The sequence below is a fragment of the Neodiprion lecontei genome, chromosome 4 (assembly GCF_021901455.1).
Source record: "Neodiprion lecontei isolate iyNeoLeco1 chromosome 4, iyNeoLeco1.1, whole genome shotgun sequence".
NCBI lineage: Eukaryota > Metazoa > Arthropoda > Insecta > Hymenoptera > Diprionidae > Neodiprion > Neodiprion lecontei.
Window position 1 is genome coordinate 18062884 of NC_060263.1, and position 71479 is coordinate 18134362.

General features: G+C 37.1%; 5 protein-coding genes and 1 long non-coding RNA gene across 13 annotated transcripts; 3 read left to right on the top strand and 3 right to left on the bottom strand.

Moving 5' to 3' along the window:
* The first annotated feature begins 4104 nt into the window (after nt 1-4104).
* LOC124294209 lies at nt 4105-6354 on the top strand. The gene is made up of 2 exons (XR_006904147.1): nt 4105-4165; nt 4806-6354. It is a non-coding gene; the product is annotated as an uncharacterized LOC124294209 (long non-coding RNA).
* Nucleotides 5989-14303, bottom strand: LOC124294208 (T-complex protein 1 subunit epsilon-like). 3 transcript variants are annotated; one of them, XM_046738828.1, is made up of 9 exons: nt 13445-13513; nt 12221-12334; nt 10777-11002; nt 9668-9866; nt 9366-9558; nt 8562-8831; nt 7845-8030; nt 7169-7487; nt 5989-7043 (listed from the first exon to the last, which is right to left on the bottom strand). In XM_046738828.1, exons 1-9 carry the CDS (start codon nt 13508-13510, stop codon nt 6910-6912), a joined length of 1707 nt encoding a protein of 568 aa, XP_046594784.1. In that variant the 5' UTR covers nt 13511-13513; the 3' UTR covers nt 5989-6909. The 3 variants fall into 3 exon arrangements, with proteins under 3 accessions (XP_046594784.1, XP_046594785.1, XP_046594786.1); XM_046738829.1 differs by lacking the exon at nt 13445-13513 and adding an exon at nt 13080-13111; XM_046738830.1 differs by lacking the exons at nt 12221-12334; nt 13445-13513 and adding an exon at nt 14073-14303.
* A 1229-nt stretch (nt 14304-15532) lies between these two features.
* Nucleotides 15533-35919, top strand: LOC107216918 (E3 ubiquitin-protein ligase RAD18). Of its 3 annotated transcripts, XM_015654253.2 has the most exons (8): nt 15537-15908; nt 16136-16214; nt 16326-16839; nt 17034-17298; nt 17503-17563; nt 17648-18427; nt 18566-20165; nt 35909-35919. In XM_015654253.2, the coding sequence occupies exons 1-7, from the start codon at nt 15858-15860 to the stop codon at nt 18952-18954; spliced, it is 2139 nt and encodes a 712-aa protein (XP_015509739.2). In that variant the 5' UTR covers nt 15537-15857; the 3' UTR covers nt 18955-20165; nt 35909-35919. The 3 variants fall into 3 exon arrangements, with proteins under 3 accessions (XP_015509740.2, XP_046594781.1, XP_015509739.2); XM_015654254.2 differs by lacking the exon at nt 35909-35919 and having other exon boundaries at nt 15533-15908; nt 18591-18799; XM_046738825.1 differs by lacking the exon at nt 35909-35919 and having other exon boundaries at nt 15536-15908; nt 16139-16214; nt 18566-19738.
* Nucleotides 20159-25831, top strand: LOC107216917 (sperm-associated antigen 1). Of its 3 annotated transcripts, XM_046738826.1 has the most exons (10): nt 20159-20418; nt 20721-21000; nt 21231-21444; nt 21731-21892; nt 22137-22264; nt 22389-22492; nt 22786-23452; nt 23767-23890; nt 23972-24145; nt 24885-25831. In XM_046738826.1, the coding sequence occupies exons 1-10, from the start codon at nt 20261-20263 to the stop codon at nt 24965-24967; spliced, it is 2094 nt and encodes a 697-aa protein (XP_046594782.1). In that variant the 5' UTR covers nt 20159-20260; the 3' UTR covers nt 24968-25831. The 3 variants fall into 3 exon arrangements, with proteins under 3 accessions (XP_046594782.1, XP_046594783.1, XP_015509738.2); XM_046738827.1 differs by lacking the exon at nt 23972-24145; XM_015654252.2 differs by lacking the exon at nt 24885-25831 and having other exon boundaries at nt 23972-24311.
* LOC107216920 (trypsin) lies at nt 26554-39697 on the bottom strand. 2 transcript variants are annotated; one of them, XM_015654255.2, is made up of 6 exons: nt 37703-39696; nt 30072-30166; nt 29804-29963; nt 29574-29687; nt 28484-28633; nt 26554-28070 (listed from the first exon to the last, which is right to left on the bottom strand). In XM_015654255.2, exons 1-6 carry the CDS (start codon nt 38033-38035, stop codon nt 27801-27803), a joined length of 1122 nt encoding a protein of 373 aa, XP_015509741.1. In that variant the 5' UTR covers nt 38036-39696; the 3' UTR covers nt 26554-27800. The 2 variants fall into 2 exon arrangements, with proteins under 2 accessions (XP_015509741.1, XP_046594787.1); XM_046738831.1 differs by lacking the exon at nt 26554-28070 and adding an exon at nt 28077-28228 and having other exon boundaries at nt 37703-39697.
* A 21116-nt stretch (nt 39698-60813) lies between these two features.
* On the bottom strand, nt 60814-61902 carry LOC124294091 (tetra-peptide repeat homeobox protein 1-like). Its single transcript, XM_046737950.1, has 3 exons — nt 61774-61902; nt 60942-61533; nt 60814-60851 (listed from the first exon to the last, which is right to left on the bottom strand). Exons 1-3 carry the CDS (start codon nt 61849-61851, stop codon nt 60814-60816), a joined length of 708 nt encoding a protein of 235 aa, XP_046593906.1. The 5' UTR covers nt 61852-61902.
* Between the last annotated feature and the right edge of the window lie 9577 nt (nt 61903-71479).

Genomic DNA, 71479 nt, shown 5'->3' on the forward strand with positions numbered 1-71479 from the left:
GTCGAGAAATTTTATTAGCGGACTGACAGCTACCGAATTTGGGCTTGCGCGAAAAACGAATTGAAATAATTTATTGTAAACATGAACCAGGAACCACGGAGCGCTTATCCTGGAAGTCGAGAAATTTTATTAGCGGACTGACAGCTACCGAATTTGGGCTTGCGCGAAAAACGAATTGAAATAATTTATTGTAAACATGAACCAGGAACCACGGAGCGCTTATCCTGGAAGTCGAGTTTCACCGCGTAGCGGACCCGAAGCGCGGGATCCGGGAGGTTGAGAACCCGGTACTCGAAATACGTAGCGGACCCGAAGCGCGGGATCCGGGAGGTTGAGAACCCGTACTCGAAATTTGCGGAGCGCGACTCTCATCCGTCCGCTCTACTGCGCGGTTGTTACCGGACTGAGGAGCTCGGCTAGCCGATTTTAGATTGGTGACGTCACTTTCCGAACATCCGAAAATTCAAACTTTGGTTTCGAACTGTAATACTAGGTATGATGATGTATGATGTATGATGTATGATGTACGATGTATGATGATATGATATGATGTATAATGCTTTTAGTTTTCACGTTTCATACAAGAGATACACACTTCATTTCTCCTACCGATTCCAGACTCAAGCGGCCAGGCCCTTCGATGGTCAGCCGTTGACTGAAGATATATTCTTCAGTGAACGGCTCGGCTAATAACGCTGCCGTTCTGCGACAGTTGGATGATGAAAAATTTCGCTCCCATCTTTCAAATGTGTGCTAAAATACACTCGAAATGTTAAGAAGCGTCGTTCTTTCTCTCCCTATCACCTTTCTAGGTCTTTAAATCACTACGCAGCGTTAAATACTGTCTCATATACGAAGCATCCGTTTCATCTCGTTCAAAATTACCGCATCCGTGATGTATTACAGTTACTCTGAATTTTTTTCCATCCGAATACTTTTCGAAAAACAATTCTGCTCCTCCACCCAACGCGGATACTTCACTTGCGACCAGCTAAAACAACGTTTCGATTCTATGCCTATGAAAATTCAAGATCGAGAGAGCAAATGAAAAGTTGTTGGAATAATTATGAATACTAATGTCATGGAATGCGTCGAGCGCGCGTCGAATAGAATCCCATTTCGAAATGAATAATTCTTCTCTTTTCATATCATAGCTAATCTGGTAATGTAGGTAAATAGGATGGTTGGAGGTGTTCGGAAATGGTAGGAGGTGGTCGGCGCTGGCAGAAGGTGATAGGGGGTGCTCGAAACTGGCCATTGATGGTCGGAGGTGGCAGAGGGAGGTAGGAGGCGTTCGAAAATGGTAGGACATTTCAAAAGTTAAAGTCGACGATGATCCGGTGCATCAAGTTTGTCATTACAGATTTTCTTTTCCCATGAGGCATAGAGTATTCAACAACGATAATGCAGTCCTTAAAATTCATCATTCATCTCTGACTGGAAAGCTAATTCGCAAGGCGTGGTATTCTATTCTATTTGCATTATTAGAAAAATACCCGTACTCCACATACACTGTTTCTAATCTTTTGCTACATTTGGTTTAATCCCCATGCTTCCACAGCACGATTAGTCGGAAATGTTTTTGATTATCCATAATAAAATGAAAGAAGTAACAAAGCTTAAATTTATTGTTAAAGCTCTAATGAATACATCAAACTGCGGTCGAAACAATTCATTTATTATTTGCACATGACTTCTGTATATTTGATAAATTATTCCTAAATACATTGAAACATATGTATTTATAATGAAATATCATGCAATGGGCTGTGTAAACTATAAACTGCAATTTCTATCGAATAGCTGCTTTTATGTCAACAGGGATTTGAGACTCAGTTCAGTTCGTCCTCCTCCTCGTCCACCTCCGACCACCTCCAACAATCTCCAACCACCTCGAACAACCACCGATAACCACCTCGGGTTGTACCTGGAATAGCAATAAATATTTTCAGTATCAGAACACATCAAAAATATTACGTGAGGATTAATATTTGAAAAGTGCTGTAATAAATTCTTTCATGCACTATTCCGACGTAATCTTGCCAGAGAAATCGATTGGGCGCAGTCCCAATACGCTGCGATCGACGCATCTACAGTTACAGCCAAAAAACGAAAACCTGTGATTTCGACATTTTTCAGCGGGTGCTTTTTCCTTCGTAACTTCTTTCCTGTTGATCCCACGCTGTTTTCGCTGCGTTTGCTGAGTTCCTGGGGGTCCAATTGGTCAGAAAAGGGTCATACGAATCGAATCGGAGACTAAAAGTTTTTGGCCCAAAAAAACAGCAAGTCTTACCCCTTTGTATTTTTGGCAAAAATTTTCGCGATTTTGAAAAGTGCTGCAATAAATTCTTTCGTGCACTATTCCGACGTAATTTTGCGAGAGAAATCGATTGGGCGCAGTCCCGATACGCTGCGATCAACGCATACTAAAGTTACAGCCAAAAAAAAAAATCCTGTGATTTCGACATTTTTCAGCGGGCGCTTTTTCCTCCGTAATTTCTCTCCTGTTGATCCCACGCTGTTTTCGCTGCGTTTTCTGAGATCCTGGGGGACCGATTAGTCAGGAAAGGGTCATTCAGATCGGATTTGAGACCAAAAATGCGGCTCCAAAAATGAAGAAAAAGTAAGGCTAACCCCTTTGTATTTTTGGCGAAAATTTTTGCGATTTGAAAAAGTGCTGTAATAAATTCTTTCATGCACTATTCCGACGTAATCTTGCCAGAGAAATCGATTGGGCGCAGTCCCAATACGCTGCTATCAACGCATCTAAAGTTACAGCCAAAAAACGAAAACCTGTGATTTCGACATTTTTCAGCGGGTGCTTTTTCCTCCGTAATTTCTCTCCTGTTGATCCCACGCTGTTTTCGCTGCGTTTTCTGAGATCCTGGGGGACCGATTAGTCAGGAAAGGGTCATTCAGATCGGATTCATTTCATCTCAAAGTTTTCGAACACCTCTTGTTTACAATAAATTATTTCAATCCACTTTTCGTCAAGCACAAATTCAGTAATTATAAATGCGCTCATAAAATTTATCACACTATTATTTAATGAATTAATTATAGTAATGCTTACACAATATTTTTGATGTGTTCGTGTACTATTACAACAACAAATTAATAAGAGACGTACCTACATCAACAACATACTTGACCATAATATTGACTCTGCTCCCGCTGAAGATAGCAATAGACCTGCTACTACATATATCCCCATTCCATATGTAGCCGGCCTCTTTGAGTCACTTAATCGTTTACTCGCCAAATATAATGTAAAGTTTGTTGGAAAAAATTCAAAAGATCTACAACTAGTTTTTGATACAGGCAAAGACAAGATCCCCATAGGCAAACGATCTAATGTCGTGTATAAAATACCATGCAATGACTGCAATCAAGTCTACATAGGTCAAACGGGTCGACATCTCAACACTAGAATTAGGGAACACCAACGCAACATACATGAGATTGAAGAACGGCACACAGCTCTAACGAAACATATTATCGATAAACAACACACTTTTAATTACGACAACACAAACATCCTTTGCGAAGAACACAATTATTATAGAAGACTGTTATTAGAAATGTGCAACATTGTAGGTCATACCAATTCTGTTAATCTTAGACAAGATGTTGAACATTTAAGCAATATTTACAAACCTCTAATCTCCGCCCACACAACAAATTTTGTTTAACCTTAACTACATACAAAAAATTATTTTGTCCCCATTTACAGTCCTTTCTACATAACTTTTCTTACAAAATATTTATTGTTTTTCTGTATAATTGTTTATAATAGGTTCACCTTCACTCTGGATTACATTGTTTTCTCCCATCAGTCGTTATTCACCTGTTGACTCAATTGGTTCAACCAACAATATTTCGTTAGACATGTAGAACTTAATTATAAAGAGCCTACCTCCACTTCATTGACACCTGTGAATTAATTTCATTGCTAAAACTACCTTCTTCAATAGCCTTTTAACACAATGACATACTGACTGTGAAGAAACATAGTTCTTTAATCTTTTTAATTAATGACTACCAACTTTTAACTCCCACATATAAAATAACTTGAAGATTGACATAGTCTACCGTCACTCAAAAGAACACTGTTTCCACCAATTGTAATTGTGAATTCGACTACATCTTAGTCCACATTCAAAAGGTAAATAACACTAAAAAAACATCCTTATCTCAATTAATCATAAGGTTCTTACTATCAACAATATTCAATAGCTCTAAGAGTATTACATCTACAATATTTATGTCTGATTACTTCTAGTACCATTATTTATATTATAAAATTCTTTTTGTTATTTTTGACAGTTTTTAAAAAAATAAATTGTTCTGAGGAGGGCCCATATCCGGGTCGAAACGTTAACTAAAAATACGTTTTCTTAATTGACCGATCACCAAGACTCTACAATATATAATCAAAAATAGACCATGCCAAACTTTTACTTTCAACCATTTCTTAAAATAAATTATTCAAGTTATGTTGAGAAAACCATAGCTTTTTGCATCTGAAAAAGTTCACATAAATGATCAAAGCCGATAATGTTAAGATGGTTGGTTGGCGGAAATCAGTACTGTGTATCAATTTCATTACGAGACAGTCGTACATCGAATATCGATCAATTTATTGTATTCATCAGATACGAAAATTTCTGAGATCATGTAAGAATAGAAAATACTGGAATTATGAACAAATTTTTGAAAACGAATCTTCTTAAAATGTAAGGTGAATCGAGATTCCAGTTCTTTCTATTTCGTTCAGAGGGACTTAAATATAAATTTAATTTCAGCACGAAATCGACAATCTCAACGATCCAGAGTTTAAGAAAAACGCGAATTGGCTGCAAATGCTGACGGCGTTGATCGAGGATCACCAGGATTACGAGGGCAAGGAAGCGAAGGTTCAGTTGAACGAATGGATGCGAGAAAGGGATAATCTACGCAACGATATCAAACGCGTATTCAACCAACAGTTTGGTTCAGTCTTTAGGACGTACCATAATCCGACCTACTTTTCTAGGCGTCTCTTTCGTTTCGCGGACATCTACATGAGCAACATTACCAACCTCTTAAACTATTCGACCACTCACACCTTTTACCCGAGGAGAGGAGTCATGCCCCATGAATACACTAACTATTTCGTATAAAACGTGCGCAAACCGAGCCAAAACCATCATGCGGTATAAAATATGCGTTACGAAATTGATCTCGAAATATTTGGGACTAACGCATCGTATTTTATTCTTTCCCAAAAAAAGAAAAAAAAAAGATAATCAAAATTCAAACGTATTGAGAAAACAGAAAGAAAATAAGCATCTTAGTTTCCTTCCTTTCAGATTACAATTTAAGATCGACCTCACACTATTAATACGCTTAAATTTATCCGTAAGAAGTTGACGAAATTTAATAGTTTTTAACTTTTCTTGGTAGTTAGATCGGTACAATTTTCCTTAATTGTAGTTTATTTTTCCCCAGTAGTAGAAACGTTGCGTGAAATTCAAATCCTGTGGGGAAATTCAATAGCTTATTTCGTAGCGCTACAGTTTGTGCAAGTTTATCGATAGAAATACCTAGGAATGTCAAGATTTACTTTTACGTTGAAAATGTTGCCAAAGCTTAAGTTGAGTTATAGCTTATTACGATTAAGAACTAATTGAATGATCGATCGATATATACAATAAGTTAACGCTACGTTATTCTGAAACGAATCGTACTCTTATCGTTGGACGTTTGCAAGTACAAATAGATATGTAATGCCCCCGAGTAACATCGGGATATCTCAATCAATCTGATCGAATAGATAATTACAATTGATAGATATAAACGCACGAGTATTAGCAATGATCGGATAAAATATTCGTCAGATATTAATTTATTCAGCTAGAATTTACCATGAGTAAAAAAAATGATAAAAATATTATTTGTAATGCGCGAAGTGAACGATGTTTCCGGATATTAACTGAAATCGCAGTATCTGATTTTTGATTTATTCATAAAAAAGTAACATTACACACGTATTGTAATTACAAATGAAGGCACGCGAAGTTAAGGATAATAACCGGGAGTTCCAGACATTTTTCTATCGGTTGTCAGGCTATTACCGGTTTCTAGAGTCTGTTGACATCTTGTCATTATTACATCAATGCCAAAATTTGAGTTTAGTAATAATTATGAACAATATGAAATTAAAAAATTACAATACTGCGTTCTTTTCCGTGTCTCGATATCATCATTTGGCTTGAATAGTTGCGTATCTCATGCCAAATTTCAAACGTAAGATAACCGTTACTCGTAGATACTTAAAAAATGTTGAAGCGAGTCATTATGCATGTTACATACGTACTATAAGAAAAATTACGACATACGTAATCGAATACAAACGCACGAGTACAAGTTGTATATTCAGTTCAGACCACATTCGGTTTTCGACAATACTTTGCAGCTCTAAATATTTATCAGAGTTTTCAGTTTGCGGAATCTATTTTTATTGTGACTAAATTGTGCGGGAGTCTGAGCCGAATAACCAGATTGTATCCTTGTGAAATCCTTACCTAATCACTATAGGTACTATGTGCATATAATAAAATGTAACCACCATCGCGGGATAACTTTTATCGTCGGAACACTGCCTGGGATGAATAACAATCCGAATGATGAGATTAATTACATAGGTTCCATTTTTTTTTTTATGTCAATTATAGCTTTATTTTATTATAAATTAATTTCAGCATGAAGTCAATCAATTGTTTGATCAGAGCATAGTAAGCGGTCTGGGTGATGTTTAATAACTATCAGAAACAATTCAAATGAAGCGTATTAATATAATACAATAATCAAGTCGCGTTAACGTGTCATGAAAATTTGAACAATCTTTATTGTGAATGTTCGGCAGATTCAACCTCCCATACCGTTGTCACTGGGAGATCTGATATCATCGATCTTCAATATCATCTTCACTAATTGCGTGGCAAGTAAAATTTGCTGCTGCTTGCTCTTCAAAGATTCGATGACGTTCTGGACTTTCATGTCTGAAAAATAAAAGAAAGAACATGAATTTTAAAGATTTCAGTTTGTTAAAAACGGATTTGTTTATATAGAAAAAAAAAGCGACCAAGCAAACACAGAAGGTACATTTTCAACAAAATACACCTACCGGTTGTGCCAACGTTCATGCAATCGATTCCAAGACTAGAGTTTGATTCTGTCAACTGGCGCGCCTTGGCTTCAGCAAGAGCATCGACAGGAGAAAGTCCTGCGTTTTCTGCCAATGCCATGGGGATGGCTTCGAGCGCATCAGCAAATGCACGGAATGCATACTGCTCAAGGGTGCTGATCTTGTCGGCATGAGCGGCGCATGCCAATGCACAGGAAACTTCGGCTGCTCCACCTCCATAGACTATTCTTCCATCAGTTACGAGATTGCGCACAGCACAAAGTGCATCGTGGATCGAACGTTTCGCTTCCTCAATAATCTGTTGACAGTAATAAATGTGCTTACAGAGTACAGTGTGCTTTAATGAAAGGGACAATGATCAAAAACTATATTAAGCGTCGACGATTTCTTTCGGACTACAATGAATGCTGCAACTAAACTTAATCAATATTTTATAAATAAAATTTTGTAACACAATTTGATATGCAATTAATTTTTTTTTATTATCAATCAAATGCGTATATGCAAACTGTGCTATTTTCTTCTGCAAGGTGTCTGGCAAGTTAGAGGCATTGAATGACATCGCTGAAATTCTCCTTGCCATATTTTTTAACAAGACTATTTTTATAAATTAGGCGTCTGATCGTAATGTGAAAAAAAAAAAATGCATACTTACCATTTTATTGCCTCCACGAATGAAAATGGTTACTGCTCGTGAGTTTTTGCATTCCTCAATGACGAGCATGCGGTCCTTTGTGGTTCCAAAAGTCAACTCTCTGACCACACCCGCGTATCCCAATTTATCAGGAGTCAATTCTTCGAATCGAGGAACGATACGACCGCCAGTAGCGATGGCAATCAACTGAGGATTGAATAATCAGCATTATAAAAATTCTTTCTTTTTTGACAATATCTATGATTACAGTTAATTAATGAAGAAAGTGAAAAAACCCTCAGCTCTCATAATCATTGATCATTAGGGCCACTGCAACAGATACGTCCCAAGTCGACTTTGTGCTCAAATAAAGAAGCCCACAATAGGTTCGAAAAATTAAGTATATACATTTTCGAATGAATTAGAGGACTCATAATTAAGAGAACCAGACGCTTGGTTTCGTAATGCTACCCCCTTCTATTGCGCTTTCACATCATTGGGTTGTTTATAAATGGAACTGAATGCTCAGAATTTCGAATTTTGGTAACATGATGGATGATGCATGACAGTCTTCACTTACCTTTGTGAGAAAAGTCATGTGAATAAATTAACGATACGTATGTCACACTTTTTGGATTAAATTGACCGAGTAGATTCAATACTTCAAAATTGAATAAATTTCACCGACACTTTTATCGAATTTCTAGATGCCGCAGAATAAAATAAACTTATAAGCACCTCGATTTCGGGACCACCGACCCACCGAACAGCGGGCAGGTGTTCCTGGAGGAGAAGGTGATTGGCTTCGTCGTCAAATCCCCACTGGCAAATAGCGAGCGTTGCCCCGGCTTGTTTGACTTGAGATACCATTTGAGTGAATTTTTCACGTTCATATTCTCGTAATGCTCTGTAGTCCTCTACAGAAGTCACGTCAAGCTTATGTTTAGTTTTCGGTTTTGGCGGCTCAAATGGACAAGTGAGAATTGCCAATTTCACATTCTCCAACCTCTGTAACACATCGAGTATGGAAACAGTGTTATACTCACCGTTTCTAACGATTTTAATAAAAATTTACACTATTCTGCAACCAGATTGTTCAATAACATCACATAGGATGTTGATCTCAATTGAAATTTTAACTGTATAAACTGTACTTTTAAAATGCTTATTGCAAAATCGATACAGCATTTGAGTTTTTCAATTACTCAAATACACGAGAATCAAACATGCTGATAATACGGCAAGGTGTCTGGTCAGGCAGTGCATTGAAGAAACTGCTGAAATTCTCCTTGCAGATATATCAATACAACAATTCAAACTAATAGTGCAAAAGTTTAGAAGGTCAAATTTTTACGATGCAAAAGCAGACGCTTTTGTAAGTCAATTTCGAATGATTAGAATTAGTGTAACTTGTTCCTTAAATTAACATATGAATTTCATAATCACGAACTCTGTAAATGCGATTACTCGCAGGATCTTGAATGGGGAAGAAAAAGAAAAAATCGACAAAAAAATCGATCAATAAAAGGTGATAGTAATTACCTTAGGCATTTGAGGATGACTGAAGTCTTTGTCTACAACAACGCCACGAACTAACATTGTGTCTTCAAGGCGTCCTCCAACTTTACCCTCTAGTTTGATCAATTCAAAATTGACGTCTCGTGTCTCCAAATCAGCGACAGCCATCACTGCATTCACAGCAATCTCCGCCATTTGTCGGTGACACTTGTTGATGCTATAATAATAATGAATAAAAAATTAACGAAATACAACACTGGATGTTTGGAAGAATTTGACGTGTAATATTGACAAGTTGACGCAATATTATCTCAACTTGCACTCACATTTTGGATCCAAGAGTAGTCATGGCAGTCTTGATTAGAGGTTCCAAGTCTTTGAGGTTGACTGGGAAAGCCTCCGCAATAGTGTCTAAATGTTTGTTCGCACATTGGGCTGCAAGCTCGAAACCATCAGCTATTCGGATTGGGTGAATTCCTTTGTCTAAGAGCTGTTCAGCTTGCTCCATTAGCGCGCCAGCCAATACTGAGGTAAGAGAAGTGACAAAATTTGCGACAATATTACGATACAGTGAAGCTGAAGTTTGTGACATTGTATTTGTAAGAAAAATCGTCTTTGTGACTTGGGAATCGTTTTAAATTCAATAAAGCACAATAATAAAGTATATATGTACTCGTGCATCATATTGTGAAAATTGAAATGCTCAAATTATTCCAAAGTTTGAAAATAGCGAGTTTGCTTTAGTTAAATTGCCCAAAACAGACAAATTTACATAATGGCATGAATACAGATGTGAGACACATATCAGTGCGTGCAGCCAATTAAGAATAGCTGCCCAATGGTTCAGAATCTCAGATCGATGAAACTTAATGTTGCATGGTTTTTGTATTGTTTACATATGAGTTTCTCGAGACAATCGAGATTCACACGTCTCAACATGCTTCATCGCAGTGTAGAAAGTTCTGTAGATGCGTATATATTCATACCTAACAGCTAGAGAAGTGGGTGAATTATAGAAATTTGCATCGGATCTTGATAAAAAATTACTGAATTCTGTTGGAGTTTGTTTTATTCCACGGTATGTAGTTTGACGTTTGATTACATATTTTTTTCTGACAATAATTTGATTCAAAGCAAATATAATATGTATAAAAGAAACTCGATCAATATACTTTTGAATAAAACAAACCCAATCGAATTGAAGAATAGATGTTTGAAATTCACCCGCTATTCAACCATTTAGTCGTATATACTTTGTTAATTTACAATCCTTGATTCCAATTCATTGTTACTGAAATTGCCTTGTATTCCTTTTGTTTGTAATTTTCAACTAATATCATCATACCAATTTTTTTTTTCTTATTATTCCTCACTTTTGCATCCTATATGTCATTTTTAATGTTTTATGATTTAAATGTAGATTTGATGTTCTTACCAACAACACCAGTTGTGCCATCGCCTATCTCATCATCCTGCGATTGAGAAAGCTGCACCATCAACTTGGCGATTTCATGATCTACGTCCATGTTTTTCAAGATCGTAGCTCCATCATTGGTTACTGTTACATCACCATCGGAACTAACTAACATCTTGTCCAAACCTTTGGGACCCAAAGATGTTTTCAAAGTATTGGCAATACTCCGAGCTGCCAAGATATGCGACTAGAGAAGAGAGAACGAAATTCAGTTATTTTGATATATCATGAGAATCAGTCAACTGCATAATTACACACAAGTACTAGCAACGTACATTTAATTTTAAACTACAACTCCAATGTAAATATACCAATGTATAAGCTTGATCCCTGTACTTATGTTAGATTACAAATCTTCTGTAGAATTGTATCAAGTTTTCACCCTCAAAAATGTATTACAGGTTCTCTTATAACTTATTATTAACTTAACTATTCACGGTTTGCAACAAGATTTTATTGTAGAATGAAAGTTTTTACAGCACTTCGGGTTTATGATATCAACACAATAAAATATTGAAACAGAAATCACTGTTTTGAAATTCTAGGTGGAATTTACAAATGTAGAATTCCAAGAATACCGATATATGTCTTACTTTAGTGGAATTTACTATGATCTATTCAACTCCGGACAATCTTAAAATCGCAATATAACATTGATTCCTGGAAATGCATAAATGTTGCATTAATCTTACAAGCTCAGACCGCAGTAGTTTAACGAATACTGCGAAAATACTATTTCCCATCTTTCTCTCGTTTAATATAATTAATCAAGTTTACTACCAACCACTCAAAATATGTTTCAAGATGGCAGAAAACATTTCTTCAATGATGTTTAAATTGTTATGTAAAACAATATTACTTGTGTTCGCATCTAAAACTTTTGAAATTTTCACAACCTTGTTCTATCTGTTATGCTTGAGTAACAATGAGTTACAAAACATACAATGAATACATAGTCATCGAAAAAATACTACCAATAATAATGCATTGTGATGAAGTACAATAACACAATTTTTAAATCATGTGAATCTGTTAGAATATTAATACAGATTGTAAGTGAACTAGCTTGTAAGAAACACATCAGTAAGCGTGGTCCATTAATCGAATCACTCAATGATTCAGTTTCTCATATTTTATTTTATCTTGCACACTTTATTAAAAATCACAGGCAAATTTCAAATAAAAATTTTCCTGTGTCTCAAGGTGCGTAACTGAAAGATAAAATTTGGATTCAAGTAACATGTTTCAAGAAAAACAAAGTCAAAACATACAGATGGACTGGCTCTTCCGCTGTCCTTTGAGTTGAATCTCAAGTCGGACGTGGTAAAAAGAAAGTATTTTCAAGCATTACCGTTACTTCACCCATGGAGATGACAAGAAAGTTTTTTTCCAATAAGGTACTTACTGAAGTTGCAAAAATGTGAAAAGGGTTGTCTATAATTGAATTCTGACAGGAAATAAAAAGTAAGCATAAGATGCAACTGTAATACCGACGCACAGTGGTCCGAAAGCCCGAATTCTTGGCCAAAACCCCGAAAACCGAAAGTTATCATCCGAGGTAAAGCTTCACATATTTGTCAATAGATAGCATTAGACCTTTGAAATCCAAAAGGGCAGATGTTCAGATTCATTCCATGGCCTGTGGTAAGCCCTCGAAAGTGACCATTGTCGAGACTCGCGCGGGACTGTGGTGTGTGCACGCTTTCGAGCGCGCGAAAAAAAAGGCTGTAGTTTTTTCAATTTTCATCAAAATCGAGTCAACCAAAATGGATATTATTCCTCAAGGTAAGTGAATTACCTAAATTTTATGAATGAACCAAGTTTCGGAATTTATGGCGACGATATGAATGATGCAATACGAGTGCTGCAAAATAACCTATTTCATTGAATTGCATTACTATCTGTAGAGAATTAGTTATGATCCCCGGAGATCCTGCGGAGATCTTAACGATTCCTAGTGTGAAAAAGTATAGAGAATGTGAAACCGTTGGCATCGGCTGCTCGTTTTTGCTCCATTGGTCAAAAATACGCATTCTTTGAAGCAGTGTTTTGTCGACTCGGTCGGAGCCTCGTGGCCTGCCTCGTAGGATTAGTGTAGCGGGGCGACGCAGACAACGTCATTCATCAAAACGACGTCGATGATGAAAATTCAGATTGCGATTAGTATGTATCTTTAAAAATTATGTTATTTTGTTTTATAAGAAAAAAATCTGTATGAATTAAAGAAATTAATTTACAAAATATCACTTTTAACAAACTTGTACCATTTTTCACGAAATATTCCCGCCATTTTCGGTTCACCATTTTGAATTTCGCATTTTTGCATTCGTTTTCGGAATCGGCGACCCCAAAAACATTACTAGTATGAATTTCTAAAAATTCGTACCATTTTTTGTAAAAAATATCCGCCATTTCGGGGCCGCCATTTTGAATTTCGCATTTTTGCATTCGTTTTCGGAATCGGCGACCCCAAAAACATTAGTAGTATGAATTTCAGCGAATTGGTATCATTTTTCGCGAAAAACATCCGCCATTTAACGTGCGCCATTTTGAATTTTGCATTTTTGTTTTTTTTTCGGAATCAGCGACCCGAAAAACATTCGTACTATGAATTTCTAAAAATTCGTACCATTTTTTGTAAAAAATATCCGCCATTTTGGGGCCGCCACTTTGAATTTCGCATTTTTGCATTCATTTTCGAAACCAGCAAGCCAAAAAACTATAGGTATAGTAATACTAGCAATTTTCACTGAGAAATATTTGAGTTATTAGTTTTGACCAGGAATTCGGGCTTTTGGACCACTGTGCGACGTACGTATTATGCAGCAATGTCTATAGTCGACTGAACGAATGAGGGGGGAACAGGCATAGAAATTCCTTATATGGTTATAAGACAGAAGCTGTGATTGGATTCATTGTTAAAATGCCAATCATATTTAGCGATAAATTCATAATCGCTGTGAAATTGACGGTTTGCAGCTCACATGAGGGTGTTAAATGAACAACATAATCCCAAAGTTCGAAGTAAAATAAAATATCACGAATGCGCGAGGCTCTACCGGTTTACGAACACGTGACGCGAACAAAATTGCAAAGCCACCACGCGATCAGCACTTTGGTGAAATTAAGTAAATTAGTGTGCACGAAATAATGCAATTTATCTGAATTAATAAATGGAATAGTTATAATCAGTGTGATCAGGAACTTATAACAGAAAATGTAATCAATGGAAATTATAAAACATGTGCATGCCTCACCTTAATCGCATCATTGCCGGTCAAGCGACTCTGCTTGTCTTGATCACGCAAGATAATGAAAGGTCTTCCGTACTCATCGAACGCGATAGAACCAGGAAAAGACATGTTTCGAATGAAAGTAGTTCAAATTCCGTGATGTATGAAAAAAAGTAAACTCTGGCGATCGAACCTCACTGCAGACGTGCGGCCGTTTTATCACTCACTGCCGAGCGTCTTCAAGCGTCTTCTTCCTTCCAGAGTGTTCCACGGTGTGCTCATAAAGTAGAACAGAGTGACCTCAAGGGCTGGCCACATTGAACGCAGATGTTTTTTCGAACACTTCAACAAGCACACCAACCTACAGGTGCTCGGGTAGGTTTCTCTCTGTACTAGAGTAGAGTGTAATCAACTTTTGCCACATTGCAGCTATAAATACTCCTAGACAAATTGTTTCGTATGTTATTTCGTATAAACTACTTCAACGCGCATACCCGTCAGAGGTAGGAATAAAGATCTTTGACTTCAATCGGAAAGTTTATACTCCAGATAAATGGCATTTATCTTCTCGTTTCAGTAGCTGCGTTGATATTCCAAAAAATAAATCGGTCACTAGTTGGTTTTACAAGGTTGTTGCACTTGATCACGTAGTAGACACCAGTTTTTCAGCTTCTCTACTTAACGTAGATACTTCACTTACGGCTAGCTGAAACAGCGTTCCGGAATTTCAAAAATCCTGCAATGAATTTTGTAATGCACTATTTCGACGTGATTTTTCGAGCGAAATCGAATGAGTGCAGTTCGAATAGGCTGCAAACAACGGATCAAAAGTTACAGCTGAAAAACAAAAGATTTCCTTCGTCATATCGCTGCTGTTGATGCCACGCTCTTTTCGCTGCGTTTTCTGAGTTCCTGGGGGTCCAATTAGTCAGGAAAGGGCCATACAAATAGAATCTGAGACGAAAAATTTTTAGCTCCACAAATGAAGAAAAAACTAAGGTAAAAGGATGGAATGAACGCAAGGAATACGAATAAGAAATGAACACCAATTCGAATTACAAAGAAGAAACGTGATTTCGATGATATCGGTATGTCAAACCATGTGGTGTCTTTCAGAAATCAGTTCAAGAGAAATCAGAAATATGTAGTACAAGAAATAATCAGAAACGATAAAATCAAATAAAGCCGTTTACAAGAACATGTGCATACAATTGGCCCTTAGCCTAACGGTACATAGCCAGGCACTTCATTTCGTCAATAATTTCACCGTGAATGAATAGATTCCACCGCAACTGTGTCTAAGATTACTATGTATCGCGCATTGCATGCCGTAGATTTTCGATGTTAATCGTGTACCGCAAATTGCATGTAGTCAGGCGCACTGCAGAGTCCTAGTCTTAACTGCAGGTTGCAATACACTAGGCGCATGGAGAACTTCAAATATTAGAACCTCCCTCTAGTCTTCATGCCCGCGATAGTCTGTCGCCGTTGTTTAGATTAGAGCAGCCCCTTGACACTCACCACTGCTCGTATATTAAAAAATTGTACGCGTTGTGTCCCCTTTTTTTAGTTCCTTTACGTGGCGCTAGTAGACTTCTGACACGCTCGCTGCCCTCGCTGACCGCGCACAATCTTGTCAGACAATTACTAGCGCCACTAGTGGTGGAGATTGGCGGGAGAATCGAGGGACATTTTGCGAACCACTTTTGGCAGCGTGTGTCAGGGGGCTGAATCGGAGTAAACACTAGAGTCTCCACATAACCTCGAATTACATACTTGGTTACATATGTTTATATCTACATATTCATTATGGAACAATCTCCGGATGTTTCTTGGCCATCGGAGTATTTAGAATTAACGGTATGTCATACAGAATCTTCAATTTGTTCGATGAATGCGTCTTTTGTTATGACTTACCAATCTTCTCGACAATTCACCTAACTTAAGCTGACATGGGTCTTGATAATCTATAAACAAAATTTAGAAAATTGATTCAAGCTTTTGAATCAATCCCATTCAGCCGTAAGTTGATAATAACATACACTACTCGATCTAATGAAATATTTACCTTTTCATAACCTTCGAAGAAGATCGACGAGCTCCTGCACTGCAGGATTTGTTACGAATACATCAAGACTTCGGTTGTTACCCCATGCTCTCACAATTGTAAGATATCTTTCGGCGATGGATTGTGTCCATGATTTTCATAACTGATTTACTATTCAGTCTGTCCTCTTGTTTTGACTGCTTGTTCTTATGATTCTGTTCCTCTTTCAGATTGTTCGATATGCATAAGAAAATTCTTGCATTATAAAACTCAATGCCCGGTATGTTTCGAGAATTTGTACGAAAAAGATTTGCACCCAAATAGGATATTAGATGAATTTATGGAGTGCTATTCATCATTGAAAGTAAAGCTCGTCAGCTGTATCAGAGGGGCTGAGATTAGAAGGAATCAGAAACATCCACCTGCATTACCTGTGATAGACTGTGATAAACTAATTGCTGCTGACAAGCCAATTGAAACTCCAAAAAAATTGTTTTCTATAAGAGTGAGGGATGAGACTCAGCTAATGGGCACACCCAAAAAAAATATCACTGTAGGTACGAGTGAAAATACGCCAAAGATATCTTCTCTCTTTGTACCAAAGAGTGCGGACAAAAGTAAAGCCGAAACAAGCGCTGAGAGGGTGCTTTGCCCTATCTGCAGCATTGATATAATGGCAACAAAAATCAATAGGCACCTGGACGACTGTTTGAAGAGGCAAGGATCCATGTCTCCCCCAAGACAGTACGTAGCATCTCCGTTGATCAATTAAGAGTGACCATCTAGCCTGGAATTTCAGAAAATGAACATAAATCAATGAAATATTTTTCTTATTGAAAGTGAACTCACAATTATTGTATTTTTTCTTGTTTTCAATGTCAAGTGCTTATATCCTTATGCATGGTTCTTGATTTTCATTACTTAGCACGTTGTTATAGATCTCATCATAACACCTTAGAGCCAATGCCAAAATATGTCATGAACTTAATGAAGGATGCTCAACTTCGCAAGCAGTTGAAGAAATATGGCTTATCAACTTCGGGAGTGCGTAAAGTACTAGAAAAGAGGTTGCAGAAATTTTCCACACTCTATAATGCAGAGAGAGACAAAATTGTTCCTAAATCTGTCCACGAGATCGTTAAACAATGTGAGGAAGAAGAAGTCGCTGAGAAAAGTGTGCAGCGGATGAACTCTTCTGGATCTGTAATTAAATCGAAGTTTATTCCATTAATTTACCATGAAGCATGAAGATTTTGTGAAATTTAATCTATATGCCCATATTTTTCTATGCAAAAGAACAGTTCAAGTTATCTTTCTATCTCAATTTTGAGCATCCAAAAAATAAACTCATTCAGCTATGTGATAATCTACTTTTAGTGTCTAATTGAAATTTTGTGAATTTTGCAGTTGTTGAACATTGATCGGAAGTCAGACCCAAGCTCAATTGAAGAAGCGCAAAAGCAATATCGTACGTTTAATTTGATCCTAGTGCATAGGTTTTATTTTTATTTTCTCATTGATGTTTACATATTAATTTTACACTAAATTCCAGTGTATAAGAATAAGGACAACTACCAGAAATTGATACAGTCTATAAACAGACGTGAGAAGTCTCAAAAGAAGGTGGGAAGATCGTTGTTCAGTTGTCAGTTAGATGAGGAGAGCATGGCGACGACGTCATCGACACCATTGACGACTACTAGTCAGAGTCTGTTGAGTGAAAGCAACGAAAAATACGAGCCAGACTCATCGAGCATAGCTTTGAGTCAGTATCTTCGGTCAGATTCAGACTCGAACACATCATACCCATTACAGCATTATTCACGAGATGATCCGATGCAGTTCTTAGCATTGGAATTATCTTCGGACAGTCAGAATTCTCCCCTCAAAGTTGAAAGCTCATTGTTGCTAGAAAGAAAACTCCAAACCCCCGTAGATCTGGATTGGAAGAGACATTCAGAGTCTGAATGTTCACATGCTATTGTCTCATCAAACCCGTCCCGGATTAGCGGATCCCCAGAATTTCAGTCGAGCTGCCACGAGAACAACTTGATAGCAACATCCATTATAAAAGAAGGCAGTGAGTCGAAGAGCGACATTTTTGATGCTAGCACCGAGGACAACCTCAGCGACAATTGCAGTGATGAACGCAGGAGTGCAGTGAATAGATCGAAGAAATTCATTCGAAAATCGCACAAGCAGTGGAAGAGAACAAAGACTTGCGTCGACAGCCAGTCTAATTGTGAAACGGATTCTGAAACCGATGTACAGACCACAAGGCAAAGGTCTGCAGCAAAAATTCAGAAGGGAGTATCGCCAAAACCTGATAATGGTGCGTAGGCAGGAGAAAATATATTCGATTAAATGATCTAAAAAAAAAAAAACGACCTTTCGAAAGCTCCTTGCACTTCTCCCATTTTCAATTCCATTTTTGTATCCTGGTAAAATTTATTGAGAATCTGTTTCGCAGGAAGCTTATATAGCGATTTTTCAAGGATGCGAGACGCGATTCTGGATATCGGTGAGCCGAGCTACGACGGCGGAAATCTGAGTAGCTCAAAGATGGATAAAGAAAATTCGGAAAAAACTGAGGTCGAAATCGAGCTTACGACCGTCCGTCGGTCATCTAGAAAAAGAAGCCAGATTTCGTATGCTACTGTTTCAAAAGTTCCAAAACTACTCGAGAAGAAGGGGAAACGAAAGAAGGTGCTTGATGAACAACGATCCAACGTTATTGATGACGTTAGTGACACGTTGGAGGTTCCGTATCCAACAAGTGCAGATGCTAAACCTGACGGCACGGTTAATCAGTTGACAAATGATACAAAAAGATCGTTGCGAAAACGGCCCAAGCGGTGAAGTTTAAAAGATAGGCTTTATAATTTGCGACTTGTGTCTATAGTAATATATTTATAATCAAGATAAGGTATTCAAATTTAAGTAAATCAGTAAAAAGGATACGAAATAACTGAATTAAATTGGTTACTTCGATATTCGTCTTACCTATTTATTCATTCTGAATTCTTTAGTTGCATACATGCTTACTGGGTACAATTCCTTTAAAAATGTGGACGTGAACTGGAGCAACATGGCATATCGTTTGATTGTCAGCTAATGCAGTTTTGTAGAAGTTGCTCATTGTCAGAGTATAGAAAAGTCTGTGCAAGATGTTAGTCCTTTATTTCGTTATATGAAGTCGATATAACGTAAAATATACGATAAAGATTTGATTCGATGATTAAATACGGCCCACTTAGATTTTGTGACTACGTATGGCGTCTTGATATATTTTTCATATATGATGGGGTCTAAGAATTAAAAAAATTGGTTACTGAATGAAATAAACGATTCCGAATTTCAGGCGTCGCGATCCGAAATCCGATTTCTCCTCCGCGTCGGTGCGATATGGGAACCCAGAAAAAGTCAATAGATCTAATTGGATCCAATTTTGGTTCATCTAATGTAATCCAATACCGGGCCATTTCGAGTATGCGCATCATAAGTCTTTCAAGACAAGCCTGTGTATAAGTTACAGTTTGAGAAAAAAGTCAACCGACAAAAAGCAGACGAAATTATCGGAATGCAACAAGTATGTAAAGGCGGGCCGAATCGCCGTGTTAAATGTTCTATGGTGCGTATACTCGAAGTGATGGGTCTAATTTATAGATCTTACATGAATCTATCAATCATACTGTAGAAAATTTAGAGATTTTACAATTATCACAAAAAATACTTTTGAAATAGATTTAATAATACTAGAAATAATTGCTTTATTGAATATATACCGGGAGGATTCTATGAATCTGATCACTCAACGCTAGCAGATTTGCAACTGATACTATATTTTAAATATGTTGGTACACTAAATGTAATTTCGGTTGCTTATTTGCAGGCGCTGAGTGGCGAAGTTCACAGTACATACCTACATCCATGTATACAGATAATTAGATGAGACTAGATTGAGATAAAATTTGGATATAATTAGATATACTCATTTCTTCCCGGCAATCGCTGCTGGTTATCGAACAAACGTGTCCGAACATCGTGCACGAGTCGTAAACAAGTCCCGGGTAGTCATGGAAACGCGGGGTAATCAAAAGCGGTAGAAATCGAGTAAACGCGGAAATTGGCGCAGTTTAGCGCAGAAAACGACCGTGTAGAAATAATGGGAAAGGAGGAGGTGGATCTCGTGACTGTGGTTAAGCCAGACGAGAAGAGATCGCTCTTACAGAAGTATGACATTCCGATAGAGCATTTATCTTACGAGTACGTAACCGGTTGCTCAAACGTCAAGGAGCTCGAACGAATTGTTCTGATCTTGAGGTACAAATTTTAATATAAAAACAGAAGAAAAAGCAATCACTGGACCGATGATATCTAGTGTGACAAAGTAAAGATTTTGCAACTACAGCCAAGTGGGATTCTCAATTTAACAAGCCCGTTATCGTTAAACTTGCAAAATTCTAATATTTACAACAAATTTCTTGTGATGTCTGTTATTGTAGGTATAGTAACACTAAGATCCATTGGTCCAGCGAATTATTTTTATCCCTCATATACAGATGAATCCTAGCCGAAATGTCAAAAAACAAATAATCATTCTGTCGTTAATTGTGACTCTGAAGATCGGGCGAGGAGGGTATATTTCCGGACTTAATAAACCGCGCCGAAGAATGTCTTGCCAAAATCAGTCCCAAGAGCCGCGTGCTTCGGGTCGAAGAGCCGGTCGTTACTCGGGCGATGTTGGATCCCGAGGACCGTAGATTGATCGACGACGATATGGCCAGATGGATGAGCGAGATGCAGGGAAGAGAGAAGGACCTTGATGAGGGAAAGGCGTTTACGGCTACACCGCTAGTCCCGCAACCGGAAATCCGGCAGACGCCAGAAACGAGATCAGCGAAAGTACGACACTCTGGTGAAATACTCTTCTGCGAATTTGCGAGCATGAATCCGCAAAGTATCTAATCCTATACAAAAATAAGAATTTGAAAAAAGAATAAAATTATCAGATAAGTTTGATGCTTTGCAAAAGCTGTGATGATTTGCAGAGAATATTTTCACCGCGATAAACCTCTTTGAGAAAAAGTATCATCAAAGTCAGCGTGTAAATTTTACGATTATGTGTCTCCTAGAGAAACTCGCAGAGCGGCGCGAAACGGGGTAAAGCGAAGGCGATTGCCTCTTGCGATTACGCAGGCTGGGACAGATTCGACGCCGATGCCGAAATTGACCGCATCGACTTACAGGATGAAAGGATGCAGGTAGAGGCAAAAAACGCACAACAGAGACAAAGAGAAAAGCATGAGGAGGCCAAGAAATTTTCAAAGGAATCTATAGTGAATAAATGTGAGATATTGTCAATATTCACACTGAGTTCAAGTATCGTAAAATTATCGAGAATTGATTCTTCGACGCTACCTAATCCCAGGTAGTGCGGCATTCTATCCGTGTCGTATTTGAATATAAAAGTAATTTTTTATCGCAAAAATTATTCTATATTTACTGACCGTGACAAATTGGAAGTTTGAGAGCTTGCACGAAGCTTTTTGTGCATTGATGTTCTTACAATACGGCCAAAACAATCAGCTGTTAACCAAGAAACGAATTAGCACAGGATCTATCTATTTTTCAGTATCGTTGACGGCAACGGAACTAGGCGTGCTGGCTGAGCACGAGAAGAATATGGGAAACGAGGCGTACAGGGTTGGCGATTACGAGGAGGCTTTGATACGTTACAATTCTAGCATTACCATTAACCCGAGTGTGAACGCGTACAACAACCGGGCAATAACAAGTAGGCGATTTTTTCAAGAACAGAAACGATTCCTCGTTTAAGAATTAAGAATTTAAATTAAAATAGTTTTGAAACGATTGACTCGATCCGAGAAATCTTGAATCAAAGGATAAGAAAAATTGCTAAAATTTAAAGAAATATAATAATCATAGAACAACGCGTCGGATTTGGGCTATTTTGCCAGCAAAATTTGTGTGGTAAAGTTTCAAATTAAATTCTTCAACCTGTATCTCCTTTTATGCAGATATAAAGTTGCGTCGATATCAGGAGGCTGTTAACGATTGCAACATCGTGTCGAGTATGGAGTATAACAACGTAACGGCTCTGATGAGGCGAGCACTGGCTCTTGAACATCTGGAAAAAAATTCACAGGTAAACACAATCAGGCTATTATAGAACGGTTGATTCATTCATAAATGACGTGTAAAAGAAAACAACGAACAATAGAAAAAGTGCAATTCTCTCACACAGCAATTTTGTCTCACAAAAAAATCAGGCACTCATCGATTATCAGACGATCTTACAGCTTGAACCAAACAACAAACTAGCCATAGCGGCTGTAAACAGATTGAAGAAACCGTCCGATTCCAAGAAAGTAAGGTAATACTGAGTAAAAAAAAGCAAATCCAAGATGTGTATTTGTTTGAATAGTTGCAACTTGGTAGATAATTCTAGTTTGAAAATACTCACTATTATCCCACGTGGGACTTGAAAGAATATAAAATGAATTTAATTGCATGTAAGACAAAATCAAAAAGGGACAGCGGAGTTTGAATCGATAAATTACTTATCGAAAACTATTGAAACAAAAAGTAAAATTCCTAGATATAGCATATTTTCGTTTAATGTTTAAATCCTGTGACAAATTTGATTCAATTCTGAATCTGCGATAGAATGAAAATCGAGGAAGAAATTATTCCGGCGGTCATTTCCGAGACGAAAGTGGCTAAAAATGAAGAATTGAATAACGTCACTAAGGAGCGATCGACGGTAAAAAACGCTTACGATTTACCAGAAGAAAAGAAGGATTCCTCCCCGAGTTCGAACGGCGTGCAGTCCGAGATATGCTTCTGCGACAGAGCACCGGGTTTTTCGCAGAGTCCAAAACCGCCCCCGCACTACAAAAGCAGTTACTGTTTGCCGCCGCCTCGCAGAACGCCGGGTTCGCGGCCATTGGCTGTTAGATCCGCTTGGGAAAATCGGAAGGCTGATACGTCCGGGACAAAAACGGGCTGCCCAGACGCGGAATCGCCGAAGTTGATGATCGAGGAACTGCCCGGTCATAACGAGTACGAATCGACTTACAGTCGACCACCGGCGATCGCTGAGCTGACTAAGAGTAAGGGAAACGGAGAAAAAACCGTGACGAGAAATGGGGATGAAAAAGGGAAGAAATTGCAAACGCACAAGAATAGAGATAAGCTCGCGGATAAAAAGCCAGAGGAGTGCCAAAAACCGAGGGAGAAAATCCTGTCCCCTGTCTCAATGACTCACAAGAAAGTCGAGGTTGCTAGTAAATATGAGAAACCCGTTTTCAAGGAACAGGAAGTTGTGATAAAGGTTAAAAATCGCATTGTTATAATTAGTTTTGTAGAAATTTAATGTTTCAGATTAATTAGGAGATTCGCTAACCAGAAATTAATATATTAATTTTATCACGACCTAGTCGTACATTGCTTTTATATTTCAATAATTGAATTCAAGTCGATCAAGTTCACTTCAACCTTATAAAGCTTAATCGTTTGATTGTGCATGGTTTTGTATTTAAAACAAGCTTTTATCCATCCTCTAAAACGATGTATGAATTTTCTCAGTTTCCGCCAACGTGGTTTCTTTCGAATAGTTTTTTAATCGAATATTATTATCAATTCCAGGATCTCGACTCGATCGAATCGCCCTACGAATTTCTCCGCGTATGGCAATCGCTGAAGACCGATATTGACTTATCGCTACATGCGAAACTCTTGCGATCTTTAGCGCCGGAGGAGTTCAATGTCGGTGAGTCAAAAATAGTCTGCAATTCGAGTTATCATTTATTTTTCAACAGTCAATCAACATTCTCGTACCGTATTTCCACAGTCGTCGGAAATAAACTAGACGGAGGTATGTTCACAATTTTGTTGCGATGCCTTGAAAGACATTTCTGCAAGGATCGTGAGGACGTTCTCTTGGTTTACCGGTATCTAAAAGCCTTAGCTAAGCTGAGCCGGTTTTCCATTGTACGATCCTTCATGGACTCGGTCGACAAAAAAGGTACCCTGACAAAAAATCAAAAAATATTTATGGATAAATTGGTTAAATTAGGGATACAGCGTCGGTGTACAATTTGGTCAAATATTAAGATCACATTTTGTTAAAATAATCTATCATTAGCGCGTGGAAAATATAATACCGCAGATTCAAATTAGGAATGCTCACTTCTTGATCACAATTTGAAAGATTATATTCACGTCTGATCTGTTTTTTTTTTCTTAATGTAAAGCTCATATTGTTTGTTAAATTTTTATGAACAATAGAAGTCAAATTTCTTGAAACGACCTTTCTAAATGCAACAATACCATCAACTAATATGTAACGACATATGTAATTTATCTTAATAATTGATCTTTGTATTTAAAATTTGTCGAAGTGAAATTTTATTTTAAACCCATAAAACCATATTGCTCAAATCAAATTAATGTTCAACGCAATTATACCTTGTGTGCCATTTTTTTTTAAATCATTCGTTTGTTTTATTCTAATACCATACTTGTTTAATTAGACTGTAGGTCTTCCCGCGGCGATTATCTAAGTACTACGAATTCCCAATTACCCGATGAAATGATAAATCTATATCGAAGTTTTTGTTGCACGTTTCCAATATCTTAACGCGATTGCGGTCAGCTAATTGATTAGATAACCCGGTAGATATACCGGAAGGTATCTGCGATGTATATACATATATTTTTTTCTGAAGTAGGTATGTATATTTCATGTTTCATCAATTTTACAGTTCTCCTCAAGATGCTCAACTTCGTCGAGGAACACAACTCGCCTTTGGCTGCCGCGGAATTGCGTCACGCCTACAACGTATAAATCGCCCAAGTATATAAATACAAATAGGTAGGTGTGCGCACGTGCAGATCGTGTAGTACTTTCGAGCCAACTCGTCGACGTCTAACCCTGACCATCTTGGGTCTGATCCCCGATTCTTTATTTATTTTTGTCTCATTGTTCCAACTCTGAACGCGCTCGCATGTCCTTAGTTTTTTTTTTTTTCCCCTCTTAAATTGTTGTTATTATTCGTAATTTTTACCAATTTTGAATAAAAAAAAAACCTCAAGATTCTGTATCGGATAACGATATTTTTTTCAACGGCTTAGAATAGCTATGAAAATTATTTTTTTTCCGTTCATCCGAATGGATTCGAGAAACTTGATTTCGATTTTTTCTGTATAAATAAAAAGTTGCCAAATAATATTTTTTGCAAATGTTTTAAAACATGAAAACTATTCATTCTGTCCAACACTTTTATCGCTATTAAACTTTACGAGCCTTCGAAAACGTTATTTATCAACACTTAAAATTTCGGAAAATCGTGGGACTTGAAACATGTTCTCTAAATTAAACTAAAAATTGATTGAACGTTTAGTAGAAAAAATAATTCAACTTAGAAACAACTCCGTATATTACAGACGTTATTCAGAAAGTATTTTCTTTTTTTACTTTTCGGTTTTAAAGTTGAACGTGCCGAAAAAAGTGTCCGTGTTTTCGAATTAGCACAATGGTTTAAAAAAAGAATCAAACCCAAGTGGATCAAGCTTAGTTGCCATTCGAGTTGGCTCGGAACGCACCATACACTGAGGACGAAATTGATTTACTGTTATACATCGTATTCATAGCATTTAATACATATACTTCAATAATTGACTTTCTGTACTTATGATCAATAAAATATTATTATGAAAAACAGTACTAACGTAGATTCAATTTGATTCTCCAATTATCGATTCAGACAGCGTTTCCAGCAACCAGCGAACCTCGACGTAAATATTTTTCACACTTTCTCATCCGTTTTTCATTGTTCTCTTCCATTTTTTCATTCCTATCCAAAGACCAAAGCACGACATTCATACACATCACACGTAAGTACTGGCAATTATCCTGTTGACGTGCCTCCGGCGGATCCGTCATGCACACACCAATACATTCACTGATAATTTTGCTTAGTGCACAGGCGTCGATATCGTTTATTTACAGTTTGTACACGCGATTCGTAAAGGTGTAAAATATGCGTACGACCTTCGTTGATTCATCATCGCGTTACGATGGGTTTGACATTCTGACCGCGACCTGAGACTTGCTAAAATAGGTACTAGGAATAGTTTTTGGGTAGTGAGGCAAGAAAAAAAAAAAAATTAGCTCATAACATCACCTACATCAGATAATATTAATTATAGTTTATGAAATCAAGACGTGATGGTTCGATATTTTTGTCCACCTACACATTTTTTTTTTTTTTGTTTTTTTTCAAATAAGATTTTATATACTTGCAATAAAAATACATCCGCCACAGGGATAATTTACTGCCAACGAAACCTGTTTCCAAATAAATACAATGATTCTCTTAGCGAGTGAAAAAAGGAAAAGAAGCAAGATGAAGAAACTAAGTTACCCTTAAAGTTGCATCAAGTATAAATAACATACTATAATATATTTGTTTGTTTTCATACAATGATACCTAAAATGTATAATAATTTATAATTAACGAATGAATAATTATTTTGCGTATGTGTTTTTGTGTAAGATATTTACAATAAACGTGTTCACAATTAACGTCTGTACAATGTTTGAACTTTGATCTGTATAAAAATAAAACATTTTACATATACATGACAAATTATGAATATATAATAATGATAATGTTAACAATAATAATAACAGTACCATACATATGTATGTATATGAATGTGTATAAACAAATTACAGCAAAGTAAGTTATGCTTCTTTTCGTTTTCTTGTTTTTCGATTAAACGAGCATGATTATTACACTAAGTATATTGAATGGGCAATGCTATTATATGTATATCCGGAATGGTAAGATCGGATTGTGCTTCAACGGGTAAAAAAAACGACGATTGTTTTGTTAACCGTATGATAATTCGTTATCGTATTATATGTATAAGAGACTAGAGCAAGTGTGGTGGGATCCAACGTATATTGGAGAGCGCGATCTGCTGGCAGGGCATACAAAATTCTCGATGTCCGTATTTAAAAATAAAGCTCAATGCTTGTTGCGTTTTACGCACCGACTCGACGCCAAATGACGAAATAAAGGCTTACTAGCTTGCACGAGGTTCTTTGCCTCTTCGTTTCGGCATAAATAGCACGAAACCCTGATCTAACCTAACTCATCACGATTACACTCGCATTCCGAGTCTGATCCCAATTATTGGCGTAATCAAAGACATGGTCGTAGTTGAAAGATACCAATGGAAAGAGGGCTGTTTCGTACATGGAGAAATTTTCAAGATTTTCACTCCTGCCCTCTCTATTTTAATTCGACTTTTTCGGCTTAGGTGTACGTAAGTAAATTTGGTCAAGTGCACGTTGCGAGCCTGGGAAATCCGCAGACTATATAGTAATAGTATACGGTCAATTTCATGCACCTGAAAATGAGCTCGAACGATTTACTGCCCAAAACCGTTGGCAGCTATTTATAGACAACCGAATGTTCTTTACGCTGTCGGTAACGCAGACTGATTGTACTTGCTGATTCTTGACCGATGATGCGCTAGATCGTTTTACATAAAGTAAATTGTACATTCGTCAAGGAGGTACGTGAAGTTCGGCGGGTCCCGTTCAACAAGCAGATCAATTTGGCTCTCGCCGTGACTGTTTCGCTAAACGCGCGTTTTCCTACCCGTTTCTAGGATGGCGGTTCACTTTCGACTCTCTCCCGATCCGTGTAGGTAAAAAGGAATACAAGACACCCGAGGAAGACGCCCCAAGCTGCTGGACTCCAGCCCTTGGCCGAGGTTGGAGAGGAGGCACTGGTCGCTATGGTTTCGACGATCCAGTCGCTGAAGACGTAGACGTTTGTGTAGATTCCCGGGAAATTAGCGAGTCCGCACTCTTTTCCCCATGACACGACCCCCGTCAGCATATCGTCGCATATCATTCCGCCACCCGAGTCACCCTAGAATATTTTGCATCTCTTGAATTTCGCTTACAACTGACCGAGGGGCTAATTTCTCGGTCAAGTTGCGAACCTCTGTTGATTACGATCGCTCAGGGATCGAATGACATTGCTTCAACTCCTCTTTGAACATCAGAAGATCAATTTGAACGGTTCTTCTATGATAAGATTTTCACAAAACAATAAACTGATGATGTAACGATAACTTGATACGGTTAAGAATGCTGTGCAGAGAATATTTCAATCCTCTGTAAGGATTTGACAGAGTAGTTGGACGAAATCTGAATCGTCATCAGGGAAGATTAGAAAAGAGGAAACTTCACCAGAATAAATGATAAGTGAATAAAGTCTCGTTACGAATTTCAAGTGATTACATCGATTGGCACTAGATTTATAATGATTCTTCGAATTACCTGACAGCTATCAAAACCACCCTCGATGTATCCTGCGCAGATCATCACTTGAGGAATGTCGGAAAAATTGGCCATCAGTTCTCGGCACAGTGTTCTATCGACGACGGGTATGTCTATGTATAGTAGCTCGTTACTCAGTGCGGTATTTTTCTGAAACAGAACGTAAAAATTGTTGCAATTCACTGTTAGTCAGTTTATTTTCTGGTACATTCGTCATTCGTTGCACACAGTGGGTGACATCGGCTATTATTCGTTGTCAAAGATATATGACTATATCGAAACGCCCAGAGTGACCAACTCGTTCTAGTTACAAGAGCTAGACCAATTTGGCGTTTATCATACATTTTAAGTACGCGGAGCAACAAGTCACGCGACCGTACCGAGTAGTTACCCAGCAACAAACAATTCGAAACGGCTTCTTGTCACGAAAGCATCTACTTGCCTAAATTGACTACCGAATATATATTACAACAAGTTCTAGATGGAGCTGGGTGTGAAAGGAATGATTTATCTGCGAAACTTTTTAGCTAATGATCACTGATCGATACAACAACCTCATAATCATTTAATGACGGGTTGACAACGAACGATAATAAGTCAGTTAAAATGGTCAGAGAACTTTGCGGATACGAAAACTTTTCAGCAAAACTGTTCATTTTCAACGAGGTTCCAAATTGCGAAGTTGAACTGGAATGATGTCGATCGCTGGGGCATTCAAATATTCGAAAAAAAAATCCTCGCCGTACGAACGAAAAAAGTTTTGATGAAATTTTACTGGTAAAATTACTTCGAACAATCAGTTGTTACAATCACACGACATATAGTATAGTATCTTATATCCCAATGAGTGAAGATACTAGTAATATGAATTAGATCAGCTTCTAAAATATAGGACTATCTCATGTAGACCGAGAGATTTTTCGTGATGAGTTTGTAAAACTTGATTCACTGGTCTTATGATCGTTGTGATGTAATGAAGTTACGATCATTATTAAAAATGATACAAGGTGAGTGACCGTTTCACAACTGACAGATGACAGTGGTCACCTTGGAGATAAAAAAAAATCCAACCAGACCTCAAATTACTCACGTATTTAGTTACGCCCCAACCAGAAACTTGGCAGGGTGTTCCATCAGCGACGGTTTCATTCCTGAGCGCCTTTGCAGCAACAGCTTCATCGTCCAGGGTCAGTTTAGACCGGAGCTGCAAATAAACCAGGCCTGGGTCAGTTATCAATATGAGCCCACCACTTACAGTATGAAAAGCAGAATGTTTCACGGCTGGTCTCCTCTTGAATCAGCGCTAGGACCGGACAGTACCTTTAGCAGTGCGATGTCGTTCCTGAGCGTGTTGACGTCGAAATCTTGGTGCACTACAACTCTCCTGACTGCCCTCGTCTGGGATCTGGAAGACGGCTTGTTGAGCAACAGGTCACCGGCGTATACCTTGATGGTGGAGGCCGCTATGAGTTTCCCGTTGCTGAAATATAAGGGGTAATGGGCGGTACAGTGACTTCAAGGATCAGTAATTAAGAGACGATGAACTTCCTCTTGGTAAACAACGTGATTAACCGAACAAATTACCGACCTGTACATGCAGTGGGCGGCAGTGACGATCCATTCTTCATCGATGATGCTACCACCGCAAAAGTGGACTCCAGTCTTCGAACGCCTGAGAGAGACCTAGAAATATGCACACGTATATATGTGGTTCCAAGTTATTAATACAGCACGGATTTAGATAATCTAGTTCAGGATCGTTTTATACCAGTCCACGCGCTCGCCGTAGACACATTGCAGTCTAGACTGTCTTGAAGAATGACTAGCTCGGAAAAAAATATATTCACTACGTCTTCGATTTCGTTTTTCTCCTTACGCCATTCTACTTGAAAAACAGGCACAGCATACGATTTCAGGTTCACCGGACTTTTTTAAGTTTTTATCATTCAGGAACCGAATTTAACATAATCCAGAAAATTCTCTGATTATCTCATATATCTTTTTGCTAAATTTGCTATTGAAACGGAACTGGTGTTTTTCGGATAGTATTCAAAATAAAAAACGATTAGTAGGTACTTCGGAAGGAATCTAAAAATTGCAATTGGCAGAGGTAAATACTGAAACAACATTGCAGTTGCCGCTTTACAGGTGTTGTACAATTCAGGCGCCAACTATTTGCCTCAAGAAGTAACAGGAATTTTTGAAATCTCTCGCAATTCTGAGTTTTTTTTTTAAATTTCAATAATTTTGGAACTTCTCGACACTCGACGGCTAGCTTCGGAAAATTGCAATGACGAATTTGTTAGTCAATTTTCTGAAATCTACTGAAAACTCGTGTGATTATTCTAATCTTAACGGAAGCTTCGATAAATTTCAGTCTTTCAGAGAAATCACTTGAGAAAATTTGAGTACGTTGAGCGAGAAAGATTTCTGATCATTTCTTTGACACACGCATGTATATTCTACGCTTCTTTGAAACATTTGTTTTTAAACCATTGGAAAATCATCGAGGGAAGTTTGACATTTATTCGGGAATATTTTCGAGGTGTAGAGCGCATGATTGGGGATAGTAATTTTGTAAAAATTTGCCAGTTAGTTTTGAGCTGAGTGTAAAAACGATTAAATATACGACAAGCGCAGCTGTATATTGTAAAATTATAAATACCTCGGACATTCTGACGTTTGAAATATAAAAAGAAATACAAGTATTTGATGGAAATGTAAGTATATTTTAAGTTCAGGTTGAGATCGAAACGATTTCGAATATCGTCCAGCCTTGGTCGCGGTTTACATTGCATACAATAATATCTATAGGTGATAGAAAAACATTGACTCGAATATCTCATGGCACAATTTCCCCCGTGATATCGAACTGCAGATTCCGTACTTACGCAATTCTGTTCGTTAGACTTTCGCTTATCAGATTATTATATATCATTGCTTATCGTAGAACGATAAGAGAGCTCACAAAGCACGTCGATAAATTATTTAACCCTGCACATACTGTTTATGTGGCTTGTAGGATGGAAAATTTATTTTTCCCGTCACCGATTTGGCATCCTTTCTTCTTTGTTTTTCCCCCCCGCTCAATCCACTCCATTGGTACTAACAATGAGGCGTGCTCATTAAATTGCATGTATGCATATACACATGTATAATCGTTGTGTTTGGCCAGTCGAGCAAATCTTGACGCCATCGGCCTCGCAGTGATGTCATTAATACCACAAATATACATATAGCAGCGCAAATACTAACGCGAACAAACGGTTTTAAGCCTTGTATGTGACCCGAGTGTAGGTACGCGTAACATTCTGCGTCAGACTAAATATTTTTTTCATAATATACGTTCGTGTCTATATCATGGTTGAATCATACGAGAAATTCTTGGTCATTCAAATGATAAGTATAAACTGTAACGTAATATTTCGTGCCACACATGCATATAATGACACGCATGGGCATAAATCGTGGAATTACGTAACCGAGTTTTTGGCGTTAGTGAAAACGTATCTAAATAATTCCGGGTAAATGTGGAACAGTGTCAGATTTAGAAAAAAGATACATGTGGTGCAAAACGGATGACCCATAAAAAATCTGATTGATCGAAATAGACAAGAATGAAATGATAGATCAAGGCTAATAGTAGTTATTGATTCCCCGAGAGAAGCCTATCAGTATGGAAACTCATTTGCGAAGGAAATACCCGATGATTCACTTACATATCATTACGCAAACTATTTGCAATTGGTACACACGTAGCATGTATCTATGGTACACATAAAACGTCATCGTCAGATGACTGTGCGTAAAGAAATTTCTATCTGTGCTTACTATGTTAGTCCTAAGCTGTATTCATTCCTCAGCATAACCGTTTATCGAAAAATATAGTTCTAGGTACAAAATGGAAATTAGTTTTGCTGCTGTAACCGACAAAATCTGCACTGAGAGAAATTTCATTTGTTATAGTAACTAGAAAAATTCGGTAAAACAGGTATCGTTGAAAAAACTGTTTGAATATTGTTGGAATTACGAAAAACGAGGTACGCCTAACCATTTTGCGCTATCGTCGATCCTTTTTTGGTAATTGCAACGCAAAATCAGTTTCTTCGGTTTACTCTACTTTTTAGTTAAACAAGGCTTTAACGTCAATTTATTGTTGCACGAGCATTAAATTTTCGCACCAGTTGTAAGAAAATCTAGTAACAGTGATCGTAATGAGAACGAATAGATACGGATACTAGACTTTCCGATAACAGCAACGAAACTAATTTTCATTTTGTATCTAGAACTATATTTGTTGATTGTGGTAAAAAATGAAAATAGTTAAGGACCGAGCGGTAACCGAAACTAAAAATTTCTTCCGATAGGTATACTATTTTGTTTGATTACGGTAAGTGGTATTATATTTTCTTGTAAGTTGTAACCATTGCAATAATTTGCTATCGGCGGAGTAATGAATTAATTTTGTTGCCTTATTCGGTTGAAAAATGTTGTCAACTGAACAAACACATTTAATCCTAGAATAAGCGGGACATTTAGTCTTGATAACTATAACCGAAGTAAATAGTTACTTGTACCAGATTTTCGTGTTGCTTTAACAGTACACAAATCGTTATTGTAAAGATACCCATTTGACTAGAATTTTCCATCAACTATTTCTACATCTATGAATTCAATTTTCCTCATTGTAATGGCTGGATTGAATAATTCATTCGACAGATTACTGTGTACGAACGATTGACCTGCGGCAGCTTACAGGAATAATCTCAACCTTCTGACAACCATAACATGATTCGAAAGACTGCTAATAAGAGATACTTTGAAAAATCAAGATTTCGAACAATTTATCTTTCGTTATTTTATTCCCGCATGGTTCAAATACAAGTTTTGAGCCCCCCTCCCCGGAGATTTCTGAAATGTCGAACAAAAGCGCGATATCACTCGCGTTGTGAAATCACAATCACAAAACAAATAAGTATTCGAAATATTTAAGGCGGTTGCGATGTCCGTGGTAGAAGTGTGGAAATTAAATGAAAACAAAATGTTATCGAGGAGGAGGCACCAGTTTGATAAATTTGAACGTCAAGTTACACTGATTGTGTTGCTGCAGAAGTGAACTGGAATCTGTCAAAAAAGCAGCAGGCGTACAACCAAATAATAAAAATGAAAAAATGTGAAACGCCCCTCCTACAAAAAAAAATTCATAACGCCTTTAAACTAATCATTCCTTGGCGGGGAAAAGCATCGAAAATTGCAAAGTCGAATAAACAGAGTTCAATTATGGTGAAAATTACGGAAAACGTTATCGTTTTATATTACGATTTCAATTTGACTCACGTGAATTCACATTTATATCGCTTTAGTTGCCTGTCCGGACAGTATTGCAATTCTTTATTTAAAGTCAATTTTTAGGAATGGGTTACAAATGATTTGTCAAAAATCGTAGAATGCGTGTAACTAGAAACGAAAAACTGTCATAAACACGTGTCATCTTTACAATTAGCGTTAAGCCATAAGAAATACAAAACCAACGACCTTTGCGTTACTGCAAATAGCAATCACAAAAGTAATTTATAATAAGATTAAAGTCGTTGCAAAATGATTTCCCTTCAATTTTTTACAAGCAGTATTTCTATTATTTATTGTTCGCGTATGTTTAAAGCAATGAAGCTATCTTTTTTAACGCAACGCGTCCGAATTATTTCCAATGTCGTAGGTTAATGTGAGTACTTATTTCAAATGAAATCTACTCAGTTTAGATTATTAATATGGCACGCAGCGACTCATTATCGGCATTAGATATGAAGCCGTTTCGGCTGAAAGCGTTAATTTTTACCAAGGTCAAAAGGTGAAGATTATTTTTATAACCTCCGTATTAAAACCTTTCGACGAAATATTTTCCTCAACCATTCGGTACGAAAGCGATCAATTTGTCTAAAGTTCAACTGATCATCACTGTTTTCTTTTTTTTGGCGGCCTAGATTTTTTCACAAAGCTTATACCATATTTATAATAATTTATGGAACTCGGCTGGGGTAAAGTTTCGTAAAAAAAAATAAATCCAAAAACTCCAAGGCGCCAGAGATAAAATATGCTTTTACGTTCGAGAGATGCCTGCATGTATGAATTGTGTTTTTTTATCTTCTCAGATGCGACTGTTTTTGAACCGGCAAAACAAGGTGTCGTATGCAACTAATTCACCTTGCAAGCTTCGTATCTAAGAATAACCGAATCGAATGATCGTGCTTGCCCAACGTGCCCCTGAGATGCAACAGCATAATCGTACCAAACCTCTGTCATACACACCGCTACATATTACATAAATGTTTACGACATAACATTTATTACCAAATGAAACAACCGCTCCGTTAACCTAACCCGACCAGAAAACGTCAGGTTATAAAGTTTTCGACGATTTCAACCGAACTTTGTATTTCAAACATCCGCAGATGGTGAAAACGGATCGATCTTTTCAATTTCCTTAACATGAATTCGACGCGAAAAAAACCAAAGGCCATCAAAAATATTTTAAATAATCAAAATGGATCACCGTGCTTGTTTTCGCAACGCACTGAAGCCGATGAACAATTTTAAGCTTAGATTAAATGATAATTTTTTTCCGGGTTTGATATGAAAATTGAACTTCGTAAGTAACTGTGACCGCTAGATATGGTATGTTTAGTTAATTTTTATCGTATATTTGGTCACTTGTATCAGACTTTCTTCTCACTGTATCGCAATCACAATTCGGGTTTGGTCCAATGCTAAAGTACGATATTTACGCACGTATTTGTAACGGTATTAAGAATGTAACGGTTCAGCGAAAGAAGTAATCGTACAATAAAAAGGTAAGGTAGGTCACGGTTTGTAAAGTGAAACTGAGTATGATTGAATCGAGTTTTATATTGAAAGAATATTCCGATCGTATTAATGAAATATCGGAATTTAGAAAAGAAAAGTACACATTGGCATTATACGGCAAAGTCGAATAATTTGCCAAATTTTGATTCATATTTGTTCCGTTTTTTAACGAACTTTTTGTACGAGTCATTTAAAGCGAAGTTTTGCAGTATTTTTAACACGGTTAAGCTTCTTGATTATAACTTACATCGTTTTTTGTTTAGTCAGTTGTAGATCTGAGATAAGAATTCTTGTCAGATAGTCCATGTAAAGAAAATTCATTCGTTAACAAAATCAGATCCAATTCATGAAAAATCTCCAGCTACGTTATTTGCGATAATGATGGTGAACACGAATGAAAAAAATATCACTACTGTGTAATAGAACATAAGAAAGGATATAAAAAATTTGAGACAAGGTCTTACAGTTCGAACGTCCAAAATGATTGAACTCTGGTGTTTTTGATCAGATTCTAAAGTTTTCGGGATTATTTTGTTTGCCTCACATATATCGAAAGATTTCCAGAGATCGGATGAAAAACATCTCACGAATGGTTATTCTCAAAGCAGCTAAAAATAAAATTGCGTAAGTACTTATACGGCGCCGCAGATGTTTGTTAACAATTACATTTGCGCGTTAAAACTGCAATGCATAAACTATAATGCACGATTTCTTAAAAGATTTTCAAACACCTTTGGAATCTGGTCAACGAGCAAAGTGAGCCAATCAACGTTAAAATCGTATAAAAAACAGAGTTTAATAACTACGAATGTCCTAATTATAAAATCATTTATCAAATCGTTGATATCTCAGCTTGTGTTTTACGAATTTGCTAAGATTCATTTTTATTAAATAACAGGAACCTTGATTTATTCGCGTTCACTGTCATTGGTGTAAATAAAATTACTGGAGACTTCTCAGACGGTTTTTTTTTCTCGCTTTTCCTAACTTTGAGAAGTTGATGAGCCAAGAATCAGTACTTTGTCAATAATTTTTATCAAATTTCTATACTCGCGAGCAGCGATGATTCCGCTCACAGTGCAGGAAAAAGAAGCACTGCAATTATAACCGAAAGCTTACAATTAGACATCGAATTTTCATCTAAAAGTGCTTTGAAGTTGTTAAAAATTTAGTACACCCGTTCGATTTCGCGCTTCAATTACTCGGCTTAATCATAAGATTATTCTCTACATTGCGGTTCAGACGATTTTATTTTCTCATATTGTTATCGGTGAATATTTAATTTTTTAAGATTGTGCATGTAGGTATTGATTTTGATTATCAAAAGCAATTGTGTTAAATCGTTTACTAAATAATAAATATTCATTCCAGTAAATCTACAAAAATTACCTCTCCCAACAAAATCAGCCATCGTTGAATTGAATACCAGATTTTTTACACCTACTCCAAATCGATTAAGACTAAAAAATCGGTATTTGAACTTTAAGAAAAATAATTTTCGTATATTTTTTATCCTTTATTTACACGAAAATCATCCTCGCTTAGAAATGCTTCAATTTGTTAAGGGAATTGCATGATTTCGTTGCAGTTCACGACAAAATTCTCAACAAAAAAAAAATATCGAAGTTGATGTTAAAGTTTCATGACTTTTAGGAAGTGTAAATGTGTGTAAAAGTGTGATCAAAAACCCAATATGCTGCAGTCCAAGAAGCTCCAGTCCCATAAGAATATAACGTGCCCAGTATTTTTGAAAATTTATAATCTACACAAGTTCCCGATAATATTTCAAAATTTTTCTACTGACTTTGTGACACTCGTGCTATGATTTGTTTCGACAATACTACCACCATTTTTTATTAATTAATTTCTGTTTATCTGTCATTTAGTCAAATTGATCAATCGAAAAATGTCGACTTCTGTTTCGGTAACATCTTTAGGCGTGCTTGGTTCGAGGTTTTCTTTTATAAATCGACTGAATCAGGTACAAGAGCAAAAGTATCGCACGGATGATGAATTTCCTTAATCACTCAATGTGCGATAATCTCTTAATGACACCAAGACTTCGGGTGACTGACCTCAATCAGTGAGTTTACCTGATTTTGCATGCCTTCAAGTGACCGCATAACTTCGTTACTTCAATTAACTTCAACTGACCTTACAGAATGTCTTTTACAGTGTACACCTAGCTCTACCACTTCAAGTGACTTCGCACGCCTTCAAGTAACTAAATGACCTCAAACGACTTTGGAAATTTTTTTTTTCCACAGTATACACCTAACCCGAAGAGTGTTTCCTCCCATACTCGCAATGAAATTATTTCTCGGTTTCCCACGCCGAATTGATCCTCCACTATCTTACCTGATGTGGAAACTGTCCAACGGTGGCCTGAACCCTGCCGATGACACGAGGGGGTGGAATTCGCCCCTGAAGAGTCTCGTTAGCGTCCGAATCACGATCGGCGAGCGGAAGTTCCGATTCGTGGAGAACGGATCCGGTGAAGTTCCGCCGAGTTTCGCCGAGGGTTGATCGCGCCCTCCACCTTGCCATGGGTTGAAGTCGAGCCGGGTGGCTGTTGGTGTCGATGGGTAGATGGGAGGGCGAGTAGAGGTGGAACACGACCACGTGTATCGCGTAAATCGCTACGAGGCACAAGTAGCTGTGTTCGTTGGTGTTGTTCAAGTTGCTGTTCATGACCCCGTCCTGAGTGCGACGAGGTGCCCAGACCCGTCTCTTTCCTTCTACTGGTGCTATTTCTCCGTCAAGTGTCTAGGTTAGAATAACCCAAGAAAATATCGTCACCGAGTTCGCAGTTCTTCCGGTCTTTTCAACGTCCTATCGGAAAATCTTGCGCTTCTCTTTCGACACATGTGTCACGCGATCGCACTGAAATCGCTTCTTCGTCTGCCGTGACGGTGTAATTTCGCCTGTAATTTCTCGAAGGTATATATCATTAACGGTGACACCAATGAATTATCTCTCGGTTCCTCTTCCCGGTCTTCCGTTGCTCCCTTTTCTCTCGCGTTACCCGATATCGAACTCCTCCTCGGATTCTTCGTTCACACTTAATTTCCACTTCCCTTTCTTCCCCTTCTTTCCGACCTTCGTTTCGTTTGCTATTCGAGGGTTGGGTCCGTTTGTCACGCAAGATCCTCAAAATACCGAAACCGTCATGCAACGCGTCTAATTGGCACACGATATTTCATCCGCACACGTTTCACCCGCCGCTTTTGTTTACGTATATTCTATTTATTTTCCTGTCTCTGCTTACTGATAATTCTTGTTATCTTTTCTTCTTCCTTGGCGTTTCCTTTTCACAACGCTGTGCAAAAGTATTTGCACTTGCAACCACCGTATTCGTACAAGCTCGAGGCCGCACTTGTTGCACGGGAAATAATTCAAAGCCGAAGAATTTCACCTTGAAATTTGTTTTTCCTTTATACTCACGTCACGTCACATTTGCACACGCGTGTAATTACCAAGCTGCGGTACTAAACCAACTTCCTTCAAAAACATTCGCATTCGAATTCGGTAACCGTGAATCGAGCCGTATATCTGCTTGTTTGCACCTTTGCTCAGGGGTTGGTTCGAGCTTTCTATATATATATCAAATCTGCGTGTCCTGTAAAAAGGGTGTGAGCTTGTTGTCCGGCGAGTCAAGGCTGCGGAAAATATCACCTTTTTCACTCCCCCGCAGTGGTTCTATACGAATTGATACAGCTGCAGTGGAATTTAAACAAAATGAACCGGAAAAAATCGTTCCAGTTGCTTACACGTCGAAAAAACTCGCAAGCTGCTTAATTTTTCTCACAGCGGAAATATCAGGATCACACACCGTGAATTATTATTTTTGTAAAAGCTTGCGAAGGCGCTAAAATTAAAGTTTATCAAGTGTGTGCGTAGAAAAAAAAAAAAGAACCGAAACTCCACAATTTCCTTTTCCTCAAGTTTCGGTCAATTAAACATTGTTGTTGTTGTTGTTGTTGTTGTTGTCGTTGTTGTTATTATAATTATTATTAAAAAGAAAAAAAATTTTACTCGTGATTCGTAGTTATGTTCGTTATTTTTTTTTTTTTTTTCACCCCAGTTCACTGGTTTTCCAAGCTTTCCTACGATCTGCAACTTTTATAATTATTTTACACCTCACTGCCCGTAAGGCCCGGTGTTTGGGTGACGGAGGATTAAAAAAAAAAAAAAACGAACAAACAAACGAATAACCACTGTCGGAATGAAACACACGACGAAGTTTCTTGCGCGGTTATTTTATTTTTTCAAACCTGCGCAGACGGAGGTGATCGAAAGAGATCGTCGTCGTCTCGTCGCGTGCTGCACAGGTTCCCCCGGCTGTGGCCGGCGAATCACTAGCGCTTTTGTACATAATGTGTACGCGATATACCGACCTCACCTAAGCCTCGCACACACGTCAAAACCTACCGGCCGAGCTCCTGACCGAAGATAAGTTGGTATATGTGTCAGTGTTCCGCGCGTATTACACGCCACATTCGTCATGTATGTGCGTGTGTGTGTGTATACATATATATATTTATATGTATGTTATATATCGCCTGTACCTATGCGTATATGTATACAAACATATGTATATTCGGTGGGAGTTGTTTCGTGTGTATATTTTCACTTTCGGCGGTTGTAACTTATTTCCTCTTGCATTATCGCGTTACGCATAGATGTAGGTACGTGCACGCTCCGGAATAACGAAACGATTCGTACTGTTTGTATGGGAAATTCCATTCTTAGGATGGAAACATTTTTTTTTTTTTATCACCAGTATGTAGATTACTTCGGTTGGCCGTTGAATAAATATTTTGGGGTAAGGTGTGACGTAGTGGAAAAGTTGGAAAATGAAAGGGTTACAATTTCCAAGGTTTCAAAATTAGGAAGATCTGTTTTATCTAAAAAAAAAAAAAAAAAAAAATAAGTCTAATGTAAAAAATGATCGTAATTAAGAAAAGTCCAAATGAGAAAACGTACGGAGTATTGAAAATCTAAATATTTAGAAACGTTAGAATTTGCTTGTTTACAATTATTCATTCCGTGGATTCTTAATTTTGACTTTTCCATAACTCCAATATCTACATCTCGAAATTCTGTACGGAACAGATTTTCACGTTTTTGTAAATTCGGTTCTGTAACCCTTTAATCTTCTTTCAGTGTTCTTTTTTCATTTTTAACCCGACCATTTTTGAATTGTGTATAACGAGGTTTATTTTTTCATCGCTATGTTATTCTTCTGAAGTCGAAAATGTAACAGAATATTCCATTCCTCCGCATCAAGTTTTCAAGCAAGGTTCGACGATTGATTGAAAATACTGACCAGATAAATCTAATCCCTTCACTCACACTGCAGCACGTAATATTTTGAAAACTTGTTTCGCGTATGAGAACTGCAGATGCAATATATCTCAAGTACATAATTGAAGCATCTATGAAATATGTTATATTCGTACTTCTGACGCATCATTTCATCGAATTTCTGATACAATTCATTGTACTTCTGGCGTATTACGTAATTTTTCCACACATATTGCTTTTAACGATGCAAAGCCATCGATTTGAAATATTTTACTGTCGGGAGTCTGAAGGTCGCAAGGTCGCGAGATTACATCTACGGCAAATGGCATTTTCTGCACTGTGTAACATGACCTTGAATTAATTGTGAGCTGATGTATGAGTATTGTTTTGCTACATTATTTTAATATTACAGATAAGTATTTCTTAAAACTTTCACTGCAGACGTAACTCTAGATTCTCAATGCCGTATTATTGCTAAAAAATTTATGAATTAATAAAGATGTCATGTTGTACTCGAAATTATAATTACGAAGTGGTATAAACGTTTAAATATTATATACTCAAATATTCGGACTGAAATTTTTCATCAACATCTCGAGAACAATACAATATTATTTTTATTACGCTCAGAATATTTCGGCGAGGTATTAAATTTCATATGGCAGTTAACATACACGCTAAAAACATGTTATGCATGTCATTGTAAAACAACTCTCGAGCAAAGAATAATAGAAAACGTCTTTCTCTAATTAAATGTATTTCCAGCTAATTCTTCAAAGTTTTCCACTCAAATGCAAATCCAAACAAGAACGAGAATAAAAAAAAGTTATCCGATTCCTCGAAATTAAATTTACACCATAAATAAATAAATAAAAAAAACTGATCTCTGGATCATTTTTCTTCTTTCCAAGAAGAATGATACAGAAATGGAAAAACTCACATTCGTAATCTTTGCGAAGAAATTCAGTTGTTAAATATTCGAGTGACCCTGCGACCCGCCTATAATTCTACACGATAATGAATTCCCCCCTTCCCGCGCTATTTCAGGGAGTGGCTGAGGAAAAAACGCCTCACGCACGATTCGTACATATTCTATACGATAGTATACCTGTATACAATGAAGATATAACGTACAGACGTGCTAATAATTCACTACTCGATACATTCTCACTTATTAATTATACACAAGTACCTATGCATGCCTGTAATATGTTGATTAGGGTGGTCCTTAATAGGGTCTGGGCTTCGACGCTGGCAAATTAATGATAAAAAAAAAAAAAAAAATTGAGGAAAATTTGAACTCGAAGTATCTTATGGAAGTATCATGGAAAAAACTTTATTTGCTTTTTGAAATTATGTAAATTGTTGACGCATATTCTAAAAATAATGGGAAATACATACTTTTGGGGGGAGTTGAACGCTTTACGAAAAAGCTCTGACGCATAAAATTCGTAAATGAATGCGTTCGTATGTTAATTAACGAATTTGATTAAAATTTGAACGTTAATTAACATATGAACGCTTTCATTTACGAATTTTATGCGTCAGAGCTTTTTTTGTAGAGCGTTTCTACAAAAACACGTATTTTCCATTATTTTCGGTACATGCGTTAACGACTTATAAAATTTCAACGATCAAAAAAAGTGTTTCCCATGATATTTCCGTAAGATACTTCGAGTTCAAATTTTCGTTAATTTGTTTTTTATTAATTTGAAAGCGTTCAAGCCCTCGGGAGCATAAAAATGCAAAAACAATCCTATCAAGGACCATCATAATGTTGATATATCACACAGTGATAAAGGATTTGCGAAAAATCTGTAATTGCAAGTAATTACTTTTGCGATTGATAATTAAGATAAATAAATTGCCTGCACTTTCAAAATGAATTGACATTCTTTATCGAATAATAAAAATTTCTTCACCGTATTTCCCGAATTAATCGCAATTTCTGAAAGTACGTAAGACCTTTCAGAATGAATTATAATTTTGAAACGTCATTTGTTTTAATTTTTACTTCACCAACTGGTAATTGATTTCGGCTTCGACCAAAAGTTGAAATTAATATTTGTATCGTGTAATCAATTTATTAAAAGTTCGGCCTACAGGTTTTTTTTTAGTCAACTTGAGTAATCAATTTATTAATTACCTCCATGTACTCGCTAATTTTTTCACATCAATATATCAGAGGCATTCAACGTGTTATCTCAAAATGCGATTGCAAACAAGATGCCGTCTCAAATTAGGATTGGAAAAAACGAGTATTTACTTTCCTCAAGCTCATTAGACGTTAACTATACCTCTATCGCCTTCGGACCTCCGCAGCTTCCCTCGGACACCGCAAATCATATTCTCATTAGCTCTTGTAATTAGCTATTGCGGAAATATGTAAGACTATAATTAAATGCAGAGAGAAAAAAGGGAACTAGAGGTGACGAAAATTTCACCGCAAGCAGTTGTATGGAAACGCTGCAGTTTCAGGACTGAGATAATCACTAGGCGATATCGACGATGTCGAATTTAAACAAGCATCGATTATACTACATACACATATGTGTGTGTGTGTGTTGTGTGTGTGCCTCTAGAGAAATACACATTTTTTTTACACCTTAACTATACGTGCGCAATACGGTTTAACGTTAGTAGCGTAAAAGGCACCGACAATTAGATTTGTACGTGCGTTACATGTCGATGATACTGATAATTGCTATCATCTGCAGTCCTCTGACTCATCACCGTCCGTCATTCACGTTCACGGGATCGTCGTTTCATCGCTATTCTACAACGGTGAGTAATGCTAAATTACGTATGTAATCTGATTCTACTCATTAATACACTGCGTTTATTACATCATATTTCATACGAAACGGACGATGAGAAAAAATGTCATTTATTCTACAGTTGTTAGAATATTTTATTAAAATTTATATCGTTGGTATACTGAGTTGATATTTTGTGAATTAAGAATGTAACATTAATTTATTGTTACGTCAGCGTCAAATCATCGCCTTAGTTACAATAAAAGTTGCATAATATACTGGATTTCCTAGTTACAGTTACAAAACATATTCTCATTTTACATCCAGAAGTGTATATTTCGGTCAAGGTAAAGCATGGAAATATGTAAAGGTTGTATAACGTAGTAAATTAGGGTACTTTTGTTTGTCTTTCCAAGTTATTGAACCGATTACACGATTTTTTTCACCAAATACCTATGGGTTCAAAACTTGTGAATATAGACGCATGGTAGATGAATAATAATTTTTATTCCAAACTCAATCGTAATGTTAATTTTTTTTACCTTAAAAGTCGGACAAAAGTGGCATATTATTACCTCTTAACCCATTTTCGAAAATATGAGGCCATGTATACTGATATACTGATAATATTAACAGTTCATAAATATTAATACAATCGATTTATAGAAATCGTTGAAATTATGTTTACTGAATGAAATTCGTAGAAATATTTTTAATAAATGTATGCATACAATTAACCACTAACAATTCGCGAAGACAATTGAAGAATAATTGTTGCCGATGTGTTTTTTTGTAAACGAGAAAGTAAAAGTCAATAAACACAACTTTTGAATTTCAGGAATTGCTGGTTTATAAAGCTTTGGGAAAAAAAAGTCCACACTGATTATACCGTTGCGAGTAAGCTCTCCTATCGATAATTAAGAAAATATAAGAAAAAAATTGGACTTACATTTGTGAAGTTTATTATTCTAAACAACCATTATTAAAACGAAATACGAGTCCATTGATTAGGAGTTATGTGTAATAATATTATGTGCCTCGATTGAAACATAAATTTCAAATGACGCGAGGGATTTAGTTAAAATATTAATCAAGTTTGACGAAGGATTTTGCTTTCATCCCTGAGCGATAATTTTTAAAAAACACATCGCGAACAACACGTAATTTTTGTTAATTTTCTCTCTCTTATCTTGGAATTAGTCACGAGCAGCGCTACCGAGAGTCTCGGTTCAGCCGTCGGAAATGAGGAAGAGAGAAATATACGACCGGCTCCACATCCATATCGCGTACGATGATCAAAAATTGGTGTTATATGTACTCGGGAAGCGAACGTGTGTATCACCGTCATCGTCTGGGGCAAAAGTGTATTATCGAGCCGATCGGCGAAGATAACAAAATGATAGCGTTTTATTATAACATGTTGTTGCAAGCTGCCGTACGATATAATATCGCAGCGGCGTTAAAATTTTTTTCGCTTTGTGCTTTTTCCTTCATTTTTTAACGAGAAATATTTTTACCCTCACTTTCATTTCTTTATTTTTATTTTACTGACTCACCTCCAATCGTAGACTCATCCGGGCAGAAAGTTTATCGTCCATATCTAATCAAATTCCGTGAAGTTAATGATCGTAAAAAATTAATTGCATGATTTTTTAACTGCAAGTCTTTCATTAGAGTTATTTCGATTTGTTATCGGTAAGTCACGATTAACAGAATCGTGACACGCAGAATAAGGAAACGGGAAAAAATAATTTTTAAAAGCTGATTCCGTACCGGACATGAAAGCTCGAGGGGATCTGAGAAATTATTTGTCGTTGGATTAGGCTTGGTTGGGTTATATACTACGCGGGCTGTATTAGGTACATAAATAAGGGCGCGACCCGAAGGGTCAATTCCTTGAGTACCAGGCCAGTTAAAGCTCTGCTCATCGATTTACGTTATTTATACGAATTACACAACCTCGTGATAAAGTTTATCTGTCGACGGATCGATGGTGCCAGAATCATGTACCCGTATGTAACATACATTGAGTTTTAAAAGCAGAACGCTTCCGCCACTCCCTCGTTTCCGGTCACGCGCGCAGATTTATTCAACGGTTTCTATCAAAGCAATCAGAATCAAATCAGATTAAATTAATTTGTATGTGATCCGATTTGAAGAGTAGGGATCGATGAATTATCTCAAACGTCAAGGCTTTGGGATACCAACAGAGGAGTCATGTTCAATCTTAAAATAATATTCAACGGTGAAGCATCAATTTTATTGTTTGTGTAATAAGCTTTAATGCTTGACGTGACTCAAATCAAACCTTAAATCATGTTTTACCATGAGTTGCTTGTCTCACGAGAACACCGAGCCCCAGTGACATCTAGCGATCGTTTGCCGAACTATAGAAAACTTGAAGCTTGCGCTGTATCATTGGGATTCTGGAAGATTGCCATTTATGAGCGGATAAAAATTTGCCGATGCTTCAATTCTCTTCGAATTTCAATACTCTTGCTATATTTTATACATCGTCTTATACAAATTTTTTAATGAATTTCACACATTAATAGAAATTTTTTGTAGGCAAAGTTAGTCGTTCATTCTATCCTTCGTTTGACTGAGAATAAATATGCTTATTTTTTTATAAACGCTGAACAGGTAATGAAATTGTTTAATTCAAGCAAGCGGGATTCTTCTATAAATTATTTTTAACTTTCGAATCCAAGCAGACGTATCGATTTCGATGAGCTCTTATAAGCGTTGCAACAACAAACATCTGTATCTATTTTTCTATTTCGAAACACTCATCGCTGGACCACTGCAGATATTTCCTCGGTATAAAATCACGTCGGGAAATAATCAACAATATAATGCGGTTTCGACCAAACGCAATTGACTTGCTCATTTTTTTTAATTTTATTATATAATTTTATAAACATTCCCGATAGCATCTTTATCTTGGAACAAAGCGGCATAGTCTCCTTGTTTGAAAATTGACTAGACGTTAACGGGCTAGGTAAAATGGTATTTTAAATAAGAATAATCTTGCGATAAATTTGAGTAATTGTTACGGTTAATAGAAAATACGAAGGAGCAAGGATTATTGTTACAATGGGGTACAGTTTAAAAATATTGTTGGAATTAAGAGAAAATATGGTAAATGTGACTATTTAGTTTGATCATGGTCGTCGATATTGAATTTTCTGCTTATGGCAACAATAATTTTGTTTGTTTAGTTGACGAAATATTTGCATTCATATAAGACCATAACGTAAATTTATTGTTGCGCTAACGTCTAGTCTTCGCAATGGTTGTAAGAAAATATGGTACAAGTGAACGCAATCAAAAAAGTTTAGATATACATGTACTCGTAGATTTTCTGGTTGCAGCTATGAACCTCGTATTCACTTTCCATTCGGAACAATATTTGTGGTTTATGTTGCGTATGTGAAATACCAACTTGTAGTAATTTTTCTTACAATCAGTAAAGGAAGTGGCACTATGGAGCTTTGTGGAAGCGGTCACGATATTTATGGTTAATTAATTAACTAGGGAGTTGCGCTACTTGTTTCGAGAAATAACATGCGGCGGTTTTCCGCCTTGTTTTTGTTGCGGTTCTCTCGAATTCCGTTTTTTATCATCCTGTTTGCGATTACATTTTATTGTTAGTCTCGTCGTCGGAATCTGCCTATACGTATTTACTGTTTTTTAATTATAATGTTATCAACGCAGTGCTCGAATTAGAGGCGTTTCAGAGCTTAATTAAAACTGACTTATTAATTCCCTTCCTCTCGTTAACCCCAAATTTCTCTTTCGTTCACTCGACCACGATATTTACTCCAATTTTCATTAATTTATTTCTCGTTTGGAATTGATACGCGTGACATACAGCGATTGTATTAATTCAGGGTAATCGATGATATTTCGGATGGTAGTATACAGTCCAGTGAATAAATCAATGCAGCAAAAACAGGATAAAAAAACAGAGCTCACAAAATCTAACTGATTAAGAGTTTGATGTATGGTTGAATTTTGTTTAAACAATTTTCCATCAACCTGTGGGAGAAAATTGAAAATATTACATTCATTTGCAAAATGCGTTCATTTTCTTTTTAAACAGTTGTCTAATTGGATGTAATACTTTCGATATGTCAGGCTATAATTTGTTCATTTTTTTCTGCAATCTAACGATCATGTTGTTTGTTCAATTTTTATTTTCATTATTGCCGATTCTAGTTCTATTAATAAATGACCTACAAATTGTCCAAGATGAATTTTTTATGACGTTAACGCCGAGTTTATTGCATTCTCCAATAAAGCGAACATAGTACCCATTTTAATAAATAAAACTAGAACTATATTTTTCGATTGTGGTAAAAAATGAACATAATTAAGGACTGAGCGGTAACCGGAACTAAAAAGTTCTCTCAGTATATAATTTCCAATCACATGTGTCGACTTCCTTGCATTATAATTTCGTTGCAGGTATGTAAAAATTCCGGACGAGCTGCGCTATGCCCGTAAATTCGCAAAGCCGTGCCTACCGCGAAAAAGGAAAGTTTTTTTTTGTTTCTCAAAACAAGTAGTTATTTATTACACAAGAAACCGGTTTCCGAATACAATCGCATCCAAGGTTGACCGTGAATCTTTTAATGTATTTCTGACGCGATATTTCGGTTACGTCAGATGTCCACACAGGCGTAATCAAACCTTGCTTGGATGGTTTACAATTTTTGGAACGATTGGGGGATTTCCTCGTCTCTATATCTGGCCTGAAGAGTTGTGTGTAAACAAGATACTAGACGTATTATGGACACACACTGGATGTGAACGTGTATCGCCTACCATTGATCGTATCGACTTAAATCTGCTCTTCTTCGAGTTAGCAGGCTGAACCTGTTTCCAACGATAAATGGTTCGAGGTGATTGCGAAATGGTCGAAAATAATCGCGCGTTCTTTTCCTCGTATGTACCGCGATGTCGCTTCGTGGTAAATACTTGCTGTTATGTTTAACTTGTGTAAGTGAGATGTAGAAAAAAAAAAATGTCTGCTGTTTCACGTCGAACGGAACTCAGATCAACGTTGATTTTTGTTTCAAGGTTAAAGTTGACGTAACTATGCATTTTCGACGAAACAAAGCTTTTATTTTGACCACTTTAGAATTTTTCGAAATTTGATAAAGTGCAAATACAGCAAAACCTGAATATTATATTCCGCAGAGTTGTAGGTCCTTCAGACTAATTGTTAAGCTGTAAAATATACTGATGTTTGGTGTTTTCGAAGATCTTCCGCCACGTGAACGTTTAAACTAACTCAAGCTTTACGTTTTATTCAAGTTTGAATTTATCGATCCGAAAAGTTGTGAATTTCGAATCCAAAGCTGTAATTTGTCAAACGTTACCGTAAGCTCCGCAGCGCCAATTCATGTATACCTAAATATAACACAGGCTCACAAAAAAAAAATAGTGTCTGAAATCGGCAACGCGAAAGATGTTTTCTTACGTACTTTTTATCGCTGAATCCGAATCGAAAGTCAGAATGTGGAGTCTTTCGTGCCGATTTTGAGTAAATGGCTGTTGAAAGTAAGAAAATAGCGATACGCGATCGAATGAGTTTTTGAAATTACAATCATCATAAATATACGTTTTTGGGGTAGCTGAATCTGAGGTCAGAATGGGATATCCTCAGGTTCGATTTGCAGTAAATGGCTGTTGGAAAGTTAGAAAATTTCGAAAATCAGGTGTAAACACCTAATCTATAATTCTCAAATAAACAACGTGCCAAGTCTATTTAAGCCTTATCACCCAGTAGACTAATGGTCAACAGAGCTAGAATTTGAACTCACGCATTGTCAGCACATAACCCCCAAACTCCAGTCAGGCCGGAGACCTCAGTTTAAATCTAAACAGTCTATTCCCAATCACCCCTAAGCCCCAAACGGACCGAAGGCCTGTGCTCTTAAATACATATCGTAACGTTTTGGGACGTTACGGAATAAATATGGGTTCGTGAGCTTATTTGGAAAATCAAAGGCGAAAATAAAATGTTGAGGAAAAGCTTTAATGGCAGAGTACGTGTTTTCGGTTTAAAGTCTGAAACAAGACTGTTTTTACAATAATACTGGTTGACGCAGCAACCTTATTTATTTCAAGACATAAGAAGTTTATAAATTTCCTTTATCTACGATGACTACTAGGTCATTAAAAAGGGGTTAAGACGGGGGATTTCATCCTTTCTAACAATATTATTCAATTTTATGCTCGTTTACGTACTTTTTGTCTCCAAAAGATCTGCGTAAGGTATTTATTTTGCGTTTGTTTTTATTTTCAGTTATAATTCAATAAATCGGAATTTTCTCACCTTCAACAGCCGTTTACTGAAACTCGAACCTGAGGATACCCCATTCTGACCTCAGATTCGGATTCAGCGATCCCAAAAACGTTTAGTTATGGTGATTGTCTCTGCTTTAACAGTTGTTTCTCCTTTTTGTCCTTAAAATGACCTTGATTTTGACCTGATAGGGTTAAACCGACCCCAGATTCGGATTCAGCGACCCCGAAAACGTATAGTTATGACGATTGTAATTTCGTAAACTCATACGACTGTGTATAGCTATTTTCTTAGTTTCAACAGCCATTTACTCAAAATCGGCCCGGAAGATCCCCCATTCTGCCAACTTCAGACACTTTTTTTTTTTTTTTTTTTGTGGGCCTGTGTAATCATGTCCGATCAAAGAGTTCCGGCCCGGAATTGGCAATGTAGAAGCATAAAAACTTGTAAGAATTTACAATGTTTAAATAGCTTATCTAGAGCAGCAGGTTCGTTATAAAAATGAATCATTCTTCTCGCTACACCACTTCCGCTTGAATAACAGTGAGCTATGCCTATTGTACCGCGATTAAATCCACTCAAGAGACCGTCAATCGATTTAATATGTAAAGATAAGGCACGGAGAAGCGTTAAATAAGCGTCGAAGTTTCCTGGAAGCATTTTGGTTTCATATCTAATCGTCAGTGATATGACACTTGCGCGTATTACTCATGATCGAAAAACGTACGCACGGTATTTCAAACTAACTGATCAAGCGATCTTTTGACCGGGTAATCTGAAATCATTTGATCCAAGTTTTTTTTCTATTTTTTTTTTGTTTTGTGTTTTTTGCACAATTGGTTCAGCTTTACGAATCATTTACTGCAGTTTTCTTTTACTACTTTTTCCGCAAATCCCTATTTATTGATAATTTGTTGAAGATAAAAAGAAAATGCGAATACGAAATTATATTGATGTAAAATCCAGAATTTTGTAAAATTTGTCGAAAAATTCGAGTCACCGCGGAAAAAAAAATTTATTGAGTATTTAGATATAAGATGACTGATGTACGTAAGAAAAAAAAAAACTAGTATAATGTCAAAATGGAAATCACAGCGGGGAATATATACAGTATCGTAAGTAAAGCGTGAACTAAGAAGAATCAAAAACAAACAAAATTACGAAAGAATTGATCGATCTAAATGTGAATGCAATGAATTAGACTGAATAAAGTCAAACGATGTTTTAGAAAACATCTTACATCCATTTATGAATTTAATTCGATAAAAGTCAATTGTTTATGATCTTGCAGCCATTAGATAATTGTCAGAAACGTTTCATTTGTCTAGTTTGAACCAATTGTAGCTGATTTTGTTTATAAATGAATTCTCTACGAATGATGAAACGATCCTTGCAATTAATTTTCTCCTCAGCTACTCAGTTAATCACGGTCAACTATACTTATATTGCAGGAGGTGCGTTACTATTCAGTATTTAACAATTTTCTCTTTTACCATAAACGAAAAATATAATTCTCGGTACAAAATGAAAATAAATTTTGTAGCAGTAACCGGAAAATATAGTATTGACAACTGTAATCACACTAAATAGTCACTTGTACTACATTTTCTTGCAGTTTCAACAATATTCAAACCATTATTATAATAATATCCATTTTACTAGAATTTTCTGCCAACTGTATAATTGGGAACTTTGCTCATTATCAGTATAAACATAGTTATCGGTTTACCGCGACTACCGAGATAAACGAATCGAAGTTCTACGAAGGGAGGTCGTAACTTGTGTAACTTTCCGGATATACCAACGGTGCTGGTTTCATTTATACCCGTTCGTTGCCAATTTGATTTCGGTCAAGTTTAGCTGATAATGAGTCCGAAATTTGACTTGAACTAATTAGTTGACCTTTGGTTGATGTGAGTAATTGGTCAATTCAAAGAAGAATTACATCATGTAATTATAATATATATCTATACATATCTATAATAAATCCATCAAATAGGACTTAACTCCAATTTATAATCAGATTAAACACCCGATTAATAAAAATATCGTGACATATTTTAAAACCGATATCACTAGGTGATAGTGATGGAATATCAACGATAATCGGCTCTAATTTACGATTAATTTAACATGTTCTGGAAATTTCTCCTGTCTTTATGCCTCGTCATTTCATCCTCATAATTGAGGATGAAATTTGAAATATGAAATTACATCGAATTGCTGATTTGAGGATAGCTAGGCTGCTGCAGCACGCTGTTCGAATATAATCGTTCTGCACAAGGTTTTCCGTTGGATTTACAGCAGGCAATTGGACATGCGCTGTTCTCTTTTGCTGATTTTATACCGACCGTCGGTAAGTTATTATCAGCAGTCAATCTGTACCAACACAGTATTGAATCATCAGCAAAAAGGTGAAGTCATTTTTAATACTTTTTAGTTTTATTACCGTTTGTTGCGTTGGAAGTTTGCGAGCTTTTGGTTCCTCCGGTTGGCAACGTACCTCAAACCATGATAATCACAATTAAAACCGATTCACGTTATTGTCTACCGTAGATAATCTGTTTGTGAGAGATTTAAAACTCGTAGTTGAAATTTATTTTCGGTCAGATTTGCTCGTGCATAAACATCTGAAATTGTACTTATGTGACGAATAAATGTTATTCGCTCGAGATGAAAGAAAAATATTTAATACTGTTCAACGCTGTTCAAGAAGATACTTCATTTGAACAAATTTATTTCACTTTAATCAAATAAGACATCTGTTTTGCTGTTAGCCCGTGTTTTTCCCCTGATTTAATCGTATTCATAAATATGATGAATCAATATTCATGTGTCACAAGTAAATTGTTCGATCGGATTATATCGGAATTTATAGTTTTCTGAGATCATAAGAAAGTCAAAGAGAATTGACAGCCACGTTTAACGTAAGATTTTTACAGCAAACTAGTAGATTGAAGTACAAAAAAAGAAAGGAAAAAAAAAAAAGATAAAAGAAAGAACTGAAAATTAATCTAAAATCGGACTTTTGTATTGACTAAAAAAATGTTTAGAACTTTTTATCGACATCGATGGATCAAAATTTTATTGAAGCAATACGTGCATCTATTATATTACCTGAACTTATTTGCTGAAAATGAAATTCAAATGTATGGTCATTTTTGACTATATTAAACAATGAATAAGTTTCAATTAAATCAAACAAAATGTTGTCACGCTAAAGCCAAATAAATTATTGATGATATTCGTAGATAAGTGTGTTTTCAATTTCAAAACATCCCGAAAGAAATACTTTTTCCGAATGCTCGTTACTTTCACTTTACCAATTTCTTTTGTGCTGTTTTCGCAGTAAACAGCGCAAAGCACGGAATATATTTCTCCCCAAAATTTTTGTTGCATTCGGAAATTCGACACCGCTTGGAGCTCGAATCGTGAAGCAATAAATAAAAAAATAAAAATAAAAAAGAGTAGACAATTCGACCGAATTACGGTCACGTGTGACGTGGTTTTGATAATTTTTCAAATCTGCCGGACATATAGAGGATGAGGAAGAAAAAAAATACTGATGGCTTTATAACGATGCCAGGGGGCGAACCCTCGTAAGTATGAAACGCGTATACGTGTAACACCGTTACCAACGCCCAACACCTAACACGTATATACCAGTCGAGCAGCTGCAATAAAGATGATTTATACGACGGTTCGGAGATGAATGAGTTAATAATTACCGAGGTATCCAGCGTCGCCGACGAGGTCAAAGATCGCAATCACTCATAATTCCTGCATTAAAGATGAAATATCGTGGATAAAAAACACCGATGAAACAGTCGCGTTACATCAGCATCAGCCGCAATACGGCTAGTGTGTCACATTAACCGCAATCGTCGTTATATCGCATAGATAACAGTGTGTATTAATAGTAATAGCAACAACAAGTTGGTTGAAAAAAATCAATCAGGATTTATCTATTTTTTTCCTTTCTTTCCCATTCGTACATTCCTACAACATAATAATAAATTTAATTTGCGTAAATTATTGTCGGGACAATAATTGACGTGTGTGAGAAATTTATGTTCGAAGTTGAGTAAATTATTCTCTTCGGTGAAACGTGTAATGTACCTCGCATAATTTTTTATGTATTTACAAGTATCATTCTACTACTCGTGTATTCTGCGTACGCGAAAGAGAAGCTGAAATTTGCGTGCGGTATCATGATCGTGACCGAATTAAATATAGCCTCGGGTTTTTTAACAATATAATTTATTGCACTCGCGTTGAAAACATCTGTATTATACGTTAAATGTGTGAAAAACGTTGAATCTGGCGTTGAATCTTTTTCTCCCGAAAAGATGCCGCGTGCTAAAATTAATACGAATTTTTCTCAATTGCGTAGTTAGATTCCAGAATAATGTTCCCGGTCAGATCGAACAACAATTTTACATCAAAGTGACTGAAATTTGAGAATTTACGTTACGACAAACAATTACTCAATTCGATGGGGGCTTGTTTCGCTCATATGCATGTAAATTCAGCTCAACTTCTGTATTTTTTTCATAAAAAATAAATAATAGAAAGCATTGTTATTCACGATAACGTCAACCGTTTTACACGGTTATATGTTTCACGGTGTCCTGCACGATTATCTCAGAAGCAGCTTCGGAAGATTTATTTTAAATTTGGAGACCGTATTTTAGGACATATTATCCTCTTCGTCATGATCCCAACTTTATCAGTCATCCTATTTTTTGGTCGAGTAGAAAGTCGTCGTTGTTTTCAACGAAATATCGAATTTCAATTTTTAACGCTCGCAATTTTGTTGTATTTTCTTCCGAATCGTAGCTGGAAGGATAAACTGTCCAAGAATACCGTCTCCAAATTTGAGAAGAAAAATAGTTCTTAAACGTTTTCGAGATACCAAGTGAAATGAATTAACCTGAAGACTGGTTGCAAAGATCGATACATTTTTCCGAAATCCTCCAACTTTTTTAGCCGTTTATTCGCATATAACCACGTTAAAAATTGTTAAATCGTTTTACTTGACGTCACAGATACCTATGACCGAAGGTTGAAAAGACATATTTTGAATTTTAGCTGTGAATAGTTCGATCAACAGCAAGCGGGAGAGAAATTGAAAAAGGGTTGAATTAAACGGAGGCAATTTATCGTCGATGAGTAAATAAAATGAAAGAAAAGAAATGGGGTGCATGAGTGGAATCTGACGGCCATATTGGACCCCCACCCCCCCTCCATATGTTCCGCAAAGGGGGGTCGAGGGGGGATAACTACCACCGCGGCGAATTAACATACATAGAGATTAACATAGCGTAAATATTAATGCCTGCGCCTTGGCGGGCTGCAGCTTCCAACAGCGGCGGCGGCAATGTCGGGATTTTACATATTTATAAGGATCCAATTATCTTGTACGAAGAGTGGTTCTAATTTATGTTATTACTGACCATCAATAAAAATAATTGCTTTATTAATATGACTAATGGCCGAGTTTACATTCGATATAATGCATCGCTCGCGATGACGCGGCGACGAATAATCATGCATGCCGGACTCTCGCTCAGCGGGGGACGAAACCAAAAAACTCGACTCGCTTGTGTCATTTCTACAAGGCAGCTTCTAAAATTCAACGATATTACGGATGTGCGGGAGGTACAGTTTGAGCAAAAATGTGACAAACGAAAGCTGAGCAAGTCTCGTTTAAGCTAATCTAGTTACGTGTAACTAATTGTAAGACGTCGCGATACAGTGAAGATTTTTGAAAGGTTGAATTTTTTATTCAAACAGCTCTCTGTGTTTGTAACTTATGGGAAAACGTTATGTTATTATTTTCCACCAAAAAATCCACATCTATTCTCCGATTTTTATTGACCGTGACTGAATTCGTTCATGAATAAATTCTCCGCAAATCACCTGATTTTCAATCAGATTTTATAGACAGCAATATTGTAAGTATTTGTTACTAAATTACGTTTTAGATTTTTTTCACCGTAATACTAGCTGAAAAAAAAATTTTTTTTTCTCAGAAGATTGTTGAAGTTGAAATTGTTGAAATTCAAAGTTTAAACATTATTTCTCGGATCACAGGGACGTTTTTTTTCTCAATTATATTCGATTTAATTAAGTCAGTTTTACTCTGTAAACCATTGTCCTGTCATGATTTTGCTTCGACAGATTTTTCAGCTGACCGTAGGTACGTCTCATACATCCGTAACTCCATTCCCCCGACATTCACGCACGCATCTTACCGCGTAATCGTAATTCCGGCCGCTCATTAGCCTCGCGCATTTGCACTTCATCGTTTCACTATTGCACTAGAAGATTTATTTATATTCGAGGTATAGAGCGCTTTTACACACGACATTACATGAGATTTAGTCGCACCTCGTTTTTATTGCCAACGCACCAAAGTCCGTTTTTCAGAAAATTGTACAACTCCCGTGAAATTGGAAAATCTTTAGCATGAGAGAAAAAACTGAAATCGTCTGGAATTTTTCGCCATGCACGAAGTCGCTTCTTTATTTCTTAGCGTAAAATTAGAAATTGAGTTGACAAGTCAATTTATTGTGATAAATAATTAAGAAATGCGATAGATTCTGCTGTAGAATTACACTGTACCGATCCACCAAACTCAAAACACTTTTTTCACTTCGAACATACATGTGCATAAGTATATTCAAAAGACCCTCTCTCTCTCTCTCTCTCTCTCTCTTTTTATTTATTATTCTCCATTTAATTTCCCTCTTTTTGTATTACATATGGGGCCGTTTAAATTGGAAGAGCCGAAAGGCTCGTGGGCCCTGTATAAATAACGATTACTATCGCTGCCGTGTCTAGGCCCATCCATATTGCGTGCTGGAGGACGGGGAGTCTCCACGGGCGATCGAGGGCCTGAGGTATGCGCGCACTCTGGCGGGTTGAGGCCCCAGGGCCCAAACGCATTTTGTTTCAGTCCCGCCAAATCGACGATGTGTATTTACATTGAGGTGGCTGGTGAGTGGCAAATTAATATTTTTTGGAAATTTCGTTAGACGATGTACTCATACGTTGAGCATTCATCAAATTATTATATTCCTGAACTACAAAGATGATCTGGTTGAAAATACAAAAACAGAAAACACTGAACTTCTAAACCAAAGTTTGGATATACCGATGCTTCGTTTCAAATCGCGTTACGATGATTCAAAATCTAGTAGATTTCTTCAATTTCATTCTATATATAGCTCATTTTATTTGGAAGAATATTTTCCACAGAGTCACTGAAATTAATGTATCGAAAAACAGTTATTTCAATTTTTCGATCTTGCGTCTAATCTGTGAATGGTTGAAAATATATCCGGTTTTAATTGCTTCTAATTCCGCTGTAGAATTTTTAGGACCGTTTTTTTTTTTTAGTATTAAAATTATTCAGACCTACGTACTATGATAATTCTTTAAGAGGATGCTATAATCAGTCTTTACCGACCGAGTGAAAAATCACTTATATCGACTATTATCAAAGCCTACGCAGCAATACTGTGACACTACTACAGTCATGGCAATTTTCGGTACAATTTGAAGTAAAATTATGAGAAAACTTTTTTGTGTTATGCAAGAATAACGCCAGGAAATGTCTTCTTACAATAAACGATAAGTAAATTACACAAATTGTACATTTATTTGCATTATTATTGCCTAAAATGAACTTTTTTTTTGGTTATTCGAGTTGGGTACTGTTTGTAGAATTTCTGTGAATGCAATATTTTCCAATTTTTATGGCAGTCAAAGACTTCACATGATTTCAAAAAATACAATGCATTTTCAATACTTCGCCTGAAAAGCAATTTTGATCACGTTTTCGAATTAATAAAATACGTCACAAGGAAAATATTAAATATTTCTTGAGAATTGAAACGTACAATAATGGGTTCAAAATTAAAACAAGAAATTTTTTGCAGCATTTCGAGCAACCGTACACAATTTTGTAAAAATTCAATGGTATTTTTTATCCTCGGTTTCTCACACGCTTTAATTACTGCGTCTAGAAATTTTTTAAACTGGAGTTTGGACCATTCGGTTTAGAAAAAAAATTACACGAGTCTATCCCAAAACTATGACTACGAGCAAAATAGAGGATTGAAAGGATATATACCACATTGCCTGTGGCGATAATTTTTTTACTCCTTATTTCCAACCACCACCTATTTTAACAATTTTTTTTTCTCCTTTCCTTACCCCGCAAGTATTGCGTGCCGCTTTCAAAGTTCCGATCTATTGATCGAACAACGCCGTTTTGACCCCGGCGCTGATTATACCCGCTGTCATGTAATTATCTGCAATTTGAAACAGTTTGAATAACAAAGTATACGTCGCTTAGCGAATATTCTGCCTCAAGCGCGTTGTATGTGTCTGTTAAAAATGTATGTATACACGTATATACGTTGTATAATATACCATTTACGTATCATACCTCTGCATTTACGGGTGAACGATTTGGAGCGAAGTTAGTTTTCAGTCATTTATTTATCTATTCGCTTTTTTATGACCTTATATTACATGCGAGCGTTCGTTGCTGGGCGAATTGAAAAGCGAGTTTTAAATCGTACATACTGGACTGTAACATTATACACATGTATTTACATATGCTTTGACGCGTGAATAATTTGTGAATATTTTGTATATTACGTGGGACTTACACAGGTATATCTATGTCGTATTTTGTATATCGGTATCTCGCCGGTGAAATGTTGCCACACTCCGTACAGGCAATTATATTATTGATCTCGACTTTATTGGCGTGACAAGTAGCCTGACAGACAAGCGGTCGTATTTTCAATCTTTTACGTGCGCATGAATAATTCTTTAAAAGTATCACCTGCACGATATACACACATTTGAGAATATACGTGTTAAAACCGTTCAATTGTTATGTGCGCTAATGTCTGCAAAAACGTGGAAATTCTGTGTTATTATTGTAGATACTCTGTTCGACTAGAATCGCAATAATTATTACACAGTAGCAGAGTTATTTATACCCTGATACAAAAAGGTAATATACGATGTAGGTATAACACAGTGTCGTAATAAACGTACGATTCAATCTATGATAATCAAAGATAGATTAGAAATTTATCAGCCGATTATTAATTTTCTTTTTTTCGAAATTCATCCACCTTCTTCACCGTCGTTCTGAACTTTGGTAAAACTACGTGAGAATACCTATTTCAATCGTACTAATATCGTTGAAAAATTATAACAAAGAGATTATCATTGAATTTCTACATTTTGTCTTGCTCAAATACGTATTTCTGTGCGTCTCATTGTACGTCGTAAGTTTCAATTAAATTTAGTTAATTCATAATCAAGGCAAAATTTCACGAACGAAACTAAAATAAAGAATGTACGAGGATATTCGTTTTCGTAAAATGACGAACCGGTTTTTAATTTCTTCTTTTTTTGTCCATTTATTTCCTCGAATCGAAGATAATCATTCGATGTTGTAAATTCTAGTGAAAAATTATTAACGAAATTGAAAAATTTATTACATAACTGGACCTCTGACATTACGATATTCCATTAACATGTTTATCACTTGAACGGCGAGGTCTTGGGGCAATATGTGTTAGTAGGCATGGAGCCAGGTTATATCTGTCCAAATTGCAAACAAGCTGTCAGAATATTATATACGCTTTGTAAATATTTCAGAAGGACGCAAACACAGGCATAAAACGATACGCGAGCGGAGACTGCGCGTAAATGCACGATGTAGGTAAGTATGTACGTGTATTCCAGAGCATGCAGAGCGTGAATTGGAAAGTTCGACTCGAAGCCGATCCCGCGACGTGAACCGGTTCAACGATATTTCTATTCGACTTCAACAAGTATTGCGCGTACATAAATATGTATAATATAACGAAAGGCGTCGTTGCGATACACATGCATACTGCACTTTGTTCACGTAAAATAAATAAACGAACGTTCATGAATAATTAACGAGCCAGTGTGTCAGTTTACGCGGAAATTAACGCTGACATTATAAATCCTACAATCATTATCGGAGAACCCGAGCCGCTTTGAGATCTGTGCAACATTGTGTGCTCAACGACGCCTACAGTCGGCATCGGATTACGATGGGGAAATATTGAGAAATCGAGCCCTAGGGTGCAAAGGGAGAAATAATTTTAATAGGCGGGATGCGGGTGATTATTAGCTACTCGAGAATCTAGAGGACGGCAATTTTTGATTGGTAAATATAACGACGTGGTAGTTATTCAAAGTTCGACGAATTATACATACATAAATAGTAATAGCTTTAAAACACTCTCTCGCTAAAGCTCACTCGGGGTCGGATGCCTAGTGTAACTCGTTTTTGTGCTCGTGCGCTTGCTTACTAGTTGTCAGTGTTTTACGAGATGACATAGTTGTAGGGAGGACTGGGCCACGATGACTCCCCAAAAAATTTTGCCATTTGCTTCACAGTATACAGAATGACACTGTCTTTGTGCATGTGAGACAAACCGAATCTGCCCGTAAGATTTTTTATGTACGATGCTACAGATCACGTTGACACGTGCATGTAAGTATAACGTATTGTGATTTTATGACAATAAATTTCGTCAAAAAATACAGGTTTGAAACACCACGCACAGAAATTTTAGCTCTAATTGAACGACGTTATTGTCATGTATTCCTATGTATACAATGCCAACCACTCACCAATTGCAATTTGTTGATCCTGGTCGTTCGGTTTCTTTCCGATTCAAAATATTATCGGAAGCATGCATATTGGTTTTATAGTACAAAACATGACGTTTTCGATAATCAAACTTGTAAACCTTAAAATTAGTCCGGAAGGTCAAAAGTCATCAGGTTAAGGACCTGGATAGCCAGAACTACGGAGCGCTTATCCTGGAAGTCGTGTTTCACCAGGTAGCGGACCTGAACAGCCAAATATACGGAAAATTAGTTCTGAAGGTTGAAAGTCACCAGGTAGTGTACCTGGACAGCCAGAAGTACGGAGCGCTTGTCCTGGAAGTCGAGTTTCATCAGGTAGTGGACCTGGAGCGCAGAAACTACGCAGTGCTTGGTGAAAAGTCACCAGGTCAAGAACCTGGACAGCGAGAACTACGGAGCGCTTGTCCTGGAAGTCGTGTTTCACCAGGTAGCGGACCTGAACAGCCAAATATACGGAAAATTAGTTCTGAAGGTTGAAAGTCACCAGGTAGTGTACCTGGACAGCCAGAAGTACGGAGCGCTTGTCCTGGAAGTCGCATTTCACCAGGAAGCGGACCTGGAGCGCAGAAGCTACGGATCGCTTGTCCTGGAAGTCGAGATCCACCAGGTGGAGGACCTGAACAGCCAAATATACGGGAAATTAGTTTTGAAGGTTGAAAGTCACCAGGTAGTGTACCTGGACAGCCAGAAGTACGGAGCGCTTGTCCTGGAAGTCGTGTTTCACCAGGTAGCGGACCTGAACAGCCAAATATACGGAAAATTAGTTCTGAAGGTTGAAAGTCACCAGGTAGTGTACCTGGACAGCCAGAAGTACGGAGCGCTTGTCCTGGAAGTCGCATTTCACCAGGAAGCGGACCTGGAGCGCAGAAGCTACGGATCGCTTGTCCTGGAAGTCGAGATCCACCAGGTGGAGGACCTGAACAGCCAAATATACGGGAAATTAGTTTTGAAGGTTGAAAGTCACCAGGTAGTGTACCTGGACAGCCAGAAGTACGGAGCGCTTGTCCTGGAAGTCGAGTTTCATCAGGTAGTGGACCTGGAGCGCAGAAACTACGCAGTGCTTGGTGAAAAGTCACCAGGTCAAGAACCTGGACAGCGAGAACTACGGAGCGCTTTTCCTGAATGTCAAAATCCACCAGGTGGAGGACCTGGACACCCAGAACTATGGAGCGCTTGTCCTGGATGTCGAGTTTCACCAGGTAGCGGACCTGGAGCGCAGAAGCTACGGATCGCTTGTCCTGGAAGTCGTGTTTCACCAGGTATCGGACCTGAACAGCCAAATATACGGAAAATTAGTTCTGAAGGTTGAAAGTCACCAGGTAGTGTACCTGGATAGCCAGAATTACGGAGTGCTTGTCCTGGAACTCGAGTTGCACCAGGAAGAGAATCCGGAGCGCAGGATCCATGAGGTAGAGAATCCGGTACTCGAAATTTGCGGAGCGCGTTTCTCATACGTCCGCTCTACTGCGCGGTTGTTTCTAGACTGAGGAATTCGGTTAGCTGATTTTCGTCTATATAGATCGATGACGTCAAGAGAAAGAAAATTTTGGGTGACGTCACTTTCTGAACATCCGAACATCCAAACTTCGGTTTCGAACTTTAATACTACGTATGATGTGTGATGTATGATGTATGATGAATGATGTATGGTATCAATGAAATATAACCGCATACGTGAAATAGAGAGATTACGAATAAATTCTAATATTTAATTCTAATAATAATAAAAATCGATGAAACGATGATAAAATTCAAAAAGAATATGACATGTAAACAAGTGTCGTAAATTATATATTATATAGATATAAATAAGACAAGAATCTGTAAAATAAGAATCATCGAAATTATTTCCCGTTCGATATTCCGGACATGAAAAGAAACATTTAAGATCAAATTCCATTTGAATGTAACAAGTAGGTACGCAATTACTGCGATAGACAGATCAAATGATTGCTTCGAATTTATATACCATGTGAAAAAAATCTATTCTTGAATAAAACTTTATGTAAGATAAAAATTACATTTATCATTCGTAAAGTAAATTTCACGTAAATAAATGTAGATCCGACGACTCATTCTTCTGGGTGCGTGATTAAATCCTTTGATTTTGCGATCGCGTGCTTCGAAAGGTGACGGGTACGTATTTGTAGCGTGAAAATTTTGGTCGACGAAAAACGGAGAGAGAAAGTTTGAGAAAAAATCAGACGAGGAAACAAAGAATGAAAGATTTAAAAAAAAGAAAAAAAAGTATAGAAACGAGAATTTCGTTCGGCAATATCGATCACGATCAGTTTAAACGGGCAGTCCGCGGTTACCGAAAGTGAAAAAGGAGCGTACGCGGGCAGACGAAGTGAACAAAGGTGACTAATCCTTGGGGCCTTCCCGAGGACAGCGTGCATCCTTTCCTTTGGTGGCAGCGTGACTGTAGTTGCGATTCGAAGCCAACTTGACGTCGGTTCGTTCCGATCATCGGGCCGAGAGGATCGTGATCGAATAACTTATAGGTCTGCTTTGGCCGATATGAAATCGGCGTGGGGGTCCGGACCGCCTGAAAGGTTGAAAGCGGCCGCCGCGCAGGCCTTCGGGCACTTTTATAATTAGGCAACGGAACGAATTACGGCTGACATCCATATCGACTACCTCGAACCTAACTCAAACTTAACTAACTAACGAGTGTTCGTTTCATTCGATCGCGCGTCAATAAATCTCCGTCCAGTATCTACCGCCATTATCGTAAATCTTTTATATGGTCGGGAGTCCATATGTTCTGTCGTTTTTTTTTCAATCTCTTCCTCTTCCCCTCGTTCTCTCTCACCATCTCTCTCTCTCTCTCTCTCCCTCCCTCCTATCTCTCTCACGTCTTCTTCTTCTTTTTACTTTTTGCTCTATTCTTGAATAAACCTTTCATTTAGGTATTTACATTCGTTATAAATCAACCCAGCCGCCGCTGTACGCCGTAACAGATATAACTCACGCGAGAAGCTCGACGCTCCATGAAGAAGGAAATTTTTTAACTAGCAAAATGTTTATAGAGTAATACATGCCGCCGCACACGTTTACGCGCCCAAGCAGGTGCAGCCAAACCTACTCGTCGACATAACCTCACATCGACACTTGTTAACTCGCGATCCTCCGCCAGAGGCGCTGTCCAATGTGACGTCACAAACCACGAGCCAACCCTGTGGTTGGAGGGTTTTTCTTCGTATCAGAGGTGCGAACTGAAAACGAAAATAATTATATAAAAATGTTTCACGAAAAAAACAATGATGACTTGAAGTTTATTCGTTCCGTTTTTTTTTTTTTAGCAGAAATGTTGCATATCGAGAAAAAGTATACGGAAGTGTGTGATGAGTAAATTGCAGTCGGCAAAGTAAACGGGAGTTAAGTTAATCGTGACGTCGCAAACCTCAAGCCAATCCCGTAGTCGGATAGGATTCGTTATACCTACTGTAACCAAACCTGAAAATCCAGGTAATTATTTAGAAATCCTTCACGAAAAAACAACCTTCTGATTCGAATTTGTGTCGTTTTTATCAAATTGAAATATTATACCCAGAGATAAAGATGGATGGAATTGTATGATAGAAAAATTGAGGTTACTAATGCAGACAAGCCAGTCTGCCAGGGGCGATGTGCAGCGTGACGTCAAAAATCTGGAGCCAATCCGACAGGCTGGAGAGTCTTTGACCCACAGGCGGTAAGCCGTGTTAATAATTAGAACGCGCGAATGATTTCTGATGTTAAAACTGTGACATATATTTTTCGATGCAGGCAATATCGAACGTCTAGATCTGACGTCGTGTTCAATTGAATAAAGTGAAAGAAAAATATGTCCGACGAGTGAATTAGTTGACCGTTTGCAGTCGTCGAGTCGGTGCAGCTGCAGGAGCAGGAGAGTCACAGGATAGGAGAGTCGGTTTTACGAGCAAGTCATCAGTCAGTCAGTCAATCAGTCAGTGTCGGTGAGTCGGGAAGGCGCACTGGAGTCGGAGAAACTAGTAGGATTAGTTGTAGAAGGGTTTATGCACGTCGGGACGAGGAGGAGGGAGTCGAGAGGCGAGAGTTGTTACTGACAGGAAACATGGCCTCCACACCGCCAAGGATCAGGAGGGGGGCGGGGGACGGGGGACGGCAAAAGGGGAGGGGGGGGGGGGGAGAGCCTCAGGGGTCAGCTTAACAACTTCTCTCGCAGCTTCTTTTCACCGAATCACTCGAGCGTTATTAATCGCTTGATGTGGATTTCAAACTTATTACCGCGCCGTCCGGTTGACGTGACAGACTTGCTGCCTTCACCGGCTGTCCCTCGGGGTAAGACGCTCCTTCTCCCCTTTCCTTCCCTCTTCTCTATCTTTCTCTCTCGTTCTGGTCTCCAATGATTCTCCTAACCACGTTTGGTTCCGATAGTCTCGACGACGAAGTCGCCATCACCTTGCAACTTTAACCATAAAGATTAGTCTAGTCGATAAGCTCAAAATCTTCTAAAATAAAGATACTGCTCTTAAAATTATGTGCGATAGCTCATTGGATTCGGGATGACGCCTAGACGAATGTACAAAAAAATTTTATCAGCACATAAAAAATTGCAAACGTTGTAACAATTAAAGATGAAAAAAAAAGGCTTTTCGTTTTTCGCCAATATCTCATAGACTATTCATATTTCTGAAATTTTAAAAAAAGATTCTTAAAGAGGAGGAAATTTCCAATAAAAAACTCCTGGCTACCGGAACTCTATCTCCATTATTTATAATTTTAATTTAACGCTGAAAATGGGTCTCCGCGCTTCGTTTTTAGGTCACGCGCGCGGCGTCAAAAGCGAATACGACACGTTGATTAATTTTTTTAAGGTATTGAGTATTTTTTAAAAATTTGAAAAAGTTATGGTGTATTTTGAACACTTCAAAAAATTTATCCCCGTTGGAAATTTTACTTAAAGTTAATTTTTCAACAAGTTAAACGATTTTCAAGTAAGAAAATTTTCTCCAACTTCCGTCTTCATTGTAAATGAAAAAAAATGTTTAAACAATTGTCGCAAAAATATTTCGCTTCGTGGAGCCTTTCTTATATACATACTCAACAATATCACGCCATAAAAGTTAAAGAAATATTCATACTTTGTTTATAATAATCTTTGTACTCGAACAAAAAATGAAAAATCCAAGTAATACTGTTGAAAAAAATTTTTTTTGCTACTCATTTTTTTTTGTTACTCGAATCTTATGAATCCTAATGTTACATGAATGCTTAAAATATTCTTGGAATCATAAAAAAATATAGTACAAGTAACTGTTTAGTTTGATTATAGCGGTTGATATTCTGATTATAGCAACGTTGAATCTGTTTCTTTAGTTGACCACATTTTTTTAAAATTAATTAAGTATTTAATACCAACTTATTGTTACACCGGAAGTGAATCATTGTATTAGTTACAAGCTTGACGATCTGTTAGAAAACTCCAACGGATCAACGTTTTTAAGAATTTATTCCAAACGATTTGTACAAAACGAAACGAATGGATTTGGATCCATTGGCACATTATAAAATTAAATTTAATCAACTCCAAGTATACGTATGTCATAGAAAGGGCGGCAAATTCGAATCACGACGATGGGATTGCAGGAGCAAAAAATAATTGCAATAAACTAACAGAACAAAACGTTGTTACGATTGAACGGATTCTAACTGACAAAAATTTATTGGCTGGAGATTAGCTTGCCGTTGGAACGGGGTATACGCGAATGTATGTGGCTTGATTGACCGTCCGTACAGAGAGAGAGAGAGAGAGAGAGAGAGAGAGAGAAAGAGAGAGAGATAAAGAGATAAGGTGGAGGAGAACAATGAGCTTTCTTTAGCCAAGCTGACAAGTTGACGTTGACGTTGACGTTTAAGTAATTGACGGTGTGCATACATTCTGAAAAAAAGAAGATCCCGATACGCGTCTACCGTGTAAGACGTCTTGAGTTGAAAAAAGAAAAAAGTTGTGTGCGTGTGTGATATGAAGGTGCAGGTATGTTTGCGCGTAAATGTACACGTACGTATAAACTTAACGGTTATACACGCTCGCATGATTTCCCAACTAATTAGTATTAATTACACGAAGTAATAAATACTATTCTCAACTTATACAAAACAGGTACGAGTATGCGTGCAACGTTTTGTATACGGTCGAGAATAATATGGCGCGAGGTGATTCAGAGACAAGGCGGCGCGGCTTGTTTTTTTCATGCGCGTGTGTGCGAGTAATACCCGCGTGTAAAAATGACGAAGAAAGAAAGAAAGAAAGAAAAAGAAAAAAAAAAAAAAACGATGTGAAAAAATTTTGAGAAAAATCGTCTGTGTATTTAATTTAAATAACCGCGGTGTTGTAAAGAGGTATAATTAACTATTAATGAAAAACGAGCGAGTCGTTCACCGCCGTCTCTCTTCTGCAGTTGGCTTGATAGGTGTGTATACGTATACAGGTATCCGTACAGCGTTAGGTATATATGGAGCCTTGAGTAATGACCGTCAGGCACGACATCCGCACGTGAATTATTTCGATAATACATTATTCTACCCTCCGTCATTCAAATTATATACCGGTACCCGTACGGCTTACAGACGCTGGGCTTCGGTAGTGTAATATAATCTATTCTCGAATTTGATCAATTCGTAACAAGTGTTAATGGGTAAATTAATATTTATTCAGCCAGCTTGATACATCGCGGCGACGCCGTTTTATTACGCTGCCCGAACGTCTGTTGCGCAAAGACTTGTCGAATATATATACGCCTGCGCGTGAACTTATATATATATATATATATATTATATATTATATATTATATATTATATGTATATATATATATATGTATGTGTGTGTACGGCCCTAACGAACATTAGACACCGTATGGTCGTATCAATAAACACCGAAATAAATATCTGTATTTCAAAACCTCTTAACTTTCAACTATAATCCACCGATTCCGTCAAGCAGTAAGAGGCATTCCTTTTAGTTTTTAATAACGTTCGCATACAAATTGCCTTTTCAGATTCGTTCTATAGATTCTCTGTCAATTTTACTACTTCTACGAGGTGCTACATAATATCCTATCTCGGCAATACCTGATACATATATTACATCGCAACGATATTACACTTATATGAACACACACATTATAGGCACGCAAATAAAAAAAAAAAAAAAAACAAGACATTGACAGAAATTTTTTCGTCTTCCAATCCACACGAATCGTACGTTTAATCGAATGGATCGCTTAATCGATCATATGTAATTCGTATGACAAATAAGAAACAGGTGTGTCGACACAGCTGTCTTTCGTAATTTACCAGCTAGATAACAGGGTTTCGCTGAAATGCTAAAAAACGTTTCAAACTACGTTTCCTCTCTGCAGAATCAACGCACATTCAAGATATTTTACTTGCCTACGTTGTGAAGTTATACGTAGCGTAAGGTTGTTACAGGTAGTGTCGTCGTAACGGCGAACAAGAAGAGATTACGAGCCTCTCGTTCAGGAGGTTTTTACCTGTCACCTAAGGAGCCACGCGGATTTACTAACGAGATATATATATATTCGCGGTACATAAGACGTACCGAGTTTCCGAGCATTTATATTTTACCCGCTGCAGCATCTACGAAGAAGATTATATCTTTGCCCGCGGGGTGCTTCAGGCAACATCTCAAAACTATTTCTTCCTTGATTCACCTTCACGTAAATTGAAAATGTTACCTGACACGGATCAGAAATCGTCCTTGGATGCGATTCGTAAATGGGTTATCAGAATATTACACTGAGAGAAAAATTTGCGCATATACATAAGAATCTGTATAGTTAAAATATTATAGTCGGGAAGATAATTTTTAGAGTAGAATTTACTCAAATTATCGTTTGGCGCACTATAAACACAATATCAATTTTACCATACACTTATAGTTGATGCAAGGACGTTAAAGGTACTATAATAATACTACAATTAACTATATTTTTGTTTCTAATGTTCACCATACACAGATGTTAATCAGGATTATATTCGTATAGTGCGGTGAACTCTGTTCTGTAGTCTTCGATAGTATAGAGTATGGTTCAATTAACTAATTTATAATCAACTATTTACGGATATGTATTTAGACCACCCGAGATGATTCCTGCAACTTTTGTTAGAGTTGGATGCACCGTACATAGTTTGAGTCGACTTAAATATGGTTAACGCTAATACAGTAATTATTCAGACAAGATCATACGAACATAGTTTCAACAACTAAACATACACTGTTGAAAATATTTGAAAATCTACGACACATTTACAACACAAAAGTGAAGTTGAATTACAAATTTCATGTTATAAAGTGAATTACTAAGCATTCTCAATAAATGTGTATTATAATTTTGTCACTTTGCTTAACTTAGTTGGAAATACGCAAAAGAGTATTTTGAATTTGCTTCATTGTGCGGTAAATGTATCAGGTATATTTGGAAATTCCATATATGGTAATTGGGATTTGCTAAAGATTCTGCTGAATTCGCTTGATAAATGGAATAATCTTATTGATCAGTTTTTAGTGACCGTACTATATGTCATGCCCGTATGGACCGTACATTGTATTATGAATCAAATAAAGTAACGGGTTCCCATAAAATAGTTTGGCGTAGTACGTAGAGCGCCCGACTTACAATCCGAAGACTGCGAGCGAAAGGGGTTGGAGCCCCGGTTAGGAAAAGATCACGCGCTAGGTTTTTATCGATCCAAAATGCGTTTTCAACGGTTGTAGCTACTGATAAGTTTTCAAAATGGTGTCTGCGCTCACGAAAAATCATTGAGATGAGTTATCTACGAGTTCCTCATCTATTTTTTTTCATTCCAGTATTACTATACATTTACGATGAAGCTACTCAACTGGTATAGTAAAAGTTAACAAATTGCAATCTAAAATTTCCAAACTATAAATCGAGTAATGATAAGTTTATCACGTTTATCGCACTAATGTTTGAATATGGTCAGGTCTTCATTATTGTACCGTTAACCATAAAACTTTTGTCAGATGTAACCATAAATTCATAGTTCGGAACAACATAATGCAATAAGTTCTATTAACTATAAATTCGTATTGTCCCCTGAGCACACTATTTTTTATGGTAAAGACAACCACAATTTTCTCTGAGTGTAAATTGGCCTGAATGTTGAAAAATTCTTGGGTGACCTGACAGAGTATAAAGTGTGTGAATATATTGTGTGAATAGCTTGTGCAACCTGCCTTAAAAGTTAATAAAACTACACTGAGGAAAAATTTCATTTTTTACAGTAGGTAACTAGAAAAATTCAGTAAATCAGGTATCGTTAAAAAAACTGTTTCAATATTGTTGGAATTACGAAAAACGAGATACGCGTAACCATTTTGCGCTATTGTCGATCCTTTTTTGCTAATTGCAACGCGAAATTAGTTTGTTCGGTATACTGTACTTTATTAGTTAAATAAGGCTTTAACATCAATTTATTGTTGAACAAGCATTAAATTTTCGCAACAGTTGCAAGAAAATGTAGTAACAATGATCGTAATGAGAAAGAAGAATAACAGATTCTAGACTTTCCGGTAGCAGCTAGAATACTAATTTTCATTTTGTACCTAGAAGTATATTTTTCGATTGTGGTAAAAAATGAAAATAGTCAAGGACTCAGCGGTAACTGGAACTAAAAATTTCTCTCAGTGTACTGTAAATTGCTGACCCAGTGAAAGCATTGAGGTAGCTGAAAAACACTTTTAAAGGAAGTAAATTGACTTAGGGTTTCGAGATAGGCAAAAAAATCGATAAAACGATGCTTAAGACGAATAGAAATGAGCTGAAGATGAATAGCCTCCCTAAATCAAGGCAACTTTTTGCACATTTTGAGGTCCGCAAGAATTTTTCCGAAACAAAGGGCAAATGATACCTTATAACAGCCGAAAAAATACTCAGGAAAAAAGTTTTAGCCCACGTATTCGATGCGTTCGGAGATACGAGAGAGCAAAGTCATAAAATTTCCGTCTATGACAATACAACAAAGAAAACAAATTCAAAAAAAAAATCAGATTGGAAGAGGGACCATGATATCCCATATATATTTCGACGGTGAATCTAAATTTGATGTCAAAAATATCCGTACACCTACCCCCAAGGTAATTCAATTTTATTTTAGGGGATGGTTTTGGCTTTACTGAATTGAATCAAATGAGACGAAGTATCATGTAACCGACGAAAGTTTGAAAGTCATTTTAAAATGATGAATACAATTTGCAACTTTGAGCCGTAACTCTCCCCCGAAATATCCTAGCAAAAATGATCCTCAATGTAAGTAGAGATTGAGACTTCAAAAGGGTAACTTAAAGTGTCTCAAAGATGCTTTGAGAATATCGAAGAGCGATGCAAGGAATTTCTGAAAATAACGTCACTGAAGCGCGGGTATAAATAATTTCCCACCTCTCTCTCTCTCTCTCTCTCTCTCTCTCTTTCTCTCTCGGTGGCTTTCGTCCCGCAAGTTCGCGATATGGCGGCGTCGCCCGGTGACAGTCGGGAAGATTTATTAAGCCATAAAATATCATTTGTATTACACGTCAGAGCTCTGGCCCATGATTAATGCACTGCTACCCGGTACAATGAATAACCGACGTGTTGTTATAGTAACATCAATCTGAAAGAAACTGGGATGTATGTATATCCCATTCCTGCACCCTGCGCATTCGGGGCGATGGCGCTGCCGCCACTGATGAATTGTAGAGATTGTATCCTGCTCGAGAGATACAATCGCCACCCGACGTTCCTTGCCATGATTCAATCCTACAATATCTATCTGTACGTCTATCTATGTGTCTATCTATCCATTGCAGTCCGCTACCCGTGTACCACGGTCTTTTATATAACTTTCTCCGGACGGTAAACGGCGGCGATTCCTTCCAACATTATCACGTGCTTCTCGTACGTCGGATAGATATTTTAGCTATGTGTATATGTGTGTGTATACACAATACTTTTGAGGAGATACGCAAGAGAGACTCAAAGTTTTTTT

Bases quoted from the DNA above. Each gene is read 5' to 3' on its own strand.
- LOC107216918 (XM_015654253.2), top strand. From the start codon at position 15,858: ATGGAACAATCTCCGGATGTTTCTTGGCCATCGGAGTATTTAGAATTA. The intron at 17,299-17,502 runs GTAATTAAATCG...TGAATTTTGCAG, and splicing joins GGATGAACTCTTCTGGATCT to TTGTTGAACATTGATCGGAA. The intron at 17,564-17,647 runs GTACGTTTAATT...ACTAAATTCCAG, and splicing joins AGAAGCGCAAAAGCAATATC to TGTATAAGAATAAGGACAAC.
- LOC124294091 (XM_046737950.1), bottom strand. From the start codon at position 61,851: ATGGATCCTGCGCTCCGGATTCTCTTCCTGGTGCAACTCGAGTTCCAG. The intron at 61,534-61,773 runs GTACACTACCTG...CTCGCTGTCCAG, and splicing joins CCGTAATTCTGGCTATCCAG to GTTCTTGACCTGGTGACTTT. The intron at 60,852-60,941 runs GTACACTACCTG...CACGACTTCCAG, and splicing joins CCGTACTTCTGGCTGTCCAG to GACAAGCGCTCCGTAGTTCT.
- LOC124294208 (XM_046738828.1), bottom strand. From the start codon at position 13,510: ATGAATGCAAAAATGCGAAATTCAAAGTGGCGGCCCCAAAATGGCGGA. The intron at 11,003-12,220 runs GTAAGTACCTTA...TCTCTTCTCTAG, and splicing joins TTCACATTTTTGCAACTTCA to TCGCATATCTTGGCAGCTCG. The intron at 7,488-7,844 runs GTAAGTATGCAT...TACTGTCAACAG, and splicing joins TTCGTGGAGGCAATAAAATG to ATTATTGAGGAAGCGAAACG.
- LOC107216917 (XM_015654252.2), top strand. From the start codon at position 20,261: ATGGGAAAGGAGGAGGTGGATCTCGTGACTGTGGTTAAGCCAGACGAG. The intron at 21,893-22,136 runs GTAGGCGATTTT...CCTTTTATGCAG, and splicing joins CAACAACCGGGCAATAACAA to ATATAAAGTTGCGTCGATAT. The intron at 23,891-23,971 runs GTGAGTCAAAAA...GTATTTCCACAG, and splicing joins GCCGGAGGAGTTCAATGTCG to TCGTCGGAAATAAACTAGAC.
- LOC107216920 (XM_015654255.2), bottom strand. From the start codon at position 38,035: ATGAACAGCAACTTGAACAACACCAACGAACACAGCTACTTGTGCCTC. The intron at 30,167-37,702 runs GTAAGATAGTGG...GCATATTTCTAG, and splicing joins TTGGACAGTTTCCACATCAG to GTCTCTCTCAGGCGTTCGAA. The intron at 28,634-29,573 runs GTGAGTAATTTG...GTTCTGTTTCAG, and splicing joins GTTGGGGCGTAACTAAATAC to AAAAATACCGCACTGAGTAA.